Genomic DNA, 72,089 nt, shown 5'->3' on the forward strand with positions numbered 1-72,089 from the left:
TGAATAAAGTCCGCTCCATAAAAAGGGTTGTGACGTGTGAGTAGCTAAGCGTACTCTTGGCCCTAGTTGGTGCTACTGACAAAACAAAAGACTCTCTTTCGGCTTAAATCGCTGGCAAAGATAATTGTCAATAGGCTCGTAAAATGCCATAAGTAACAACAACAACAGACTCGTCCTTGTATATGAAAGGGTTAAGAAAATCCAGTGCATGCAACTGAGGAGATAAAACTCACTTTTCGGGAGGAATATTAGCTAGCAAAAATTCTTAATTAAAAAAGCACTTAACCATAAGAAGGCATGCTTAAAAATGAAAATAGGAGAATTCATATTCAATTGTTTTTTAATAAAATGCATTGGTTTTTTAAGTTTAAATATATATTGAAAAATAAATACATGAGGGAATCTAATGTTTAAGCCGCCCATTTTCATAAGAATATTTTTCATATCTATCATAAAATAATAAGTTTGTACATATATTTACAAAATGCTTTCACCGGCCTTTTTACGAAACAATATCATTGTATCTTCTGCATTCTGTATTGTTCGTATCCGAACTATAGTGGTCGAACACGCACACTTATTCTCCTCGGATTCGAAACACATCGGAATTCCAGCTCGTTTTCGTAATTCTTATTTAACAAATATTTTAGGTAGGGAACTACGTTGAAAAATCAATTTTTTGCGAAAACATCCAATATTTTTTATTTATTATTACAATTTCTAAAAAAGCTTCTTTTATAAAACTTTTTGTACCAACATACATTTTATATGGTATAAAATTAGAAGAGCATGCATTTATTAAAATAGCATGATATGTCATTCTGGCACAATCTGTGCTTCTATCTATGTACTACAATCCAGAATGGAATATAACCATATTTTTTCTAAAATTAGATCTCAGAAAAATTAAATCTAAAGAGTCTCATAAAGAAATAGACCCAGATATTGGCAACTTTTTGATGGTCAAAAACAGAAATTAAGAACATTTTTTTACAAATATTTTTGTAAAGTTTTAACAATGAAAGAAAGCTTCAGCATCTGAATAACAAAGAAGCTAGATAATAGATTTTCTTTAATTAAATATAAAATTAATTATGATGGGTTATTTTCAAGCCAAATAAGATATATTGTGCTTGCCCTCCCTTTCGAATTTGTCTTGCCCCCCCGGCGGCAAATCTCTGACACTGTCATTGTTTAAGATGTAATTTTATTCTTACATAAACACATGAAAGAATATTAACATTTTAAATTATTACTGATATAATCTAACAGAGCTTCTTTTACGATATTTTAAGGATTATAAAATAATGCGTACTAGTCCTCTTTGTCGACCAGCTGATTTGCCAGGATTAAGGGTCGCTAAAATTTTAACATAAATATTTTATATAATTTGGTCGTAATAATTTCTTCAGCAAAATATTTTTTTCAAATTTTTGTTTGTTCTATAATTTATATTTAGACACCTTACGAATTTCTGTTCATTTTACTATGAATTTTCCGCATTTTTTTTTATCATCTCATACAGAAATTCATGAAAAAATGGATACATTTTAGTAATGTAATCTAACTTCTGATTTGAAATAATGTAAAATTTGACATTTTTTTCTGCATATTAATAGTATGTTAAATATGAATTTAAATATTTTACAGATTCTTAAGAGATATAAATAAATATATCTCTTATGACATCTACTTCTTCTATAATAATTTGCGTTTAAAACAGGATAGAAATTCTGACTGTAAAACAAAAATAAAAAAAAAAATGTCAGCAATGATGACTTTTACAACAACGTTGATCATCTTTCAGAATTCTTAGATTTTTGATATTATTGTTTGAGATATGCTTTATATTCGTTCATAATTCTTCTGATTTTTGTAGAAAAATATGATTAAATATTTTTTATAAAAAAATTGGGTAAATATAGAAAAATTATTTAAATGGTAAAAAAAAAAAAAAACTTGGTATCATTAAAATGATAATTCTTTTGAATTTTAAGATAAAGTCAAAATTATGTACTGTAACATTTTCGGAACTTATCATAGGAAAACTCCAAAATATTCTTTAATTCTTAATTAAAATTCTAATTAATATTTCATAAAAATAGCTTTAAGATACATATTCCCAAATTCCAAATTATGCATGTATCAGGTTTTGTGGTTTTAAGTTTAGAAGTATGGTCTGTTGAGTTCCAATTCACACACATTCATATTCATTATAAGTAGAGATGTCTTCCGATGCTCATTAAATATTATTTGCACTCTTTTATTTCATGTGGTTTGCTATGAAAGATGTGGTTTGGTTGGTTTTGCTTTTAGAGCTATTTTTTTTTTCTCATTTCACTACAGTTATGAAATTTCTCAAAAGCTATATTTTCTATAATATTTTACTTACTAAGTTTTGAACTTAATAAGCAAATTATTGATTTATTACTATTAAATTTGGAATATGTGCAAGTAGTTGCATTTGGTTTTGAATTTGAAAAAAAAATCGTTATAAGATTTCAATTTATTTATGATAATGAATTGTGAAATATGTTAAAATCTAAAATGTATAAAGTAATAAAAGTTAAAATATTTCTTAAGCGCGTTTTTTTTAAATAATGGCAAAAAGAAAATAACAGCATTATTTAACCAAGACTGTACCCTATATTTCCATATTTACAATTATATTTCTGTCAAAAGCAGAATTTCTTAATCAACGCATTTAGAAGTTTTCATTTTTGCTTTTATATGCTGTTGAACCGAAATTGTAAATAGCATAAAGTTCAAAAGCCTTCAAAATTAGTTTAAACAGCAATCAATTAAACATGAAAAAATAAACCACGCCTTCATATCTTCAACATCAGAAATGAAAAAAAAAATCCAAAATGAAATATTTGCATACAAATTTCTTATAACAATGCAATATATTAATATAAAATAAACTTTAAAATAGTGATAAAAATTAATTAAAAATAGAAAAAAAAACATTGTACAGAAAATTTTTATTTCAGAAATTGATTTATCGTTGTAAAACATAATTATATGTTTGATTGTAAGGTAGTTTAAAATTTATTCCTGTGCTTACAATATTTTTGCCAGTTATGGTGGAAACAATTCAATATTTTTACTTCGTTGAATTTCTCCTCCCCCCTAAAATATAGAACAGAGATTCGCTCCTTTCAAAGTGTACCTTTGTTGCAAACTTGTGGCTCTAGATTTAACGATCTGTTCTATCGAGTGTCAGTATGCATGCTATTTTAATTCCAATGGTAAATTGGAAAAAAAAAAAAAACTCACAAGGTAATAGTGCATTTTTTAAGACGTCTTTACTTTATTACTTATGTCGTTTTTATTTTTATTTACTTATTTTCTCCTTTCTAAGGCATCATTCTTTCAAAAATAAAAAGATAGGTAGACGGAGCCTAAATAAACAGATTTTATGAGTTTATATGTCTAAGGAAATGGTATATATAAGTTTTATAAATGAATTAAGAAATTCGAATGAAGTTTAAGAAAATAATCATTTCAAAAATTATACATCTTGTTATAATAGGTTTTCAATACTTGTGATATACGATACAGAACGACAGCGCGTGGGCTTATGTACATTATCAATTTAGCTCAATTGCATCAATGTCAGAATTTGAAAATATGCGAGGCTCGTTTGGGAATGGTTCTTGTAATTTTGTTCCATGGTCAAAAGAGAAAGATGGGACTTGAGCTGGTGACTTTAAAGTTTTTCAGCACATCAAAAAAGAACGATTTATTCCTTAACATTAGATTTAATGTCTACATGGCTAGTATGAATGATCAATCATTCGTGAAATCAGTTTCGAAAAAGCAAACATTCAGTTGTGAAGTCGGCACTCTTCCATTAGATTACGGCGACCTGTCAAACTGGAATATTATAAAGAAATTGAGAAAACATTTGTTAAAAATAAGATATAGCCCATGCAATCCTTAAAAGAAGGTAAATTGTGTAAATGTTTCTATGTAAAGATGTGTTTTCTTTGTAGATCATCATGCGTCCAAAGGTAAGAATCTTGGTACTAAACAAACATGGAAGAGCAAACGGGGAACTCATCAATGAATAAGACGTACAAAACATTTTCACTTACCTACATGTCTTTTATCACCTTAATGTGAAAGTTTATGAGCACATAACTCAATACCAATTTATAAGCACGTATCTTAATCCCAATTTATCAGCACATATTCCAATCCCAATTTATGAGCACTTATCAAATAATACTTTTTCATATGCGAAGTGTAAAAAGAAAAGAAAAAAAAAATTCTGCAACTATCAAAATATTCGACCACTAAATTTAAATAAATCACCACACTTTAGATCACTTTGTATCCGAAAAAACACAACTTTGAATTATTGTGTTAGCTCTGTCTGTATGTATTTTCTGATCCCGATATGGTACATAGTTTTAACATTATAATTTTAACTCTGAATCAAATTTTAGAATCAGTTAGTCAAAGGATTGACAGTCTTTTAGTTTGCATGATTTCTATTACGTAAACACAATAGCTCGAAAAAGCAACGACTTAGACATATTAAATTTGTTACGCTTTCTTGTCAGCACCATTGTAGATCTCCTCTACCACATTTTGAACTCCGTCATTGGAATGGGGGGAATCCAAAATCCATACTCCACTGTACTATGAAATACAAAATACACCATGATGTGTATATACGATAAAGTCAGAAGGAAAATACTCCCCTTGGTTTTGATCACTTCCATCAATATTGATAATTTTGCTAAATACTGAACAAAATAGTAAGTTATTATTCAGCGTGGAATTTTTGGAAACAAAATTTGTGAAAGATCTGTGTTCGGCGTGTGAAGTGACGTCACCTACAAATGGCGCTACTAATTTATCGTTTGGTTTCTTATTTTCCCTTAATTAATCTAGAGTCAAAAAGTATCGCGAGAATATCGTTAGGCATTTTAGATGTTTTAACTATCGACCTCTTGTAATACGCAACTTATGTTTATTCTTTAATGACGTTTTAAATATTTCATAACAGCACTCTTACGAATTGTAAGTGTTTCTAAAAGAATAGGTAAATATGTTGGAAATATGAGAAAGCAATTTTACAATCCAGCTGCATTATATTCATTGGATTTCACCACACATACAACAACTTCTAGAATATTCCAGAAATAGCGAACTTTTGTTCGAATCACTCGATACTACTTACTTGTTACTTTGATGTACCAAAACGCAACACAAACCATCGACAATATCTTAGTTTGATTTTTGAAGATCCATTTCTTCTCTTCGAAATAATTCTAAATCCCAATATTCTGCATGTCGTAAGTTGTTTGATTCATCAAAACAGTTTTTTTAAGCGAAAACCACTTAAAAAAATATCACTTCTATTATAGAAAATTTACATATTAAGATCAGTTAAACATGAGAGCATAAATGAAATTCAATCGAATCAAATCGAAAATCACAAACGAATAATCATGAAATCGGAAATTCCAATGTTCAAGTAAATCTATTTTTACAAAACATTTCCAAGGAAAGTTCTAACGCCGCACTTTTTCAGATATTATTCGTCGAACTGTAAGTAGTCTGACGTGTAAAGGATTATAAATGGTTTGAATTCTTCAACACTGTTCAGTTTTGTTTTCGGCAAAATATGCACATTTTTTTAATTATAGTTTTTGGTAGGAATACAAAATCCATTCATTTTTGGTTTTCCAATACTACTCTCATATCATAATATATTCTTATTTACTTCAAAGCTAAGGTATTTAATCCTTCCTTTAATTTTAATAAATATACTTGCGATCAAATTAATTTTTAAATGTAAGCTGTTTCATAACATCCGGTTACAGTTTTTCTCTCTTAGCAACTATAATCACACACACACACACACACACACACACACACACACACACACACACACACACACACACACACACACACACACACACACACACACACACACACACAAATGATTTCAAATTGATTACATAGGATTATTAATTGTTTGTAAACAATAAAGAGCCATTGCCTAAAGACAACCAGTTGGAGTGGTCTCTCTAAAATTTTCTCGTATGCTCACTAATAAACTTACAATGCCAGAAAACGCCTTACGTGGCACTGAAATACAATAGTTAGAAAATATTAACTTTTGGCGCGAATTTAGCATTTTTACTGAATCTATCGTGTGATCCTTGGCGAGTTATTTGGGGATTAATTATTGACATGCGTTAATAGTAACCAAAAATCGAATTTGTGTTTTAGAGACGTTTTTCGCAACTGATTGAAACAAAAATTTGACATAAATATTTAAGTCATTGCATTTTTGAATGTTCGCATTTACATGCTTCTGAAATGACATGCCAACAGACACTCAACCCGTTGTTGGATTTGAATCAAAATTTTACAGGCATCTACACTATAATTATCAAATTTGTATGCCCAGTTTTATCCATCTTTTCTCTTTTCGTTTTGTAATTATCGTGTTAACTTATATTCGAACAACTGGATGGACGGACTTCCGCTGAATAGATTTTACTCAAAATTTGATAGCAATTGCAAATTTGATGTAAAGACCATATACTAAATTTCAACCGTCTAGCTCAAAGCGTTTTAGAATTATCTTTGTTACAGACAGACGGATATTTTCCAAAAAATATGTTTTTCGAACTCATACGAGAAAGTAAAAAGATTGTTAATATAAGCTTATGTTGAATTTTACAATGAATGAGACATTGGATGTTTAAATTCTTTATTTCGGATCATATCTTGATTATTTGTAAATTTATGATTAATCCAACTAATTAAAAATAGCAAATAAAATATTTTTCTAGAAAATGGAATATTTTTTTCATATAAACTTTTATCCAAAAATATGTAAGTATGTATTAATTAAAAAAATGATTCATTAAAATTATTCATGTAATGAAACATGTGAGTTTACTAAATTAATTAACATATAAATTCTTGTCGATAAAGAATGAATCGCAACGTATAAAGGCGTAGGACTTACAATTACGAAATTATTTTCTAAATATTAAATAATCTACAATATGTGTGAATGCTTTCTGAACACTACGTCTTCTGTATTATATAAATATTTTTTACTAAATTCTATAATCTTTATGAGAAATCTTATATGACTCACTATTGATATTTATGATTGTTTTAAATTTGCATACGGCCCCCTCCAATCACTTTCATGGGGACGCTTATAAATTCGAGCGACATTCAATTGATCCCGCTTGCTGATAAGAGCGTATGTTCAGATAATACATAAAACGAGAAATTAATTCGAATCCTATTGGAGATGCGCAGTTCGGATATTTCCATCCGCATTTTCAAATGAAGTGACTGAAATGGGAAAGATGTGTTCTCTCTTGATGGAATTCTGCCGGTTGAGTGCATGAAGACGACGACTTATTTTTGTCTTCGTGAACAGGTTAATTGCTTTCATCTCGCTTCAAAGGATGATGGGAAATTTCATTGTCTAAATTTAGTCTCTCTCATATTATATAGTTAAGCGATGTTATTAAAAGCAGCTTTTATTACAATCATATTTATTTTTTATAAACTGTTTTGGGAACAAAATTATAAAGAAGAAAGAAATTGCATTTATTTTTGACTTTGGATTTGCTGTCAAAGCTTTTAGTGGGAAAAAATTGCAAATGCTGATACAAAACAAGGAAGATTACTCACAATTACTTTCAATAATATATTATACTTCAATGATAAAACTTTTAGCTTGAAAGTAGATTATTTTTGTCATTTCTATACTATTTGAAAAATAAAGAATTTGTTGCTTGTTTACTTTCAGACTTGAATTGATGGTTGAGTCAATAGTAAGTATCATTAATATATAAACATGAAACATCAATGCTATTTCTTATAAATTTATTTTGAAGAATTATAATTTTCTAAATAATACTTTTCAACCGCACAAACTTGAATGATTAGAAGATTAACTTTGCTAGATTATTTAATCCTGTTGAGCATATTTGATCCATTCAGTTCCGTAAATACAACATAAAGTATGTGGGCTTCCGTTGTTTTTCATGTGGATCCGAAAAATGATTTTACTCGTAATTAGAAACGAAATTCGCATGAAAAACAACTGAATTGGACAATTGAGTCAAAATGACTCCATTTTTGTTTTTCTTTTTTGTCTTTTGTAAACATCATTGGAATTTATTTTGGAAACCCTAATATATTCTGAAAATCATGCAATTACCAAAAATATTAAAAATGTTAAATGTTATAATTCTAAACGGAAAGATGCTATAAGAAAAACACCTAAAAAAATCTATCTGTTAATGAATATTCACTTCATTTAGATATTGCAGAATTGCACTAATGTTAATAACTTTTAGAATTCAACGAATAAAATTGAAGAATGCCATAATTTAAAATATTATTTTTAAAGTATTTCTTTATTCATTTTGCATTATTCAAATTAAAAGCAGAGGCATCGAATCAATGACTCCATAAATAACAGCAAAAACATTGAAAAGAAACGCACGTGTTCAACTTAGCCTTGCATCAACATGCTGCTAAAAAAACAACTTGAAGGTACTGAGAAGATGATTGCATTCAAGGACGAAATACCTTGTGATAATCAGAGCTAATGAACGATGCGGAGTCAATTTGACTCCGGTCTCCAGTTACAAGTTGATTCTCAAAAGTTAAAATATTTTTAAGGAAAATTATCTTGTTAACCAATAAATAATTGTATAAATGAGCAAAAAATTATAAATTTTAATTGCAATGACTTTTTTATAAATTCTGAAAAACTATATTTATAAAAGTCAATGCTGCTTTCGTAACATCTTGAAAGTTAAAAGTATTATGTGAATTGTGTAACAACACATGATATTTAATAAATAAGAATTTTAAAAAAATCCAAAAGAAACAACTGTACATATAATTCTATCTTAAATCTTAAGTATTTAAAGTATATTAAATATTATTTTCCCAATATTTGGGATATATTTACTTATATGAATTCCTAATCATAAAATAAATATAATCTAATAAATCCTGTTAAAAGGACCAATTAGGAGCATCTGTTTGAGAGTATGATTATTACAAGGAAGAAAAGAATTCCGTGCGGAAAATTGCATCATTTTGAGCTATTCATATTTCACAAAACCGTTTTCTCACACACAAAAAATCGTCTTCTTTTAATTCTAGAATATTTTATATCTTATAAACATCTGGTTTTGAAGTATTGTTGTCTTATTCTTTAAGATTCTTCTTCTTAACGCTCTTCATGGGGTTTTTTCCACAGTTCTATTTGTTGCACTTTATTTTGGTATGGAAATGTTATCTGCGTATGGTTTACTTAGTATGAATATAAAATATTCATGCCAAAAGATCTTTTTTGCTACTTATTATCAGATAGGTTTTATTTTTTATTACTTTTGTTGTTGAAGAAATGTTTATCTATTCACTGTATCTACATTGATTACAATAATATCTATAAAATTATTTAACTTATTAATTTTTTATTAATTGCTTAGAATTTTATTATTTAAACCGTATTTAATTCCAATGTGTAAGCATTTGAATCAAAACTGGTCTAAGCAGTATATCAGTAGTTCAATTCATGAATACAATTCTGTTTCAAATTGTAAAATTTGCAGTTAATCAAAAGCTATTTTAATCTTTATTTCTATATATTTAATTAAATTTGAAACTATGTTTTGGGCATGTTAATCGTAAATCAGTGGAACTTTATTTTTTAAAAATTGTGAAAATGGGAATTAATAATAATAATTCTTTTATACTTATCCTTTCATCAGAATTTTATGGCAATATTTTGCAATTTAAATCATGTGTAAATAAAGTTTGAATAAATTTGGATGAAAAAAATCTGTAATAAAATTAGAAAATATTTAAAACTAAAAACAAGATTCAACAATTATACTATTTAATCGCTTAAAATGTATCATTATTTATACACATTTTTAACTTGATTTGTATCACAAATGTGAAAATAGAATATGTCACTGATTCATTTTCTAATCATTTTCTTGTACACTGAATTTTCAAATTTTGTAAATATGTGCCTTTTTAATGACAATAAATTATTTTAATATTTTCGTACTTAATTATCAATTAATCATTTAAATTATTTAATTTTCATTTCCATACGAGTGTTCTCCTCACCTCATTTGAGTGAAAATTGATTTGATTTTTACCCAAATCAAGTTTCAATGTTTAATCGGGTAATTGATTCAACTTTTTTGAATCTGAGTAAAAAAATTTATATGAAGATAACTTAATATTTATAACAGTGAATCACATACTAATCGTGCAAGGAAAAAACAATTCTAAGTTTATTTTTTAGTAAACAATAAAAGTATATTTTTAAAGCTGTTTTTATTTTACTTATTTTTCAGGATTATTTTTTGTTACTTTGAGGTAAGATAGAATTTTATTAATATTTGTTGCAAACTACAAAACTCGCTTTCTAACTGTACCATTTTTACTTGCTGGATAAAAAGAAAAGGAGAGAATGAACTATCTGTATTGAAATAATATGTATGGTTAGAATAGATAAGCAACTGGAGCGTAAGAACACATAAATCCACTTGCATATGTAAGATAATAAAATGGGTTAGGTTGTGGTAAAATAAACTTTATGAAAAATTAACTTTACTTTATTTAATAGCTATCCCGGTGAATTGATCCCAATTTTTAAACACACTTCTTCATATGATTATTCGATACCATGTTTCATATTAAAGAGGCAAGTTAATAAAAGTTCATTTTTAATTTTACTGCTTAGTTTTACATACTTTTAAAAGTTTATTCAAGTAACAGCTGTTACCTCTCAATTGGTATTCAATTTTTAATCAGTTACTTTTCTAATTAATCAATGTTTGGATTTCTTAAAGGCTTACTTGAATTAGCATTTAGCTGTAAACAAGTTTATAAAAACTTATCATTTTATTTCTTCATTCTTTATAAAGCTTAAATATCAATATAATCCCTTATCTCTCAACTTAAGAACTAGCTTATAAGAATTCTATACTTTAAACTGTATACTATTATCGAGTATAGAATATAAACTCAATCAGATACTATTATAGAATATAGAGTATAAACTCTGTTTGATATTATTAAAGAACATAGATTCTAAAATAAATATTTGTTAATATTATAGAATACAGAGTATAAATAGTGGATACTATTATAGAATATAGAATATGAAAGCTATATTCTATAATATAGAGTTCTATAATTTGATACTATTATAGAATATATATAAACTTTATTAGATACTATCATAGAAATAGAATAAAAACTCTTTCATACTATTATATAATACAGAGCAGGGATGGCGAACCAATGGCACGCGACACAATATTTTGGGCACGCCACTGATCAAAACGGTTTGCATTTTAGTTCAAAATAAGAAACTTCACTATGAAGTATTACAAACAAACGCGACTGATTGGTCGAGGTGAGCATATTCTCATTCCCTACTCTATTTTATGCATGGAAAAAAATCTGACAATATCATTGATTCACACCGTCGCGCACTCTTCAAAGTTAGTGTGCCGTCATTATATGAGAACTTCGAAGTAGTTTCAGTTCGTAATTTCCAGGATTGTAGTTTGTAATTTCTGAAGGACGGATTTGGAATCATCACTGGGAGCACACTCATTTGTTAAGGTCTTCCCTTAGTTAAGTGGTGGATCACAATTGCTAATGATGCAAAGTTTGTCTACGCATAGCATGGTCAATTTCTTTGACACAACTGTATTTTAAAGTTTATTTGTGTTATATTTACGACTTTTAACATGGCTAGTTCAGCAAAAGAACAAAACGTGCAAGATAGTAAGTGTAACAGAGAATTTCAAACCTGGTAAACAGAGAAATGTGGCATGATAAGTAAAGGCGACAAAGCGGTGTGTGTTTTATGTTCTGGAACAGTGGTATGTTGAACATCGTCTGTAAAACGACATTTTGAAACAAATCCTAAATTCTTTTGCTGAAAAAGCGAACCAGAGCAAAAAGAATTAATTGCAAGTGTAATAAAAGACAGAAATAAACAGTCGAAGTCTATGATTAAATATGTTAGCAAATATTGTCATACAAGCGCTGCAAGTAATTTGGCTGCAAATGTCATTGCTCGGCATAGTAAACTTTTTAAAGATCGAGAGTTTTTGAATGAAGCCTGGTTAGCATGAGAGTCCTCACTTTTCGATGATTTTGATAATAAAGATAATTCAGCGAATCAAAGGTATTCCTCTGTCCAGAAACACAATAAAAGAAAGAATCTTGAAACTGGCAGAAAATGTATGAGATCAACAAGAAAAAAATGACATTAACTCCGCTTCTTTTATATCGTTATGTCTTGATAAAAGTACTGACGTCACTACATCTGCACGTTTAGCTGTTTTAGCTCGATATTGTGTAGGAAATGTCCTTAAAGAAGAATTAATTACGATGACATTAATGCTAACAACTGCAAAGGGCACAGATATTTGTACGGCTGTTAAAAATTCACTTGCTGAGAAAGAAATTGATTTGAAAAGAATTGTTTCAGTAACAACCGATGGTGTTTCATATATGGTGGGCAAAGAAAATGGTTTCATTAGTTTATTTCAAACAGATGTAGGACGTTCGATTCTTGAATTCCTTTGCATTATTCACCAACAAGAGTTTGTGCTAAGTGTGATTTTATCATCTCTTGTTAATGTAATGGCGTTAGTCTCAAAAATAGTCAAACTCATATCGTCACAGGCTTTAAATAAGCGAAATGCCTTATTGGATGAAGTCAACTCTGTGTATAATGGCTTACTAATCTATAATAATGTTCGCTGGTTGAGCCGCGGGAACGTATTTCAAAGATTTGTTGACTGCTTGGAAGAAATCAGACTTTTGCTGCAAAATGAAGGGAAACTAGAACAATATCCATAGTTGTTGGATGTTATGTGGGTTTTAAAATTGATGTTTTTTAAAGACATGAGCCAATATTTCAATGAATTGAACGTAAAGCTTCAAGGCACAAATAAAACAATTATTGTCATGATGTATCTCATTCGCGCTTTTGACGCACGCTAAACTGCATGTTTTCAGAAACGATATTATTACAAGAAACTATATAGATATTATTGAAACAGAAAGATTAACAAGCAATATAAGTAAAAATACCAGGAACGAAATTTTGGAATTCGATTCCAGACACATTTAACAATTTGAAGAAGCTGGCTCATGCTATTTTAACCATATTTTCATCTACCTGTATCTGCTTGTCATTATTTTCAGAGATAAATAACATTAAAGACTCGCTTAGAAACTATTTGGCAGATAACTCCAATTCAACAAGCATTCTGCTAAAAGTAACACGTATAACTAAAACATTTACTACTATATAATGCAAAATGTATTTTTTCGTAGTAAATAAAGAATTTTGAGTCGTTAGTACTTAGTTTTATTGTTTTCCCCAATAATCACAAGTCAAAATTATTTGACAGCGAGTCTATACCTCATTAAACAATTATTTATAAAAAAATGGCACGTTGATCCATAAATGTTAGCCCTCCCTGATATAGAGTATAAATTCTATCAGTTACTATTATAGAATATAAAGTATGAACTCTATTTGATATAGAGAATAAACTCTATTAGATACTATTATAGAATATAAAGTATGAACTCTATTTGATATAGAGAATAAACTCTATTAGATACTATTATAGAATATAAACTCTATTCTTTATCATAGTATCTAAAACCTTTACTGACATCATGTAGAAATTTATAAACTTGTATGAAAAAATATTTCAAGTTAAATAAAATAATTTAAATCAATACACGTATAAATAAATTTTAAGAAAAAATTGCCTCATTAAAAAATGTTTTAAGAAATGATCTGCAATGAAACAAAGCAATGGAAAAGAAATAAAATAACCAATTAAATAATTAATAAATATTGATGTTTCTAGCAAATATATGAACTTTTCTTTGCTCCTTGACATTGATGAATCGATATCGGGCGTAACAATCAAGAGATAAATTAAAAAATAGGGAGTTTGTTTTTCATTTTTCCTACTTGCCTAAAAGACTCGTGTCTCTTTAGAGAAGTTCCTGTATCTAGATCGATAAAGTGTTTTCAATGGGCTTCTTTTCTAATTATAAAGTAATTTATTTTCCTAAGCGGTTGTTCTTGCTTACATTATTTTTTCTCTTACAAGTGAACCCAAAAAAAGTTCGCGATTTCTTACTTTTAAAATCGTGAATCTTTAAAAGTAAATGTGTCGTCTATCAATTACTATTAAATTTGCATGAAATATTTATATTGATATCTTCTCTAAATAAATCCATTTTTTTTGTCATTCTTTATTGAGTATTACATACTTTCATTAATAGAATTGTGTTGTAACTTTATGGAATTTTGATGGAAAACTACTTTAAACCACTAGATAGATTAATATCAGTTTGTGGTATTTGCATCACATTTGCAGATATCGATCAAATTTTAAACGATATTCAGTCACACGAAGTTAGCCTATCTTCTATCGTTCAAGTGAATATGTTAGTTAAAGATAAAAATTTATACAGACCCTTAGATAGAGAAAAATGGAAATGGAGACAGATCCTTATCAAATTTTGAAGCAAATTCATGGCAGGTTACCATTTATTGGACTGTATATTCGTATGCATGTTATCTCAATGACTTAAATCATTGGAATTTGAATATAACACCTTTATTAGGAAATATGCGAGAACATTTCAAGGAGACTTTTATTGCTGGCTTTCATTTGAGATTGTAAGATATGGAGTGAAAACTTTTCATTTAGTAGAACTTTTTATAATAGAAAAAAAAAACACCTGAATAAGCATCAATGTTCTGAAACGGTTTTTTTTATTAATTGTGGTGTTGCTGACTCCTGAAAATGTCCAATAGAGGTGTATGATTATCCGATACCGTTGAGGAATGTATTTAGAATAAAAATAATTTTAATGCTATTATATTCGCTAATTTTAATGCAATTTAGAGGAAGATAACATTAAAATTATTATTGCTGTTGAACATATACGGCATTCGGAATAGCCATACAACTCGAACTAGTACATGAATTCATGTCATCTATATTTGAAATCTGAGATCTTATCGTATTTTAGAGTAATAGTAAAATCGAAAGACAGAGTTACAAAAGTTTTAATGTGATAATTTTTAATACGCATTGTTATTCATTCTGATAAGATTAATTTTTGCTCAAGTAATGCCCATAAAATCAGTAGCCGCAATTTGGTTCTGAAATCGGCTTCGCTGTTTCACAGCAGGGAGAATGACGTGGTTGGCAGCGTTACGTAAATTAACGAGCTGGGAAAAAGCGTCGAGACACTCAACACTCCACTCTCATTTCATGTAAATTGCTTAACTGAGAATTAAGTATATATACATAGTAAAAAAATGCAATTTCATACATTTTTTAACAGTTCCCAAGAAGATTCTTATCAAAAAATTATCAAATAAAAAGAATCTAGGATGGAAAGCTATATTAAATTTCAATTTTATCTTCCATAGAATCTCAATGAAACATGTTGATATCTAGATAGTGACAACTAACCTTAAATATATCTGTGACTCTTTCAATATAAGAATGAAATGTTTGGGGGAAAATTTCATACCTTAAAAATAAGTTCATTATGGTTCATTCTGCCAAACTGTTTTAGAATATTAACTGATACGTTTCCGTCAATTATTAAACATTCTAAATATTTTTCTATGTACATGTATATTATGTTTTTCTATTTATCAAACCACATTTGGCATGAAATGGAAACATGAAATAAGCTATTATGTTGAAGATAAATTTATGTGTTTTTAATGTTTATTGCCTTTTTTTCTTATTTAAATAAAAATAAACGAATAATCTGCTGAGAAATTTTCAAAGTCATTATTTTTGCTGTTCACTTTTTTTTTTTCCTTCTTCTTCTTCTTCTCCTTACAATTTTTCTTTTCCCCTCATTTTAAAACAAATTATTCTATTAACTTTCAATATCTTTATAGCTGTGTCGTTTGATTAAAAACTCATTATACAAATTGTTACTCGATACCTCGAAATAGCACCGTGAAATGAATCAAAGAAGAAATTTTTTAAAAAATGAAATGGTGAAAATAACAGGATAAAAATAAAGGAACTACACATCCTTCTGTTAAAATATGTACTAGATTCATATGAATACTCATAACCGCTTTACGTCATCAATTGTAGTGCATCCCTTTCTCTTCCGTTTGAGAGGTTTTTGGTTCTTTTTGTGTACGATTTTGCCTAAACCCTCAGCCTCAACAACGGGAATGATTTTATTAATTTCAATCACCATCTTGACAAATTCACCCATATTTACAATCTAACTAGCCAATCAGAATGCTTTATCATTATTATGCATTTTTTATACCACTATAACTATTTCTTCATAGTAACTTTGTTTCCAGAATCTGCACTAATCAAGGTTAATTGATATGACTATATTGATGTTATGAACTAAGCGTCTTCAGTGGCTGTATTAAGATACTCATAACGATGTACTATGATGAAATACATCCTTACAAAATAAAAAATATATATATTATTCTGAATTTTGATTCTCCAATAATGACAGAGCACTTTGATTATTTTACTTTTTTCACAAAGAGCTAAATGAAATCGGGACGAAAACTGACGAAACAGTTTTGATTATTGAGTTTGAAGTCATTTTAGTTTGAGTTTTGAAATTTTAATTTTAAGGTTTGAGGTTTTAATTCTAAATGTTAGGTTACAATATTTCCCAAAAATGGATGTGGGCAAATGAGATTTGAAGACATATCGAAGATTCATGAGTTTTCGTACTAAACTCAAATTGCCGAAATCCGTGCATTAAATATTTTATTTAGTGATTCTGTCTAACAAATTCGGAATTTGCTTTTCCAAACAAAAAATGATCTATGAAGTATTGAAGTAGTTGAAAGAAAGGTCTCGTTGGTTCGATATAAAAGTCATGTGACCATTCGGCACAATGATTTAATATAAAATAGAAATTGGTGAAATCGGTACAGTATTTGTGGCAAGTATTTTGCATTGCCAATTATTTAGTACATATATTAAGGACAAACATCTAATAACCAAAGGTGCTTAGATTCATTCTTTTTAATTTAAAATAAATTTTAGCATTAATTAAAAAGATTAAACAAGGAGTTATTTTAAGTTTGTTTGCTAATAATAGATTTGTGAAAATGAATAATTTTTTTTTAAATGTTGAATTTCTCAGACATAACATTTAAAGAAAAACCCAGGCTGAATACTCCTTCTCAAAGACTTGTAAAACTGCTAAAATGAGACAAAGGATACAATTTGTTCTACCTAAGATTCAATCCGTCATCAATTAGACAGTTTCACCACTTACTTTCCTCTAATTAAGTCAGTCAAAATAGGAAGTCAGATGTGAAGTCTTAGCGAGATAGTTTAACTCTCGCTCTCTTTTAATTCTATGATTTGTTATAGTAATTAACTGAAATTAATATAGATTTTTTCACTGAAAATTTACATTTGACCAATGATGTTCTGGACGATATAAAAGTTTTATTATTGTTATTGCCGAGCTCACCAAGATAAAGTTTGATTTTTAATCACAAATTTGAAAAGCATTTTCATTATTAAATGCTTCTGTAAATATTTTTTTTTCTTTAGTAAATTAAATCACTGTCGTGTGAAATCAGTCCTCTAAACCATATAATCCAAATAAAAGCTTCATATGTTTCAGGGCAAATACTAAAAATTCAGCAAAATAATATTAATTGGCATTAAATTGCGCAATACCTCATCATACATAAAGAACAATCTTGTAATAAAATGGGAAAATAGGCGAAAATAAAGCCTTGAAAAATATTCAGAAGCAGAGTTTTTCTTTATTCATAATTTCTGCATACACAAAAAGTCTTATTTGTTTGAAAGTATTTAAATAATCGCTTAAAATTTTGCCTCTATTTCGCTTCGAGATGCTTTTTTTTCTGTAAATATTGCTTTCCTGCGATAGCATTAACTAGTGAAGGAAGCATGCTGGTAGGCGGGTCTTCAATCAATGAGTTCAATGACGCGTGACTAAGATGGGGGGAACTGATAAGGAGTGGTTTCTTTTGTTATGAAGGATTATTGCCCTTTAATTAAATATATATCAACATAATGTGATGTGCCGTTACTCATTAAGGAAATTGGGAACATTTTCACCTTCAAAAAAAATTGATTTTTTTTTTTTTTTAAATTTTAGTGTAATAAAATAAGGTAGATTTCTCTGATTACAGAAGTGCATTATTTGTATAGGTTTGAACGGATGAAAATTTATACATTATTCTTTAGCAATGAATCTAACAGGAGCTCCTATGATAGAAAAAAAGAATTTTTTTTGCCTTTTTCCGAAACACGTTTTCTTCAAATTTCAGTAAGCATAGAATGCATTTTATTCCTTACAATGGCAATCTATTCATTATTTTTTTTTCTGCGCAATAGTATTAATATATTCAGATCCCCTATTATATATATATATATATTTATTTATACACATATAAAGAGAGAGAGAGAGAGAGACAGAAAAATAAATTTTTAAGTTACACGACATTCATTACTTTTTAAATTTACATTATTAATATATTTAAATAAAATAAGTTTACCGCAATTATTAAACCCATGGTCATATAATATTCTAATTTTGTAGTGATTTTACTCAGAATTATTTTTTCTGAGAGTACAGATTTGTGATTTTGAACTTCAAAACTATCTCATCACAACGCATATTAGACTTGCTATTTAAAAGCAAATACTTTAAAAAACAAATATTTACCAACTGTTTTATAATTAAAATTAGTCATTTATTCTGTATATTCCAAATTTCTAACAGAATTGTGATAAAATTCCCCTTATTCAGTACTAAAATGTTGGCAATTTTTACTGTCAAGAATGTCAGAGTTCTTCTAAACCTTTTTTGTATAAATGATAAATTATCCATTTTTAGCAACGACTGTTTTTGTACAAATAATCATTAACAATAATTCATTTTATAATATTCTGATACTAATAATTTTTGTATCAGAATATTAGTAATTATCACAAAGCATGATAATCATTAATATACTGATAATGATGATGATAATCATTAATATTCTGATAATGATGTATATAAATGATTATCATAAAGCAGAGCTGGCTGTTTTTCAACACTTTGTATAAATTCAATTGTAATTAAAGTAGCTAATTGTTTGGCAAGATATAATCTGATAGAAATTTATAACATATAGAAAACGAATAATTTATTCCAATTGTAAAACAATAGGAAAATATTTGTATACGCAGACATTTCTATAATCATTCGAATATTTCTGAAAGGTTTAAAAGATTTGTGTTATTTCCTCAAAGATTAAAGGACTGTAATAAAAAAATTCTTTACTCATTAAATTTTTTTGACAGTAAGTAGACTGAGAATTATAAAAAAAAGGAATAAAAATCCTGGTATTTCGTTCACATTGTAACGTGCCGAGCGATCTCAACTAAGTATTGAATATCATTGCAATTCGATCAGACCAGACTTATAGTTCTGGGAAGTTGTTCCGGGAAGTCATTTGAAAATGAACGACAAAAATTATTATGAAAAAAACTATCAAAGTAGATTACTTCACCAATTAAGAATATTTTTCCTAAAGCTTAAAAGCATTAAACTTTAATCGCTAACACCACCATAAAAATATTTTGTGCATTTGTAAAAAGGCAATTGATAAACAGATTTTTTTTTATTTGTTCTGGTTGCTTATTTTTTTATGAAATCGAAATATTTATAATGCATTTTAACTATTATCTGCTATTTTTTCTTAAGCCATGGTTGCTTATTATTTTTTATTTAATCAAAATATATCTAATGTATTGAAACAATGTTCCGCTTTTTTTAACCATTTCAAACGAAAGCACGTTTAGCACCACTTTCGTTTTAGAAAAATGCTTTAATTATTGAATAAAGAAACATTTCATAGATATTTTTTTAAAAACTCACAACAAATTGTCATCAGTGTTTCAAACTTCATGCGTGCTTTTGTGTCTTAAGCGTTCTGCAGTCACATCATTTATCTAGACACACCAAATTTGGCACAATTTTATTTTGAAGAGAAGGACTATGCTGTTCGGAGAAATTTTTTTAATCTTTAAATTTTATTTATTTCAAAATTAAGCAGAATTTTTTGGTTCGTCCAAATAATACCCTTATATATTACAGAGCAAAACCATTTTAAAAGTTTTAAAAAATATCTGTTCGCCATTTAATCACACTAACAACTCTGTGCCCCGTCTTTTGCCAATTCATTTCATCAAGTAAAATCCACTCTTCTCTCCTTTTCGTTTGGTTTGTTTTCTCCTTTTTTTTATGCTCTTATATTTTAATCAAACTTCCGTACTTATTGTGCATCATTAAATTTTACAAACTTCTTGCTAAGTAATTTCATTATTAAACCGCTTTTCCACCTGTCATGTTCGGAGCTTAAAAACTTGAGTTCAAGCACTCCACCCATCCTCCCACAAATCCTGAATAATTTATTTGTAGCTAAAATTTCGCCGAATTTTGATGATTTAGCTTTTATAGTTGACTCAAACCGTTGATTAAAACTTTGATAAATTTATCAGAGTTTTAATCGTTTAATTTTCTTCCATTATTGAAAGCTAAAAAATGAAATATTCTGTTTATTATCTGCAGTTTTAATTAAGGAATTAGAAAGTGGAATTACGAAAAGGAATTGCAACTCGAAATAAAGTAACAGATCGCCCAGAAAGATGCATTTTTAATGATTCAACGATGTCATAGGACATAATTCCATTAGGAAGATTTATAGACACAATGGATAAAACTATTAACCCTCTGACTGCGTAGATTTTAAAAATCACTATTTAGTGCGATGTTAAGTGCGATGCGATACAGTAAGTTAAAATATTTTTCAAACAAACCGAACTGATGCAATACGTAACACGATAATTATATGATATTATAAAATAATCGTAAAAATAAATTCTCTAAACTGCAAAAAACACGAGATGCAACAGAAAATTTACTGATTTCAATTAGCGAGATAAGCATCTGGAGGGTTATAAACAACATAGATTTAATATCTATTAAAATGTGATGTTAAAAAAGTACTTCGCCAAGGAACTCATTTATACATCAAATTATATATGAGAGTTTCAACTAAAATTAAAAATAACCAATTTTTCTGGCTAAAAAAGCAGGTTATCAAAAATAGAAAATATTGTATTATTTTAGCATTGGACATTATTTTAATCTTATTCCAAAAATGAAGGATTTGCTAAAAAGAATACAAAAAAATATTTCGAAAACTATAAAAATTTAGAAAAAGTTTTCGTGGTTTATCGAATTTTAGAACGATCTAAAAATAATATTTGTGCAAGAATATTTTTAAAAGTTATCGTAAGAGAAACCAACAAAACCCAGCTTAATTTTTAATTAATTAAAATTCTAATTCAAGATTTCATAAAATTATCACTTTCCTCAGTTTATTTATACCAAATTCGATAGCTTTAGGTAAGCAGTCTGACTTATTTGGGCACCAAGAAGGAGATGCAAATTTTCCTTTATCAGAAGTAGAGAAATGGATTTTAGACAAACTCTTGAGTTTTGAAATAATACTGCTCTGCTTCCGAAACCAAAGATAAATTAATGCTGTTAGATTATGTTGTTAAATTGGATTATTTTAATTAACTATCTACTGTACCATTTTAATTCATTAATTAATACTTGAGTACATTTATTTAAAAAATTATCAAGTTTTAAATATTGCTATTATGATTCTGTAGATACATTTTGACTATATATATATATATATTACTAGTAATTGATTTCTTTTCAAACTTTTTTGTGTCCGCGCGCGCGCGTGTGTGTGTGTGTGTGTGTAACTGTTGCTGTTAACACTTGCCATCGATCAAAACTGCTGCCATTTGCTACTGAATTGAATTTTTACTCAGAAATTGCCCAACATTTCTATGGATAGGAGTGTCCTTATGCAAATGTAAAATAGCATTAAATGCTGAAATTTGGCACACTTATTCTTCAAAACCAAAAATTCTTTTAAAGTCCGAAATGTAAATAAAATTTCATTTACTTATACAAAACATTAACATTAACATTAAAAATTGATCAAGTTTTTGAAGCTTCCCCAATATATATATATATATATATATATATATATATATATATATATATATATATATATATATATATATATATTTGAAAATATCAACTCACAAAAATTAGATTTACACTACACTAAAATACTACTAATTATTTTTAATGGCACTTATTTAGCTATCGGAAACTTTATGTTCTAATTTTAGCATATTTGTGAAAATATTCTTTATGGTTTTAAAAAAATAATATTTGTTACATTGATCAAAATTCATATTCATTCATAATTTCATAAACTCCTACTGATTTTCATCATAATTAGAATCGCTCATTGCCGTTATCAATGATTAAAACTATGTCGAAAAAGTTTATTTTCTTTGAAACATTTTCCAGATTAACTCCAAAGCACATTTTCATTTGCCAACAGTCTAATGTTATACATTTCTTAAAATATATTTTTTAACTCAATCTAATTTCATAAAAGGATTTTTATTTCATTTCATAAGTGTTGATCAGTTCAATATTTTCTCGTAACAGCCTTATATTGAGACCGTTTATATAGTAACAAACGCTTTCTTTGTTTTTTAGTTACAGATTTTTAATTTCGTTTTAATTTTGAAAGTATAATAATTGAAAATGATTTTCTTTCAGACATTCTTTGCTAGGAAACAAACAAAATTAAATTTTAATTTTATCTAGAAAATTCTGACAGCTTGTTCTATATAAAATTTATTTTTAATATTTTAGTTCATATTTCTTTTCACAATTTAATTCCGAAGTTATGTTGTTGAATTTTTCAAAGGATCGCAACAATCTTTAACCCAATATATACAATGATTCAAATATTCTTCAAATTTTTCATCTGTTAATTTATGTAATTCAATTTGATAAAGTGTAGACATTTAGATAAAAACATTTTTTAAATACTTTATATCGAAAGCAAACATATAAAAAAGTAATTCCAATTCGCAACAAATATAAATATTTATTAATTTTAACTTTTTCAATATTCACAAAACTGAGTGAAATTTTAAATAGTTATGCATTTTGTATTAGGATTAGAGCCAGAGAACACAATGTCTTGTGCTAACAAATCGTTCACCTGATTATGAGAACAACAAACAGCTTGGAAAAGTTAATAACTTCATTTTTTTCAGCTAAAGCAAATTTTTAATGATAAATTTTATTCTACATTCTTTTATAAACTCTACAAAGAACAAATGGATTTCTAGGAGATTGACCTCACCATTTTGTATGGTATCTTTATAACAATGACCACCTCTAAGCTGGCAACTTATTTTTTGAAATTACAAATAAATCCTTTAAAGAGCTTCTTAAATGTAAGGAACAAAACCGGAATCAGTGAAATCAATGATCCGGCCCACACCCTTCTCACGAAGTTAAAAAGCACGAAACACCGAATTCTCACTCTGAGTTTCCCATCTTTAAATTCAGAAAAGGAAATGTTGAGTGATAAATATTAAAATAATAAACACATGAATTTATAAAATATATAGAAAATTATATATATATATATATATATATATATATATATATATATATATATATATATATATATATTTCTAAAAATGAAAAATATATTCTTAATGCATTAAGATTTTTTTTTGTCTTTCTTTTTCCGTTGTATGTATGCTTTCAATATGTCCTAATATATTTTATTTATTTACTTTTAGAATGTAACTCCATAAATTTAAATATTTTGAACAATAATTTGATTTTTATGTAATCCCCATTTATGTATAAAGGAAAAATTTATAAGCATTGATTTTAAATTTGTTCCAAAACGTTATTAAAATCTTTATCTGATGTCTAATTATAAAATCTTTATATATTTTTTAGACATTGAATAAAAACACTACATTATTCAACAAACATTTCATATTCTTTTTACATGGAATTTTAACGGAACCGAAAAGCACATTTTCCTCCCAAAGATATTAAAAAAGTGGTTGAAAGCCAATTTATTGTAACTGGATCATTAGGTGGTTTATCGCTTTCTGGAAGGACTAAATTCATGAAATGAGCCAAATTTCGTACTTCTCGAGTTCTTAAGAGATATCGCCAAGTTGGCGATCAATACAACTGAACGGCAACCCTGCCTGCACTTCTTTCGCCCGCACGCTGCGCCCGCGTTTCATCATGGCAGGTGGATAGTGGTGCGTTTGATGCGGCGGATATGTCATTCACCAGAGGGATATACAATAATTTCATTCGTCGGGGAGTTTCCGCTGCTGATGTCCTTACTTCTAAAGTGTTTACTGAAGATCTGAACGTCTAAATGGATTAGAAACTGTGCTCTGAAGGCGCAGCATGACCGCCACGGCTCGACGAAGGTTACTTAAGCGGCTTGGTCTATCCTCCACTACCGATGATCATTAAAATCGATCAATACACACGGAGTGTTTGCTTTTCTATAGGAATAGTTCTTCGGCGTGAACATGTATTCCACATGGAATAACGTAATCTGAGTGTCCGGTTTGTTATTACATCATCTGCATTTCTGTTAATGTTGTAGTTGTTGTATAAACTTTAAAATTACGACCCTATTGTTTAAATGTTTCTTGTTAGTCTGTGAATGTTTGAAACTCACGATCTGATTTCATGGTATAGTAAATTAGTTTTGATTTCGCTGTGATTATTTGTATGAAATAGTTTCGAATTCTCAGTGCAGAGTGTTGATATTTTCTGACTAAACAGTAAATCATTTCTCTTCGGATATATTTGAGAAAATAAGACCAATGAAGTGTGGAGTGAAAACATCGCATTTTTTGTCAAATAATTCAATCTAGTAAACGATATGCATTTACATTTTGAAAGAACAACTTCTACGCGGACGGATTGTGCTATCTTGAGTTTGACATGGATGGGAAAAGTACCCGACGACCTGCCGGACGAAGACGGGTGGAAACTCAACCGGGTACATTATTACCAAGATGGGTGGCTGGCCACTGGAAATGCCCGAAGTATTGTTGGTGTGACTTTCACATCATGCCACAATCGAAAAATGGGAGATTTACCTTTAAGATCCAACTACAATTTGAGGGGACACAGGGCAGAGGTAATTGACAGTACAATATTTTATTAGTAAATAAATTTCAGTTTTATATGATTTATATAACAGTAATAAAACATTTGTATTGTCTTTGCTTTCAATTTTGAACTTATTCATTTGTGAGTTGTTACATTTTTTTTTTTTCTTTCCTGCTACTCTTCATAACAGTATACTCATGATCCCATAGTTTCTTATTAAAAAGATTTCCAGTTAGTATTTAAAATTCCATTGATTTTGGAATAGAAGTTTTGAAAATTAAGTTACTCTGATGTCATATTAGCTTTTAAAAAAAATTAAATGTCAGTTTTCAATAGAATTTAAAAAGATACTTTATAACTGATGTATCTGAAGAAATATAAAATAATTACAAATTCTCATTAAATAACCTGCATACAAGATAATTAATTCAAAATCATGTGTGGGTACTCATTATACTTTGACCTTTTTCTAAAAGTTCACTTTTTTTTTTTTTTTTGCTAAATATTTTTTTATTAGATAGCATTTAATTGTAGTTAATGAGATGACTGAATGTTTTATAAGTGTTTGTAAGTATTTTCTGACTTTTTAAAATGATCTTTTTAAATTAAAATTTATAATTGTTTATTTCAGGTTTTTCTTAAAATTAATTTTGTATTCTGGCTTGAATTATTTTAAAATGTTAAGAATTTACTTACCTTTTAAGTTTGAAAATTGTAAAAGTATTAAAAATGAAATTAATTCTTGAAATTAAATGAATTTTTCAGTTTTAAATTCATCACAACAATTGTTTATTTGCAATAAAATACAAATAAGAATAATCCAAGTTAATGGATTAAAAAATGCTATAAACTTCATGAGTTTTAAAATTTACTCCCTGTAAATTCTTTTACTATCATGGATTTAAATAGATGCTTAGCTTATTATTGGCACAAGCATAAAAAAAGAATCTTCAATGGATCATGAATTATAGTTCTTTCATTTAATACTTAATATCCTGACAAATCTTAAAAGTACCATTTTAATAATATATGTATCTTTATACATTAATAGATGTTAAATAAAAGCGAGGATTAATTTTTTTTTTCAATTTTTAAATAAATTATGCTATTTTAATTAATTTGAAAAAAAAATATGCTTCTTTTGTGGAGTTGTACTGCACTAATCTAATGATGTAAAATTGGAAAAATTCTGATAACTTCATTCAGAATATAAAGAGTTAGTCAGTAATATATTCAGTATGTAAAAGCATAATTAATTAAATAACTTCCGTAATTATTCCACAATTTTTTCTATAGAACTTTTTATGTTTAAAAAACAGTAGTATAAGTAATTAATATTCATACTTACCTTTTAAGTATGAATATTAATTACTTAGTACTTCATAATACTTCATAAGTACTTCATACTTATTTGGATTTAATAATTCCAAAATGTATTTTTTATAGAAGCACTTGTTTTTTAATAAGAAAATAAACTCTATCTCTACTTTGCTATTAGTTTGGCAATTTTATTTCAATTTTTGTCACATTAGTTTATATAATGTTAATAAATACAGAATCAAAATCAGATTGAAAATAAAAAACGCATATTCAATTTCTAAAACTAAATATATTAATTTTATATGAAAATAATCTTTTAAATATTATTTCTTTTATGGATATCCTTCCTTTATTTTCTGATGGGTTCATATCTTTAATTTGATGCCTTTTAACAATATTAAAATAATCAAAAATAGTTTTAAGTATGTTCAAATAATTAATTTTACTTATAATTTTAATAATAATTAATATAAATAAAACATTTAATATAAAAATTAATTTTAATAATAATTAATATAAAAAAATTTCCCTGAATACCTTATCAACAAATGAGTTTACCTATTAATTTTCTTTATTTTAAAAAGGATGTAACTTGAATTTTAGTTGAAAGTAAACTATTTTCAAACTTCATTCTTGCTTTATTAGAAAGGATAAAAACTTTTCAGAGAAACTTTAAAGCTGTATAGTACACTTGTTTTCATTTTTTTAAGTAAAAACATAATTATCAAACTAAAATATTGTTAAGGTTTTTTTTTTTTTTTCCCTCTAAACTGAAAATTATGAATTATATAAAATAGAGAAATTTCCACACATCAGACTGTATGAATTTCATTTTTTTTTAAATTTTATTTACTTTTTATTTTTTTCTAAAATCAAAAATTTTACTCTAAAATTGTAAACCAAATTTAATTTTATAAATTTATCTTGATGAGATAAAAACAGATTTGCATATAGTAGTGTCATAGTTTTCCCTCTTATTTTGAAATACAAATCAATAAAATTTAGCATCTTCATTCATTTAATGCACCTTAATATTTAATATTGTCTGGTTAAATCAGCAAGATATATTTTCAAAATTTGATCATATTCATTGCTGAAAAAGTACTCTGTAATATTTTGTATAATATAATTACATTAGTATTTCATTCATTGAAATTATTTTAGTATTCCAAAGACTTTAATAAATGATTCAGTTTTTTTTTTAATTCTTTTAATTTGCATACTTTACATTATTTCTTTGTTTTAATTTTAAGAAAAAGCTATGTTTGTATGGAATGCCTAATTGAGAGTTAAAGTTGATTTATTTTTATTTATAACTGATATTTATAAATATGTTGTTTATTTAGCAAAAATTTAGGATAATATCTATTTATGATATATTGATAGACAATATTAAATTTATGTAAGATAATTTTCAAATACTTGAGTTATGGCAAAATTATTTTATTATATTTAATAAATCATTGGTATTTTTATGTTATAAGTGAAATAACATGGCTCTTTCTTTCTTTTTTGGTATTTTTGCATTTATACTACACAGACTTAATGTGCAAAACACAATCATAATTCAGTATAAAGTCTACCAAACATAATAAAGCATGTTTGGTGATGGTTCTAATTACACTTGATCTATGTAATCAATTCCATGAAATATTGACTCATGGTTTTTTATACAGAGAAGTATTTTACCTTCTGTTAATCAAAATGTCCTTAAAGCACCTGAGACAAAGTCTAAGCTCCTATATAGGGTAATTTGCCTTCCTGTATAGGATTTTTAGAGGGATGCCTATCTTTTTTTTCTTTTCTTTTCATTTTCAGGAATTTCTCTAGCAATTAGGCTGAACTTAGTCACCTATTCATAGCTAAAATGGAATTTGTCGGATTGGAGGATAAAAAATTTACCTGCTACTTCTGATTCACAATTTTCTGCCATAGGCCAATAGCAGTTAACATATTGGTTGCTAGTGAGCAAATTTAATTTTTTAATATACTGTTGTTACTCTGATTAATGCTTTAACTAATATCAACTTTAATGTTGTTGTTTTTTTACAAATGAAGTTGTATTAATAAGAAAGTGCAACTATTTCTTATCATTAACTAGAAAAACTATTAATTGCTGTATCTCCTGTGATTATTCATCAGATAATAAGTGCACCTTTTGGTGTAACTTTTCACCGGTCTTTTTATTTATTGAGTTTTTTCTTTTTCCTGTAAGTAAATGAAAAGCATTTTTTCTGTAATTTTTTTAGGCATTATATACTCTAATAAATTTATTTTTATTTCAGGTTACTCTTGTAAAATGGAATGAACCTTATCAAAAGTTAGCATCATGTGATAATACTGGAACAATATTTGTTTGGATCAAATATGAAGGACGATGGTCAATTGAATTAATTAATGATCGCAGTATCCAAGTAACAGATTTTTCCTGGAGCCATGATGGTCGCATGGCTCTTATCTGCTACAGGGATGGATTTGTTCTTGTTGGTTCAGTATCTGGTCAAAGGTTTTGGTCTTCAATGCTGAATTTGGATCACAATATAAATTGTGGAATTTGGACTCCTGATGATCAAAATGTAAATAGTTATTTTTAATTGTGTATCAGATTTTCAGATAATTACTTTATAATGGTGTAAAACCCTCATGTATTGTATATGAACCCTTCTATTTTATTTTGTTAATAGTTTTTCCAGAGAAGCATTTTTTAAATATTTTTTTCGAGGGGGGGGGAAGAATAAGTTGTGGTGCATTGTAAAAATAGTAATAGGTGATGAAACAGTTTTAAAAAAATTATATATAAGGACTGCATGCCTTATTAATTTCTTCTAATAAGTAGTTAGATATTGTGATGACCTTATATTTAGGTTTCTGATTATTTTACTGTCAAGATTTTAAATTATAAATTGATGATATTTATGAGACTGATTTAATTTTTTACATGAGTTTATGCGAAAAAAGGGAAGCATATATTTTTAAATTTGCTTTCAATCCATTTCTCTTATACTCATTTTAGTTTAATTTGCTTTACACAGTTTTTGCTTTTGTAAAAAGACTATCTAATATATTTTCTATTCATATTCAAAATTTCATATAGAGAACTCTTTGTACAAATAAAACTCTTTCTAGTTAATAAAACTTTTAAATGTATTGTTAAAGTATTATGCTGTTAAATGTATTAAAGTCATTTTTAATGAAAAAAAAATCTGTCCTTATTTGCTTTTATTCATGTTTTCTTGCATGATGTTTCATTGATTGAAATGTAAAATCTGGTTTTCCCTTTAATTCCATTTTTCATGGTCTTTAATTATTCTCAAATTCTTCTTGTAATGCTTTGATACTTGAAATAGTGTATCTAATTTTGGTTAGATAATTTTTAAGACAAGTTTGCTTCTTAGCCTGCTGGTAAATTCATTGAATTATATCTTTTAACTTTTACTATAAAATTTTATAGTTTAAAAGTTTTGATATGTATGTAAGAAAATGTAGCATGTATTTATAATCATTGATTTAAAATGTAAAATATATATATTGAATATTTCCCATTCTTTACTAAATATATACTTTATTTAAATAAAGTAAATTTTTATGTTTCACCATGACTAGTAGTTACAATTTTTTTTCTTGTTATTAATGCATTTTCTGTTCAAGGAAAGGTAGTATGCATTTGCAGTTTTTTAGCTACTTAATTTCTGTCATTATTAGCATTTTTTCTCTGTATTTTAAAACTGTTTGTAATAAATATTTGCAGATTTCATACTCAATTTGTAGATTTCAAAAAATAGCTCTACCTTTTAGTTTTCATTTTATATAAACTTCAAGCTCTTTATCACATTTAATTTCAAAGACGTTTTGAAGCCATTATAGTCAAGTTATTTAACCAATCTTGAATCTGAATTGTTTGAAGTCGAATACTATAGCTATAATATTAATGCACAAAAATGTTTCTTCATAGACTACTATTGCTATAAATTTATTTGAGTATGATAAGACTGGTACAGTTTGATTTAGGATTAATGTTTAATGCAGATCTAATATTCTTGTAGATTTCCTTAAAAGTATTTAACTGTGTTAAAAATGGTACTCTGCAATCGAATATTAATATAAATTACTAACCCCCAAATTGTAAATTATTTATGTGATTTGAAAAATATTTGAATAAAACTAGAAATAAATTTAATCTACTATTTCTTAATTTAAAAAAAATCACTTTTATTTTTTATCAATACACTTGCACAGTTGTATAAGCATGTTATAGTTTGGTTATTTTTGAACTGAAGCCTAGCATTATTTTATGCACTTTATATACTTCTTTGAATGTTTGATAATTTATGTTGTCAATATTTTTATCTTTATTTTTATTTTATCCAAAAACTGAGCACATTTTTTTAAAACTACTTTTACTTGAAATGGGAGTTAAAAAAAAAGAATAAAGCATTATTGACTTAACTTATTTAGAAGTGCAATTTCTAATTTGTTCTATTATAACATTTATATGCATGCTAATTTGCAATTAAAAAAATCTAATTTTGATTGATTTTTTTATGTGGTTTAATCGAAATAAATGCATCAAAAAAATTTTTTATCTTTATAACTTGTTAAAAATTGATATGCATTTCCCTTCATAATGTGAAATTTTCAAATTGCCTGTTGTAATTCTCTGTATTTAAGTTTTCTATAGATAATATTTTAATAATGAAAATTTCCTGATAATTTTAAACTAATGTAAAATCTATGAAATTTTAGGTAATGTTTGGAACATCTGGGGGTCAAATAATAATAATTGATGTCCATGGTGCAATTGTAGCAGAAGTGAACTTACAGTCTGAAGCTCCAATATCATCAATGGCATGGTCCTGTGAAAAATTCAAGATGGATGAAAGCTATGAGGAAGATCGTCATAGTTTTGCATATTCTCATAGAGGAGAAAGAGACAAAAGTTCATCTCCTCCCAGTATGTATGAAATATCTTTAAGCAATTATGAAACTCTGATGGACCAATAACTTTCAATATTGACAGTTTATCATATAACTATGTCTTTTCTATGTTTTTCATTCATGTCTATTCATATATAATAATAAACAGAAGCATGTCTATTCATATATAATAACAAACTTTTTTAACATTCTCGATCAATTTTCAAGATTGTGAAAACTGTAAGATGCCAAAACCTATGTTCTTATAAAATAAATGCAAATTTTATCTCATTATTAATTAAATCTTTAGTTCAAATCAATTTTTTATTTATATGTAGATAATTCTAATGCATCTAATTAATTTCCATTTTGCAAAGTATTTAATGGATAAACTCATTATTAATATGCAATGTAATTGTTGTTGAGTTTTAAGAAAATAAATTTTTAAATAGGATTTTATTGCTTTTAAACTAAGCTTAAAGAACAGAAAAAGCTCACTTGAAAATTTAAAATTTATTACGGTGAGGACATTTTTTTGTAAATTTGTGGAATGATTATGTTACTATCATCAGTTAACTCTAAAATTGTTAAAATAAAAACATTTTATGTGAATAGAAGAATATATAAAATCCAATGCACAATAATTTTGTTAAACAAATTCTAAGTAAATCATCTTGCAATTAATTAAATCACCTGAGAAAATTAACAAAACTTAGGATATAATTATACCTCTTCTCTTGGAAAGAACAATGGCAACCATATATCCTATATAACGTGTTTTTAACTACTAATGATATGTTTGAAAATTATTTTGAAAGAATTAATTAGATTACAAAAGTTATATATATATATATTATTATTATTATTATTAAGATCTAATTATGGTTTCAATTTTAAGAGGATTGTTATTGCTAAAAAGGGATTTCAGACATTGTCATATTAGTTAATAATGAAATGTATTATAATTAAAGACAAAATTAAATAAGCCATTAATAATAATAATAAATTAAAATATTTATTTTATTATAGAATATCATATTTGGTCCAAAAATATTTAAAACAGTACATATGGAAATGAAATTTGCCAAGTATGAAAAGGAATTGTGAAGATTTTATCATATTTGAAATACTGAATAAAATATATTTTTTTGATATTATCTTGAACTATTTTCATAAATGTTTATTAAAACATAAACTGTAATGGCTCCTTTTTTTAAAGGATAAAGATTTTTCAGTTCATTTACCAATTTCGTTTATCATAAAGCTTATTTTTATAACATTAATAGTATTTCATAATTTTGCTAATTTTTAATGCATTGTCTGAATTATTTCTTCTTATATTTAAGCAATAGATCCGTTTTCAATTTGAAATTCATATGACTTCAATTCAATAAATAATGTTGCCGGCATTGCAACTTCAACACTATAAAATTAACTATTAGCATTATGAATAACATCAATGGTTCTTGTGTTATACTCTTTTTGTCTTAATCTTGAAAAATGATGAAATTTGGGTTACATTTGTTGTAATATATGTTGTAGTTTCTTAATTTACGTGCTTAATATTATTTTGAGAGTGTTTGGTTGATTAAATATTCAGTCAAGTTGATTGTGAAATATTTATAAACTTTATTTTTATTTGCATAGTAGTTGTTTCCTTTGTTCTATCAAGTAATAAATATGATTCATTGTTTTAACATTTCCCCAATCCTTCTGTTATAACAATATAGCCTTTTCAAAATGTATCATTAAAATAAATATGTGACAATAGAAATGAGAGATTGATAAGAAATTTCAATAAAACTACTTTAATATAAGACTTTTTAAAGATTTTTTGTTTCTTACCTTTTTTGTTGGGGAAAAAAAAAATCCTCATCTCACGAATAAATACAAATTAGGAAATTAACAGCCATTAAAACATCAATAGATGAGAGACAGAAAGAAATTTAGTTGGCATATTTTTATGAATGAAATTTTATTTAAATAGTTCAGGTAACTGTGTCAGTTTAAATTATTTTTTGAATTATGAAGAATCATGCTGAAAGAACTGCCCTCAAATTCATGTATATTATCTGTAATATCCAGAGTAAGTTTCATTTAATCTGCCAAATGAAAGTAAGTGATAGAAAAACTCATATGAATCATAAAACACTAGCAACCTTAGCCTATCTCTTATTGTTTATCTATTATTGTTTGCAAGTTATGATTTATAAGATGAATATGCTACCAATTAGGGGAAAAAAATCCTTATTAAAAAAGTTCCTAACAAACCTACACATAAAATAAGCATATTTTGAAAGCACAATGAAAACTAAAAGATAGCACCATTTTCATCAAAATACCTGTATTTAAAATTGAGGTGCAATTATCAAATTGAAAATGCAAAATTGAATTAATTGTCTGACAAATGTTAAATATTGAATATCCAAAAAATTGTCTTAGCTACAATCTATCAAATATACCAAACAAATTGTCCATTCAATCCATTTTCAAATGAGTCTGCATCAAGCCATATCAATGTTCTTGTTCCGGAGAAAATTAGTGTTGTTTGTGTTACATCTCTGAAATTGGTTCTCTCAAACTTGAAAATTCTGATGTGGCTGTATTCGCTCTGCACTGTTTTCTTAAGTTTTAAACATAATCAATATAAACTGGTAGATGTTTTCATATCCAAAAGAGTTGGCAGGTTTGTGCACCTTTCATTTATCCACCATCCTTCCATTTGCCACTTTTTTGACAAATGTCTTCTTCAAACAGTGCCAATTTCAGTGGCATATTTTAAATGAAAGAGTAATTATAATCTATAGCTGCAATTTGTAAAATTACCAACAATTTGACTAATTCATCAGCTTTTGAATGACCCTACAATAATCAGTCACCTATACAATCATATCAATATTCTAGTTTAGGTGGAAATCTATTACTGTTGTTAATGCTTTAATTCCTAATTTATTATTCTTTTCTTTTCCTTTATTTTCTTTTTATAATATTTTTATATATTATTTTTTATTTTTGAAATGCAATCCTTTTTTCTTTTTTTTAATATGAATTTGGTAGTGATGCAAGAGAACTAAAGCAATTTGATAAAGATTATACTTTCTAGTTATGCTGTCTCTATATGTAACTTTATTTCCTTTCTGTAATGAGTGTGGGCTAATATTTCTTTTTAGGTGAAAAACCAGCTGTTTTGGCTGTTTGTTTTGCAACTGGTACCATAAATTTAATGAAAAGTTATGACGATTTATTTCCAACCATTATTGAAACCAATCTGAAAGGTAAAAAAACGAAGTCAATATTTCTTAATATTTCTCCTTTTTTCCCTGAATATAAGATTTATGTTAAGATTTTGGTATCTTCTTTTTATAGGTATAAAAATGGAATGGGCAAATAGTGGAGAACTTCTTGCAGTAGCTGGGATATCTAATGATTCAACTGGTGGAAATTATATTAATATGCTTCACTTCTACAATGTGAATGGAGTTTTACGGTTCCTCATTCCCATTCCTTGCACTCAAGTAAATAAAGAGATATGCTGGTTGTTGTGACACAAGCAAATTTAAGAATGTTATATTTTAAATATCTCAAGCATTTATTAATGCCAAATGTCATTTATACTCTCTAAATTGAATTATCCTTTTTTGAAAATGTAACATCCATACAGGTAAAACATCGAAATTCATTATTTTTTTATTCCTTTGATATGAAGATTTTTTTTTTTTTTTTTTTGTAGAAGTTATGCAGGTTTTTACATAAACACTAATGATTTTACTGCTTTCTTTTGATGTTAATATTAATGAATTTTATAAAATTAGCAAACAATTCTGAGAATTTTAACAAAAATTTTCTTTGGGCATTCTATGAAACTTTTTCTTTGCCATTATTGATTTCAAATTATTGTTTCTTTTTCTTAACCAGAATACTTACAAGGATCAATAAGAAGGGGTAAAGTTTTTTTGATTTGTTTGATTTTTTTTTCAAACTATATTTAGATTTTTCCAGATTTTAAATTTCCTCATAATGTCTTGAAATAGAATTTTCACAGCTTGAATGTTGATGCAAGAAGCAGATTGGAAATTTGAGCAAACACTAGGAAATTATGGTATTTTGTTGTAAGCAGTAGCCATTCTGTGAACAGAGTTGCTTGTAATCAGTGATAAGTAAAACATTTTTATGTGTGTGCATGTCTTGAATATTGTATCCAAATTCGGATTTCTTTAATATATTATTTTTAATATGATTACAATCTTAAATGTTCAGATGGCTGGAAGCGGTTAATAAATTTAATACTTTTAAAATTTAGAAAAAATTTCTTATTTAATTTTTTTGTTTTGCTTATTTATTTTATTTTTGGTGTCATTATTCAAATATTATTTATAATGCATTTCAGAGCCCTGTTACTGCACTGACTTGGGGTCACAACGACAAGCGTCTTTTTGTAGCAACTGGTTGCATCATACACGTTGGCTGGGTAACTCAAAAAATTGCTTCTCTTCAACTGTTGGCACGCCTTGCAGTTTATGGAGCATTACAGAGTGATGCCTTAATTCCAAAACTTCCTTTACCGCAGCGTCTGCGAGCTTTAATTTCTCATTTGACTATGCAAACCATCAAAGTAAGTGTGATAAATCATAATAGATACTTATATTTTAGATTTACAAAAAATTATCCTATTACTTTTTAATGGTTTAAATTTTGTAATTTATTTCAATTATTTAATTAAAATAACTTATTCAATTACAATTATTTAATTGAAGTAAAAGAATGGGTGCATCAAAAATTAAAAAGTAGGTGTTTTATAAAAATGTATTAAAATGATTGTACATTGAGGGACAGATTATCCCAGTATTAAATACCTATATGTAAGTTAAACTTGACACAGTTAATAATAACTGTGCCCAGTTCTCTGTTTGATAAACTGAGCCAAAAGTCACTGAAATATTTGAGAGAATGAAATTTGCTGACTCTTTAGAGTCTCATTTTGTTTGCCATTCTAAATTACAATTGATTTTTAGGTTTTTAATGTCATTAAAAGGGACAGAGTAATTTAAAAAATGGTGGCAGAAAATTTTTTTAATAATTAGCCTTTTTAAAAGTTATTGTTTAAAATATCTTAACAATTAATTTTTAAACTTTGATGATTATTCTTAAATTCCGTCAACTGTTTTTGACTGAAGTAATATAGAATGTTTAAATGTTTTTGTTTTGTTTTTTCAGGGACTTGACTGCAATCCTGATTTTGATAAATACTATTTTTGTTTTTAATAATACTCACCCAAAATATTTACAATTTTATAAAATATGAATTTGCATTTCAAATTTTTTAGACAGAAAATTTGTTAAGTATCTTTTATCTCAATTTCATTCTCATTTGTTTAATGATTGTTGTAGTGCCATCTTCCTGATCCCCATCATCTGAGAGAGTTTGTGTCCAAGCCTCCCTCAAGTGATATTCGCTTTCACTGTACAATGATCCGGCATGAGGATGATGATTTGACCGGAAGTGCTACTTACACCATGTTTCTTGAGTACCTGGGTGGTCTTGTACCCTTACTCAAGGGCAAGAGAGTGAGCAAGCTGAGGCCAGAGTTTGTGATATTTGATCCACAATCTCTTGGTGAGTTTAATGTTTTATTGTTGTTCCTTATTATACGGCCATGTTAGAATTGAGATGTCTGTATTCATAATGCTGGAGGAAAAGCATTTCCATCAAATATAGAAAACACATTGACAATTATTTTTATTAATAACATTAATTTAAAATTCAATGATGTTGACTGATTTCTGTTATCAATGCTTGAAATTAAACCGAATCTTAAATTGGAATTGTACAGTATAAACGTAAATATTTACATTTAAAAAAATCTGAAATATAAATTTATTTCTGGAATTATAAATATTAAGCATTTTTTAAGATAATCAGGATTGCTGTAGGATTTAATTATCCATAAATTTGGTTACATTTATTTTATTTAGATGTTAATTTCAAAATTTCACTTACATAAAAATATGTTGTGACATCAAATCAATAACCTTTCTTTTAAACAAATTTAATTGGTATAGTTATGATTCTTAACATAATATTTGAATGAAGTGGATTATATGTTAATGTTCTTTAACTCTTCTCTCTCTTAAATGAATTATCACAAGTTTCCTCAAGTAATATACTTATGAGATATTTAAAAGATTCGTTGAATGAGAATTCTGGTTATGAGAATTGCAACTATATTAATACTTTGGGCACTATTTAAAGCATTATAAACTTCAAAATAAATATTTTGAATGAAAAACTTTCTAAGTATTGTAAAATTGTTTGTTCAATTACATGTAAAATAATGTGGATTACAGAAAGTGGTATTAATAACTACTTGTAGAACAAATCAGCCTATGAACACTTTAAAAAGAATTTTAGCATAATATACTGTTTATAAGTTTGCATGTTATTTGTGATATGCATGATGAAAAAAAAAAAAACAATTTAAAAGCACTCTACAATTATACTGTTGGACATTATCTACTAATTTGGTTAATAATTACTTCTAGGTTAGTAATTGCTCTTTGAGGAAGATTTCAAATTTTAATTGAATTGTTTAGTAAGAATTGATTAATGCAACATTTTTCATCTGCATATTACTGCAAAAAACTTATTTTGATAATTCAAAATATGTTTTTTATTGATGCCAATGTATATGTTTATTTGGCTTTTTTTAGCAGCCAGATTTATATTTACATACATTCTGAAAAACTTCTTGATATTATATTAGGAGTAAATTTTAAAAATAAAATAAAGATAAAAAAATCAAGCCTAAAATATTATGTTAAAACTTTCAAATTACAGGTTTAAATCTTTTAAATTTTTTTATTATTTTATTTTATTTTTGAATGATGAATACAGAAAAAAGCATACCTGTCCTCATCAACAATGTCCTCATTAAAATGTTTTAAGATTAAAATAATAATAATAATACTCTTGAAATTGTCAGGTTGATTTAAAAGTTATTCAACTGTGTATAAATTAAGCTATTCTCATTCTACATTTAGGGTGACAAGTATGAAATTGTTTTAAAAACATGAAAAACTTTGATACTGAAATCTGGGGGGGGGGGACCTTTCAGTGAAATACCCCCCCCCCCCCCCCGAAGAAAAAATGAAGCAGAGTTTACTTTTACAAATCTTTTGAAAAATTGGAAGCTTTTAGAGAGGCAAAAAAAGAAAAAGCAAAAAAACTTTTACAGATTTTTTTAATGTTTCACAGAAAAAAAAAAATCATTTCAGAATCGGGATTGGTGAAAATGTTAGGCTGCATATGTATTATTGTTATGGGAACCAAATAATTATAAATAGAAATAAGTCTGTTAATTTCTTGAAATTCTAGAATGTTAAGCAAAATTCCTATAAAACATGTATGATACATCAGCAGTTGGTGTAACTAACTGCTCAATTATGTAAATACTATGTCTGAACAATTTCTTGTTCAGAAGAAGTATTTATATAATTGAGACTAATTATGTTATTAGTCCTATGATTTCTTTTATGTGACATAATATTGCAATAAATATATTTTTCAGGTATTAACTTGTTTTTATTGTCTATTTATAAATGGTTGTTGCCATTTTATGTACCTAATTTCTCTTCTCTTTCTTTGTAGAGCCAGGTCTACCTCATCCTTTATACAGGGTCAAAGACTGTCAGCCATACACATTTCCCCCAGCAAATCTCAATACAATCTTAGCAGTCGTTCCTGTGTATGTCCCCTCATCATCATCAGATAGTGAAGTAGATGAAGGCTGTGCTTCACCTAGAATGCAGAGACGCAAGCGTGGAAGACGACGTCATATTCATGGCAGATCAGAAGGTGGATGGAGAGAAATAATGTACATAGATGAACTACCAGAGGTACAAAATTTGGTACATATTTTAGATTATTTTCCTATTTTGAAATATAAAGTCTAAGCATATAACTCAAAGTTCTTTTTATAGAAAGATTTTTTTCTCAATCAATTGTTTTATTGAAACATTATTGAAGTCAAACTGTGAAATGACTGTGTAAATTTTAATGCCAATTCAGATATTCACTGTAGCTGCAGAATTTTCTAATCATTTATATGTTTGAAACAGTAAGAAAAATTAATGAACCAGTCACCTAATTACAACTAATGATCTAATTTATCATTTCTTGGGTCATATGAAAACTCATGTTCTCTAGATATATCATCTAGCATCAGCTTCTTCCACTTTCCATTTTTGGGAGATATCTAAAAAATGAAACTTCACTGTACACTTTTGTATAGGTTAATATACTGTGTATCAGCTTCTTCCACTTTCCATTTTTGGGAGATATCTAAAAAATGAAACTTCACTGTACACTTTTGTATAGGTTAATATACTGTGTCAGAGTTTGCCAGCCCCAATCATTGAGTTGAATTCAGAAGGTTTTATTTCTTATTAACCTTGTCCCTACACCTTCTCCTTCATTCTTTGTCATTGAGAAAAGTAAAAAATTCAATACATTCTTTATGGAGGAAAACCTTGAGATAATTCTAAACTAAGCCTATTATACCAATTTGAAAAAAATATATATATGAATGCTTTTGACACCTCTCAATATTATCAATGGTATTCTGTTCCTGTTCTTTCTCCATTTAGAGAGATAAAACAAATCTTTCAACCGTAACTACTGTAAAGATTTCGTCAATTTGACAGCATTGCCTTTTGAAAACTAGTTAAACAATTTGAAAACTTTGTCATTATTGTGCATATGGTATATTATTCGAATTTTACTCCTATTATTATAGTTTTGCCATAATATGTAGAACAACAAAATTGATTGACATAACTAAGTTATTCTTATTGGTATTAGCCGTCTTTGTTGTGCATTATTATGACAGTAACATAATCATGTCAACAATTTTTAAAGACATACATCTTATCAATCCAAAAGAAAATTATTTCCGATTTTAAATTATGTTTGCTGATAATAATGAAGTACTTTGATTTGTTAACAATGGAGTTAATTGAGAAAAGAATTAGCAAAATGGTAATGTTGTTGTGTTGATGGCTGTCTTGAAGTTTTATTTTGCAATACTAATATTCCATATATGATTCTAATCTATAATTATATATATATATATATATATATATATATTTCAATTTTATAATATCTATAATTTTTTAAGTACAGGAGGCAAATGGCTCTTGATGATATAATTAGAAGTTGCGCAATTTAATATGAAATAAAATTTGGCAATTTGATACATTAGATATTTTATTTAGTATTTGTGACCAATAAACTCTACCAAATTTTTGCCACAAAAGCAATGCTTTTGAAATATTTCTCGGGAATGGACAAGCGAATAGAGAAGAGCCCCATTCATTTGATCATTGGGGACATTAATTTCATATGAAATCACTCTGTTTATAAATGGCTGCTATATTTAAAAAAAAAATAATAATAAGTTGTTTAAGAGTGAGTGTTATATTTAGGCAGTAATAACTGAAAACGATTTTAAATAGTCTAGTTATTAAAAGGCTCAGAATATTATATTGTAATTGAAAAATAAAATTGTAATTTATTACATGTTAAAAGAAGAGAAACAAGACTGTTAAATGTTTAAAGCCTTTAGAAAGGTAAAGAAAAGAAGGCTGCTGATGGGAAAAGTTTAAGAGAGTTTTGATATCAAATAGATTGCTAAATATGGAGAGATTCAAATCCATTATTGTTTAGCTGTGAAAAGAAACCTAGGTGATGATATTAAATTCATATAAATTTTTTCTATACTTTATCTGTAAATAAGAATTGAAAACTAAAATTGGTAAATGTGAATAATGTAAAAAAGATTCTGTCATCATTTTTCACATTAAAGTATCAAATGAAAAATGTTTTATAATGTGGTGAAAGAGAAGAATATATCTTTTAAACCTCTAAGTAATTAAAAATCATGTATAAAGAGGGGGAAAAAAACATGTATATAATATGCCATTTTTATTTTCAGTTTACTGCTTTTGTTACATCCTATAAATTGAAATACTTATGGTTTCACAAAATGATAAAATATAATATTTCTCACGCAGCTATTGTACTTGAATTTGTTTTTTGTTGCAAATCCAAATAAACATAAAATTGTGAGGAAAGTATTGATATATTCTTTTTGATATATTCATATTATTGATATATTCATAAAAAGAAATTTCAAAATTAATTTTGGTGGTTTTTGTCAAATTTCTGCTTTGTTTTGTAACTGTGGAAACTCCAGAATTTTATATATTAGAAAGATTCTGGTGTTCTTACTGGAAATTTATATTTTGGAATGTGCTCTATCAAAAGGATTGCAAATCTGTCTGCAGCACTTTTGATATATGCAGAAAGCAAATTTTTCCACAAATTGGGAATTACTCAGACATTTCATGAAACTATGCTTTTGAACATGCTATATATATGTTATGATATTCGAGTGATATGTGATTTTTAAATCGTTATTTGATGTGAATAGATGTTTATAAACAAAGCATTAAAGTGTTTAATATCTGAACTTTTGACTATCCTAGTTATTTGAAAAAGCATTACTAATTTTGTATTTTGTTATGAAACGACAGAGCCTTTGCCTTTGATATCTTAATATAAAACTAAGCATGAGATCAAGAAAATCTACAATTTTCATCTCGCCTACTTAAATGATTTTACAGAATAGTAACATATTTTCATAATTTCTTTTATTTAATCGATTAAAAAATCACATTAATGTTGAATTTTGTTTTCTGATGTTATATTTTGTGTTTTCCCTTTTCCCTTCCCTTTATAAAAACTCTCAAATTTCTTTTTTAGAGTGAGAAAATTGTGTCTGTTACCTCTAATATCTGGGGTACCAAATTTAAAATCCTTGGTCTTGTTCCATGGTTACCAGCTATTCTCGGTACTGTTACTTACCGAACTAGTTTACTGCATTTGCAGCCACGACAGATGACTCTTCTGATGAAAGAACTCAGAGGACCTCAACCTCGTGACTGTATCCCTCCAGGATCTGATTCACCAAAGACAGGTGGTGCTGTTGTCTTTTCAGAAGATGAAGATGAACCAGGTTTGTTTATTATATTTATATTATGTTAAATTGTCTTTGATAGAAATTTTTTGCTACCTTTTACCCAGCCATTCAGATATGGCCACAGTAATCTGATGGCAGAATCTCTCCTTCGAGATTGGTGGATTGCCGAATTGAGACATGATTTTTTTAGCATAATTATATTTTAAGGTTAAAATTTTGATTCTAACATTGTTATATTTAGTTAATATGAAAATATCCGGAATGGGATATTGGTTCTGATATCTCCCTAATTCATCTTAGTGTACTTCAAAATAATCAAACCCGTCTGAAAATGATCCTGGTTTAGCTTCATAGCAAGTAGATTGCCAAATCAAACTATCAGTATGAAACATATTCTCAAAAATCTCTTGTCCCAATATTTAATTAGTATGTAAATCTAATTCAGCTTTCACAGATGAATTTATCTGCAATAGCTGGGATTTTCTTGTTTCACTTTTCTACATTTTGCAGTTTTTATAATAGTCGGAAATTTAACAATCTGTTGGTGTAAATGTTTTTCTAAAATAAATATTTGCATTTGATATGTTTAATGAATGTAAAGGTTATAGAAAACATGACTTTAAAAAAATGTAGCAATAACAGAGTAACAATTGGTACTCTAAATATACTTCAAAATTTCTTGTGTCTAAATGGCTTAAATTATTCTGCTAAACAGTTTGTATATGTATTGATATGAATACTGAAATGAAGATTTATTTTAGTTTAATAAAACTGCATTTCAAATAACTTGTGATAAGGGTATATAAGGGTAACTTGAAAGATAAGGCAAAGTTTCTATTTCTTCTTCACATGTTTTATACATCTCATCCTTCCCATTCTTCTCAGAGAAATTAAAAAACTTGTAGTTTATAATTGCTAAATTGTTTTGTAAACATGCTTATAGAAAAATGTCGGAATTTAGCATCCAATGTATGTATTCTTTTACAATTAGATCTGCACTACAATTATGTATAGTAGAAATCTTCAGTGTATCCAAACATTTCTTATTATTGAAACGTGTCACTCTTTTAGAAAGCATACAAGTCTTTCAAAGAATTTTCTTTTCTTTCTGGGATTCCTGTATATTTCTGAGATATCCAAATAATCAGCTTTTCCTTTCCTTTTTTTATAAATTCTGAAGTTGCAACTGTCCAATCAAAGTGAATAACATTATGCATGATTATTCAATTTCTTTAAAAGCCAGGTATATATTTACTATTAACCTCCATAGAAGCCAAAGTGTTTCCATACACCTATTTTCTTTATTTAATAAAACTTTATACTTAGAAATATTTTCTAAGTGTAATATTTAGGGAAGTAAAATCTTGTTCTACTTTTTGTGAAATCCTTTATAATTTAGTATTGTCATGTACGATTATATATTATATCACTACTCTTGATTTACAAATAATTAATCCCAATAAGTCATGAGACTCTTTTCATTATATTATTCCTTATCTAATAATTATACATATCATTTCTTTTGCAAATGTCTAATTTACAGTATAATTTATGAGCATAGTAAAACAACATAAAAATTGTACTTTACCCTAATTTATAAATAAGTAAAAAATTCAATCTTTTGAATGAAATCAAAGTTATTAATCTTTAGTCTTTCAAAATAAAATGATTTGTCTGTGAATAGATTTAAAAGATAGATTCTATAAACAATTAAATTAGCAGTACTGTAATCCCTCATCAGTAGTTTTACATTTTATCCTTTGTGGTTTGCTCATCTGTGGTGGTTTCTTTTATTGCTTGTATTGTATATTCGTATAAAAACATATTTAATTGTTTTTCACTGGATTTAATGCATATATACAGCTGATGGAAAAACAGGGAGAAGGGTATTAAATTAATTCTTCATATTAATTTCATTCGCTTTTTTATTAGTAGAAATTGCATTATCTGTTTCTGATTATTAAAGATAGTACTGAATTAAATGTCTTAGTGAAATTATTTTTATGCTACCTTACATTAATGTGAAAATATTGGTTTAACTACTTTTATCTGCATGTTAAAACTTATTTGATCTTGTAATTGAGTGACTAATTGTTTCATTATTTTTCCTAAAGGGGTCATGCTCTTTCTCTACTTTATATATTTCAACATTTACAATAATTGTATATTTCAGTTTCATATATTATGCAAAAAGCAATTAAATCTAAAAAAAATCAGATAAGTAACAAAAAAAACAAAAAAAAACTAATGAAATTCAAGTGAAACTAAATACAGGGTGTCCCAAAAAAATGTATACACATTTTAGCAGCTGATAACTAAGTTATTTCTTCTTTCTTTGCTGACTGAACCCATTGAACCGAGTGATGGCAGACAGACTTGAATTTGAAGAAAGGAAATTTATTCTAAAATGCTACTGGAAGTATGAAAATGCAGTAGAAGTGCAAAGACAATTTAAGAGGGAGTTTAACAAAGGACCACCTACACGAGTTACCATCACTCGAATTAGAGATAAGTTTGAAGCTGATGGAACTGTTCAGGACGTCCATAAAACTGCAATAGTTGTTCAATTGAGGGCAACCATTGAACATGAATGTACGAATATCCCAAGGGAATTGTTCCATCATGTGTGCTATTCCATCGCTTCGCGTTGTCTGCAGTGTCTGGAGCAGAACGGACATCAGTTTGAGAACATGCAATAACAAGACAATAGAATGATATTTGTAGAATCTTTTACATGTTGAAAATTATTCGAATTATAATAAACCCCAAATATACAATTATTTAAAGTGTGTATACATTTTTTTGGGACACTCTGTATAATTAAATGAATTTTGCATGTTAAAGAATTTTTGCCAAAGATGTAGTTTTTAGTTTTAAAATAATATTAAAGTGAACTAAATCCATATTTTGATTGTTTTATCAATTGTAATCTTATAATAATGAATACAACTTATCTTTTTTCACTAAAAATTAAAAAAAAAAAGAAAGAAAGAAATATATTACAGTTCTGTACAGTAATTTATTAAATATGTTGTCATTTGGTCATAGTTAAATCTAGTTTAGTAACATTTTTTTCTTTCAAAATATTTTATTAGGTACTAGAGTATTAATAAAAGTGAATGTTATTTTTTATAAATTAACTAAGTTAATGATTTGCATTGAATTTGACTAACATTGTTGTAAAATGTTTTACTTTTAGATCCCTCTTATGAAGACACAATACCAATTGCTCCAATGACACCCAAAAAACAACAAAGAAACCCTACTTTCCGTTGCCATATGAACCAAGACCATGGAGCACATGGTAATGGCGACTATGTGAACTTCATTCCTAATGAAGAATTCCTCACATTTGAAATCTCTGGAGACAAAGGCATGCATGTCATCAGTCTTCAGCGTGCAACAGAAAACAATAGTGTAGTTTCTGTAGCCACTCAGACTAGTCTTTCTTGTGTCCCAGACTTGCCGCCAAATGTTATGAAGTACAACATTCCATCCAGCTCAAATGGCTCAGGTCTTGCATTTCTTAATAAAAACTTAGAGAAAAGTCATGAATCAAAGTGTTCTACCAATATTGCTCATACCAAAGATAGTGCATCAGTGGGAGGAAGCTATCTTGATTTGGATTTAACTGAAGATTTCACTGCTGCCAGTAGTGATTCTTCAAAAGATGCATCAGCCCAAAACAGCCTCTCAGAAAATGAAAATTCGAATTTGTCTTCACAATCGAATTCTAGCAATTCTGTTGATGGAAAAGTAATTTCACCTTTTGTGAATGTTGCCCCTAGTACATCTGTTGGGGGCTTAATTCTAGATAAATCCTACCGAAGTAGTCTTCAGTCACCTTTGACTACTCGAAGAATTGTGGAAATTAATTCTAATCCATGTAACACCCAGAAACCATTTTGTATTTTGCCATCATCATTGCCACTACAGAGTTCTGACAGTAATGAGACTTCTTCAACAATTGGAGCATGTTCTGCAGACCAGGATGGTCTTTTAAGTTCTGTTTCTAGAAAAACTGCTGATATGAAATTCATTGATGACCCAGAGACACCATGTTGTGAGAAGATCTCATTTCCAAGCAGTCAAAGTTCCTCATTCTATGTAAATAGAAGTCATAGCGCCAATCAGTTGCAACATGCAGCTGAATTCACTAACGTCCGTGAACAAAGTGGTTCTTCATTCAAAGATTCTTGCAGACGATTGACTTTAAAGCCTAATCCACCCTGTGGAAAAATGCACTGTCATGATTGCATAGAGGGAGCAAAGTCTTGTGATATTAAGTCGTGTGAAGCTAATGGAGTTTCTGCTGGGGAAGAAGGATTCTATGATTTAGGTTGTTCTTGCCCCATAGTTAAGAAACCTGTCACCTCTAAGTCATCTGAAGTCTCAACCACTCCTGTTTTAAAAAGTGCTTTGAAGAAAGAATTTCACAGTTGTGAGGATGTGAATAAAATTTCCCAAGCTGTCAGAAGACTTAAACAGCTTAAGAACATTGAACAAGTCATTGCAAAATCTGAAAATTCCAGCCCCGTCCGACGTAGAAGCAATGTGCCAAGTGATATCCCTGACTTGTCAGCATCGTCCTTTTTGCAGGAACACCGTGCCAGTTATCCTCAAGCTGGTGATGATACAAGTGAGATGTCAGACTCCTCAGCTACAGTGAGTCTGAGCATACCCTCTTCCCCTGTTGTGACTCGCAAGAAAAATCAGAGACGAGGTATTCTCTACAGTCCACTTCTGTTGAGAAAGATGCGCCGTCAAAAGTTAGTTGACAGCTCAGATGAAGATGGAGCCTTCAGTGGTGATGATGTCCCAGGGGAGAATTTTAAGGATCTAGAAAGCTTTCAGAAAGCATATATTCGAAGGAAGGTTTGTCAATTTATATATATATATATATATATATTCGTACTTTTCAGTCTAAAAAAAATTTTTTTTTAGAAATTTTTATTAGTTTTATTCTATGTTATATAACAAACAATGATGGAATTCAGTCTTAAATATATGCAAACTAAAAACATGATCTGAAGAAGTGAAGTGTATAATGGCATTATATTTCTCTACATGTGAAGAGAACTACATATTTAATTTGTAGATTATTCTTTGATCTATATTAGGCTTGAAACTTTATATATATATATTTTAAATGTTTCTTTTTTTACCTTATTTTTTTGCATTTTTAAAACCTTTTTTTAAAAAAATATATATATAACAAAGTATTTAATTTTAACAAAAAGAAAGGAGTTCTGTGGATATATATATATATTTAAAATTTCAGTTATATTCTTTTTTATAATTAGACATACAATCGGGATAATTTTATTAAGAGTTTGAACTCAGTTGTTGCTAGTTTTTTAAATATGCATTTTTATTACTTATTTTAATATTCACATTCACTCAATTGGAGAATCAAACAAAGTTTTAAATAATATATATATGAATGATATATGTGTGTGTGTGAATGATTAATTCATATTGCCCCATTTGTGGCATGGCACAAATGGGGCACCTATTGAAAATGGTATTCATGTCCTGGCCATCCTGTCTGGAGTAATGTTCGCCACACAAGTGATTATCCTTTACCTTAGATGAATTGCTGAATTTTTTCAGTATAAACAAGATTCCTGACATGTCCCCCGAATAAAAAGTCCAATGCAGCCACATGCAGACTTGTTGGAGGCCAAGAAATAAGCCCTGCCCTTCCAATCAACGCTCCCCGCACACGATTTTTAACGACTTCGTTGATATAAGTACGGATTTTATTGACATCCTCTTCAGACACTCTTGGATTACTAAATTATTTTAGTTTTAAGACACTTCTAATTTCTTTAAACGCTCGCAGCCATTGATGAATGATTTTGTTCGTCGGCACATTACCGCCATATTCGCGCCGAAAGTTTCGCTGTACAATGGTAAAGGATCCGGTTTTTATAAGCCAGATAACACATTGAACCTTTTGTTGTAGCGTTGCCATCATGCTTCACTGTGGAATGAGTATCTGCTATGTTACTTATAGGTCAATGACGCACGACACTACCTCGTGTTGAAAAAACAAACTAAACCAGTGAGAATAAAATTTGATAAACTACTGATTTCTTCAAAATTAACTGATCTGACCAAACTCATGCCATTCATTCAATGTGATTTTTTTAAAAACCCAAGAGTTCTTTTATGGACACCCTGTATATTAAAATCAAAATGTAGAAACGCTGTATAGTTTATCTCACATGCTACTTACTACTTTTAATTGTTATTAATTACTACATCTGAGATAGTGTCTTATGTTTTGTAATATATGTATACATATTCAATTTCAGCTGAAAAAACGTGGAAGGACGGTTTCTGACTGTGTTCCGGCCAACAGTAATCTGCCTCCTTATCGAGAGTTCGTCCTTCACAATAAAGCACCTCTCTGGAATGACATCAGTCAAGTGTATCAGCTGGATTTTGGTGGCAGGGTAACACAGGAATCGGCAAAAAACTTTCAGATTGAATTTCATGGCAGACAAGTAAGCAGTTATAATTCTGGAAAAAAAAAAGAGGGGGGGGGGCTTTTTTTTTTTTTTTTTTTTCCTTTCAAAAAAATCGAACTTAATGTCTAAAAGTTTTCTGTTCTTAGTTAAACTTTTTCGTTATTTGATTTATTCAAGTACAAGCAAGAAGTGCATAATTTGCTCATTGTTTTATTATTTAATTTTGTGATTGTTTTTCACTAAAATGACAAAAAACTACCAATATGAATTTAAAAAAACTTAGAATGTACATGAAAACAAAATGTGCAAATTTCACACTAGGCTTGAAATATGATCTAGAGTGGCTTTTTCAGTCATTTGTAAAGAGCCTGATGCTTACAAAACTATTTACCAATAAAGTTTTGTAAAAAAAAAAAAAAAAAAAATCTGCTTAATTTGTGCTGTTTATCCATTTGATCTTTTTTCTATTATTATTCATGTAAAGATATATATTCCACCTATGCATGAAGACAGTGAATAAAATATATTATTATAAAAATTCTTCAGCTGATTTATTTGAATACATATTACATGAGTTATTTGAATACATACAGTTTGGAGGAGAAAAAAAAACTTATACAAATTGGAAACTTTTTTTTTCTTGGTTGTAGAACTTAATTTCCTTGATATAATAAATCATTCAAAACTAATTTTGAAATTTAAAATAAAAAGAAATCAAAACCATCCATGAAAGCTACAATGTCATTAAAAGCAATAGTGGATCCACAAGATGATATATATTATTTCTAATTTCATGTCTTCAAAGCTTTTATTCTAAACTAGTATTTTTATGTAAAATTATTTGATTTTTATTTTAAATAACCACAAATTTTGTCTCCTTTTTTTATAAATATTTCAATTTTATCATAAGCTGCACCTTTTCTATGTTTTTATTTCAAATTTTTCTCTTTTTATTCATTTACTGTGTTATTTTTTTTAAGTTTTCATGAGAAAAATGTATAAAATGTTATAAACTGCATCCCAAAATTGAAAGCATGAAATGGGTTTCGTTTCCTTGTCTTGAAGTACCTTTAATAAGGTCAGTTACTGAAATTAAAGAATCCTAAAGGATTTGTAGATACTTTTAAAGAGGTGATGAATTTATTTTCATGAAATGCTTTCATGAGAGTAACAATGGTAATAACTTAATAATATTATAAATTATCCACAAAATCGTATATCAATTTCAAGATCATATTAAAAAATCAAATGAGTTGATAAAATATTATAAATTGAGGAGTAGAAATTGAAATGTCTTCATTTAGTATGTTTCTTTGTGAATAATATGCCTGCTCTTTGTAGAATAAGATCATCAATGATTGTAATAACATCAGTCCACCTCTTTCTTTATTGTGTACTGTCCCTGTCTCCATAAATCCTTTTATCTTGCATAAATGGTAATATGTGTCTTCCATGTTTAACCTTATTCTTTTGTAAAATATGCATATCTATTGTTTACTGTATGTAAACAAAGTTTTAAGAAACTATCGTAATCATCAAAAAATTTGAACTTGTAATTTTGACAAATCTCCACATTATTTACCTCTCTTGTGTTCAAATACAAATTTTTGAAAAATGTTTGTCGACTTTTGTGACAAAGATGACTTAAAAATCCTTTGAGATAGATTAATGAAATTTGAATATATGGATTTAACAACAATTTCAGTACACAGGTTTATCATCTATATGTGTCAATTAGCAGACATTGAGCCAATTCAATGTCTTTTGGTTTGTACTTTCAGAACATGTAGGTATAATTCAAAAACGTAATAACTTTAATCAGTTGATAACACATTTAAAGCACAAATTGTCTTATATTAGAGAGTATGCAAGAAAGTTTTGGGGATATCATTCCCTCTTTTTTAAATGAACCATAATATAATATGCAGTGCATTCCTCAGTATTGGCTAATTTGATGAAACTTATTCAACAATCAGTATCTTTTAACAGAATACCTTATATATACAAATACAATATCATAACACTATAACTTGTCACATACTAATCCATGTAACAACGTCATTGACTCTGATTACATGGATCAAAATACATTTAATAAAAATGTCTTTTTTAGCATTATTTGTGAAAGAGATTAGTAAATATTCTATGTATTATTTAAATTCCTATTTTAAAAGAAATGTACTTTCTTTAATCTACAAACAATTCAACTTTTGGTTTTCATTAGTACCTTTATTGTTTCTGCTAACTTTAAATATTAATTATTATCTCATATTGAAAAGATAGTTTTATTTATATAGTGACATTGCAGGATTTTTTCCCCCCTAGGTTATGCAGTTTGGAAGGATTGATGGCAATGCTTATACTCTCGACTTTCAATATCCATTTTGCGCCCTCCAAGCATTTGCAGTTGCTCTTGCCAATGTGACTCAGCGCCTAAAGTAATCTTCTCTTTGACATCATCATGAAGCCAGTCTCCTAGTCAATAGCCATCTGCTTCGCATAGAGTATTTTCAACAGGCCCACTCTTCATTCGGATTTTGATGGTGTTTTACCCTTTTGTGTTAAATATTATATGATGAAGCCTTTCACTCTAATATTGTTGTTATTATTGGTTTGAATATGAAAAATATAGATATTTGCAATGCTGTTAGGTTTTGGCCTTAAGTTTAAATTGATAGTTTAAGATTAAGGAGACCTATAAAAGTAATGACTTAGTAACTGACTATTCATTTTATGAGGTTTAAATGTATAAAATCAGTTTATGCCATCTGTTTTCATATTTGACAATATATTTATATTGATTTTTTATAGTATATTTACTTACATTCTCTATTGGGAAAATTTATCACTTTAACTAATGATTTTTTAAATTTTTCTCTTGTTTCCTTTTTTTTTATAAGTTAAAAATTTATGTAAACTTATATCAAATACCACAAAGTACTAATTTTCAATATCATTTTTTAATATTGTTTCAGAAAATCTTTTCTATTTCATTATAGTTAAATGTGCATAGTTTCTTTTGCTAATTATTATTTAGCGGTATCTTTCTAATTATGTTGTTGTTTTTTTAATTCTTATAAATCTATTTAAATTATTTGTTATACAGGGTGTCTGAGAATTAGGGTATTCTGAAAATAATTTTGAATAATAAAAATAAAACATTTATGCCAAATTTTAATTTATCATCGAAATTTCTATGTGATTATAACCAAATGATAAAAAATCTCATATCATATATTTGCAAATCATCTGAGCAGTTATGGTATTAACAGCAACTGTCAAATTCTGCTTCAGTTCCTTCAAATTCTTTCAAGGATAGATACAATCCAGAAAAATATTTATGAGAATATGGAACTTAATTTTGAATCTTCCATAATATAATTTTATTATAATTTTCACTTTATTTCTCAACAATATTTTTAGTTAAAAACCTCTGTATTTAAGTACTAAATTTAGACAAATTTAAACTTCGCACTGAATTTCACAAAGGATCCGTCTGGTTTCATATTTATAAGATTCCTCATATATTATAAGAAAACATTTGGATAGTATGTTTTTATGTTTGTCTTATTATTGTGTGTAATTTGCTGTTTGAATAATTTTATTATGGATCAATAATTCTAATGCACCCTGTATTTCTTGAAATGCTATTGCATTTATGTTTTTTTAAATTGTTATAATGCATTTTATTATTAAAAATCTTAACATATGTTTTTTATTGATATCTTTTTAATTCAGGAAGTTAACAAATATTTCCTGGAAATAATTTTGTTATGTATATGGAACTTCATCTCAAGCATGTACATCATACAATATGAACTTTACTTCAAACAACCTTTGTATTTCATGTGGATATGATATTGCATGTATTTTTACTTACTTTCCCATCCTGTGATAACAGTCCAAACTTTCACAAAATGCCATAACATTACATATATTTCGATTTCTGAAAATAGCATGGCTAGTTCTGCTCAAGTCGTTATGTCAGCAAATCTGTCATCTGACTAATGAGCAAAGAGCGTGCTGCAATATTCCGTCTTATTATAAAGAATGCTCAGTCCATTTTAGAAATAATGACCTCAATGTTCATGTTGGGATCCCCAGAATTCTGTGTTTAGTTTCAAATAGACAAAACTCATCTCTGTGACTACTGTAGCAAAGTAAATGACATTAGCATGTTGGTGTCAGTCCACTGCTCGATACTGATTTATAGGTACATGTTATTTGCATAGACATTCTTCACAGGTTTTGTATCAGAATTTGGGAACTTCAACTCAGGGGTGATTGCGATCTGATTGATTATTAGATTTTTTACTTTACCAAATCCAGATTAAGGAAATATATTCATTATCTTTCTCATATTCCTTTTTTCAACAGATATACAATTCAGGGGTAATAATATGAAGGATATTTCAATAGAATTTAGAATTCCCTAGAATACTGATAGCTCAATTATTATACAGATTATGAAATGCTACTTATTCTTATTAAAATTATTTTCTTATTTAACATTAGAAATCAAGAAATGCCTATTCAAGACTCTTGGGTATAATTCTAGAGATAATTTAATAAATGATTGAAATGCTTACCAAAAAATCTATACATTCACGAATTATTTACTTTGATAGTAGTTCTTCTGTATATTATAAATATGTATGTCTCTTGTTTAATTGCAAACTTCATGGTTTAAAAGTGAAAAGCAGTTTATTACAACAAGGGTTTCTAAACTTTTAAATGTTATGACAATTTTTTTCGAAATCAAAAACATCATCTCTATGATGTCATCTTCAACATTTCAAAAACTCTTAATAACCCTTTTCATGGAATTTTTTGTAGAGATGACCAGTACACATTCTTTCCAAAAGTTTTTTTTTTATGGGCTGAAAGGGAATTATTAAATAACATATATATATATATATATATATATATATATATATATATATATATATATATATATATATATATATAAATGGAGATTTTAAGACCACATTTTCTGAAATTGTAGAAATATGCCAACACACACACACACACACACACACATTCAAAATCCCTTTCTATCTTGTAAAACATTAACCTTGTTGCACCAGTTTTAGGATCTCTGTGTTACATCAAGAGTGACAAACTGATATGTTAACACAGGCGAAATAAACAAGACCAAAGTTTATATGAGCCATAAAAATTTATTACAAAAATGTAGGTTTAATTTGCAAAAACTATATAAAAAAGAAAGAAGTTTAGTGTAAAAATTTTTCTTTTATGAGGCTTGATGTTTCTTCTCTTTTTTATTTCTTTCTGTGTTGAAGGATATTTTATCCATAGTAATTAATTTTAAAATTGTTCCAAAGTGAATGTCAATAATTCAAGTCATAAGGAATTTAAAAATTAAAATGAATTAAACTGAAAATTGAGACAGTTAAGAACTAAGATATGAAATTGTTATTAAAAATTTTGTCATATACTGATGTTTACTGAATCACAATGATTAGTTTCACACTGCAAATTTGACACCTTTGGGCTACATCAAAATGCTTTGCTTATCATTTCGAAGTTTTACCATAGAAAAGATTTTATGCCCTGGCTCTCCATAAACATTTTCCTTTTTAAAGGAAGGAAAATTTTATTTAGCTATTTCTTTTTAAATTATGAATACCAAAAAAGGTTAATTATATCAAGATGTAATGGAATGGAATTTAACTTAATTTTAAAAATATAATCTGTTTCTACTGTAGCAATTTTGCTAAAAAATATTTTTGCATGTAAAAATCATGCTAGTATTCTAAATTATTTGAATTTATTTTGGAATATCATTCAGCAGTTGTTGTCCAAATAGATTCGCAATTACCCCTGTTCAATTTGTGTGCTTTGGGATTGTAATTAGTGCAATTAAGCATTATAGTTTGCTTTAAGAATTAAAGTGTATGATACTTAGATTTTATCTGTGGTTTCCACAAAGTAAAGAAATAGCCATTGTAATTTTATCTTTCGCATATTGGAGTCAAAATGTAGATTTTCTTTGTAGCACTCAGAAAATTATATTTTTCTTTAAAACTGTTAACTAAATGTGCAAAGGCATTGATTTGTTTAGTATAAATAACTTGTTAGATAAAAAGATCACTGTAATGCAGGTGATTTGTATAATTAATAGATTTTAATAGTCATTAATATAAGTAAGAATGTACAGATATTTTTTTCTCATTGTGAAATCAGTTTATTTTATACTTTCAGAAGTAAACACATTTACTTTTTGAATTCCGCATATACTTCTCGTTTGTCCCCCTTCACACTTTTTTAATTTTCTTATCTTATGTGTTGGTTTAATATCTCTTGTTTACACCAAGATTCTTCATGTTAAATATCCTATATTTTAATTGCAAGTATTTCAAAAGAGATTTAAAACATGAGATTTGAGGGGTTTCCTCTAGCTAATACATAATTAAAATAAAATATTTCATCTATTTAATAATTGTCATTTTTGCCAATTGATGTTATTTTTTTTTTTTTTTTTTAAATCTTTGTGCAAATTTTATTATTATTTCTTTTAGGCATTATAGCGGTGTTCAGGAAATTCGAAAACTCTTAAAAAATGACATCAATCCTCCTGTCACTTACTCAATTTATTATTCTATTTATTAATTTTTTTCATTGCTTTTTTCCCAAATTTTATTGATAAATACCTTTGTAATTTGCATACTGCTTCATGTTTAAAAATATCTTTAAGTAATCATTTTAAAATTATTTTATGCACCCCTTCCTATTTTTATGCTATTTTATAAATTTAAGAAACATTTTAGATTATTAAAGGTAGCTTCAAAGAAGTATTAAAGCTGTTTACTGGGGATCCCTGTTTTTGTGTTTTATTTTAATTTTTAGAAGTTGTTGTGTTTGATTCCCCATTTGTATATTTTTTCATAAATTCAATATATTTTTAAAACTAGAATTCAGGTTTGTAAGTTTCTTTTATACTGAAGATACTACTATTAACTTATATGAGCATGGTTTTAACAACCAAGTATGAAACGTTATTTTTAAGCAACTGTATTATAATAAAGCACTGGAATTTCGTTTTTCTACACTGTTTTCCTTAAAATAAGTAAATATTTATATTATCTTATTTAAAAAAGTGTGGAATGATTGTATTTGAGAGAACATACTGTATTCCAGGTACTTAACTCTGTATTAAAGTACTTACTTTGTTAGATGAATTTTCCTCATTAAACATGCTGTGATTTCATATTTGGTTACTTATATTTTTGATTTTTAAAAATCAAAATTCTTTAAATTATTGAACATTCTCTAAAGGATTTGAAATTGAATAGTTAGAGAATATATTTGTTAATCATAAGAATATTTGTGGTTTGCAATATTTTGATAAGTTTTCTTTACAAATTGTACTTATTGTAGTCATTATTGTACATGTATGATTAAGTTCAATCTGTTATTGTACATTCTTTAATGATACTTTTTAAAATAAGATTTACCATATGAAATTGTGTGACAAAAGTTGTTCTAATGTTTTTATTGTTAGAGAATGTTTTAAATTTATTTTATTAATTGTGTTTCAATATGTAATTTATATTAAATGTTTAATAGTCCTATGAATTTGTTTAAAATTTTATATAGATGTGAAAACATATTTATAAATCAAGCACTCTGTACATAGATTTTCTTTTTAAGTATTTCTGTCGTGCATGCATGCTTCGTTATCAAATTGTATCTGATATTGTACTGTGTAAATGAAGATGTTTTGTATACTTCATGTAATGTGCTCCTGAAAATGTGTTGCTGTCTTTGTCTAAACTTTTGAAAAAGTAATTAATGAAAATGAATGGTTCGCAAACGAATTGTCATTATGCATAAGAAAATGTATTCTTGATATTGGATACATCCTTGTATTAAATTGAGGATTGTAGCAGGTAAGATTTTGTTGTTAGATGTTTTGTTGTTATTGTGCTGCAATGTTTTTGTTAAAAAGAAACTCCAGATAACTGTATAATTGTTTTGTTTAAACAATATACTCTTCGAATATTTATGATGTATTGGTGCATTTGAAAAAAAATGTAATGTTGATTATTGATTCGTTTGTTGATTTTTTTTGTATACAAGTGAAAAATGTTTCGTTTCTGATTTGACTTTTCATATTAATGACTGTTATTTATTGTTCTTAAAGATATTAGCATTCCATGCTATTAACATTATGTGATATTTATAAATTTATCCTTTAAATTTCTTACATCTATTAATATTACTCATGATGATTATTTTCTGATTTTGTTATTTGAGCTTATTGTTTCTGATCTTTGCCTTTTTTATATATTTAAAGTTTTGTGCAAGCATTTTTATTTTTATAAATATTTATTTTTGTGTTTTCTTTGATCTGTTTTTACTAAGAGGTGCAACAAAAATGGCTAGTGAATAATTCGGGTTGGCCGAAATTTTTTGGTCTGTTCCTATCAGAGTTTTAGCATTAAGTTATTCGTCTGTGAATCTGTTATTTATAATTGGAGGAACTTAATGTTGTGTATATAAAAGAATGCTGTGCTGTAAATTGCTAGTTGTATATAATGTGCTCCGTTTTATCTGTTGATTTAATTACTTTGTTTCAAAGGCTTTTCTGTGTATTAATGCCACAAAAATAAAACTGGTCAATCATAATATTTTGCATTTCTTTTTCAACCAAGACGAATGTTCACAATTACATATAAATGATTCTTCCCCTTTTTGAATTTTCATTTGGCGCATTTAATTAATCATTTGTTTTAACCATTACATTCGTCAATATTTGGAATTTCCGAATAATAAAGACTATGCTTAATGAATCCTAGTTAATTATCTTTAACTAAAGAATAGAAATAATGACACATGTGAAGATATAGTGACACACTTTGTGCGCTGCATGCTTTCTTCATAAAATATTTTTTGGGAAGTTGAGTCTGACTATCAAATGAAAATAATAGTTTGAAAATATATATATATATATATATAGTATTTTTACTTTAGAGTTCAGACAAAGATCCGTAGAATAATTCTTAGAATTCGAAAGTTTTACAGATTGGCAATGGAACTTAATTTTATTTTCATAAAATTAAATTTGCTGCTTCCAAACTGGCTAAAATAGGATGAACTAACAAAGGATTCCTCATTGTGATAGACAATCAATTTGTGATTTTAAAAAAAAGCCACTGTTGATTAGGTTCATTTTTTAAAGTCTTGAAATATTGCTAAAATCCACAAACTAGAAACCATGGATGACCTGATTGTCAGAATCGATAAATATGTAAAGAAATTAATGGACAGTGTTTTTCTTGTCAAAAATTCGCTCAGCACAACTCCGGCTGCAACCTGTAAATATGATTTGCTCTGATTCTCATGATTTCAGAGATTGTCCAATTAAATGATTAGAAAATAATGATTATGGAAAAAGTTGATTGGAAATTTTTAATGACTATTTTAAGAATCTTTAAAAGACGAAGAATTAAAAATCTTTTTGAGAAGAATAATCTAATACTCTGTAAATATCAATGTTAGAGAAATATAATGTCGCTTTACTATTGTTTTTAATGAGCTTATCTTAATATAATTCATTTAGTTTAAGATTAGATTTTGCAGCGTATCCCACACAGGTGAAGCATAAATAAGTACTGGATGCAAATAAATGGTTAAATAATCTGGCTCCTTTTTTTATTTTAAAATTCCATAAAACAACAAGTTAAAATTTTTTTAATTAATTCGCCGGAATTGTTTTTAGTGGAGTGAAATAATCCTAAAATAGTTTTTTTTTTTTTTTTTTTTTCAATTTTTGGCTAGTTACTATTCTTAGATTATGGTAAACATTTATACATTTTTAAAAATATTTTACATTAGAGTATCTGAAAATTGCTGCAATTTTTTCCTTCTTTTTTGAGCAATGAAATTGAGTAATCATTACATTTTTTAGTCTTGTTATTATGATCATTTTAAAGCTTTCTGTAATGTGGTTGGTTCTGGCCACCCTTGCGGGCACACGAAAAGGTAGGGGTCTGGCTCCTCATATCGATGACAGGACCTACTTCCGTAGAGAAGAGGCCGGTGATGACCCTTAGGACTCAACCACAGTTCCCGCCAGTGTTGCTGTTGCGGCGGTCATTCAAGTTTTTCCGTGTGCGTTCGGGCGCGTCGGATTAGCCAGTTTTTAGTTACAGCGTGAGGTAAAAAAGCTGTGGAATAGAATGATCTTGATGGGGGGGGGGGAAGGTAAGGAAATGTCTTGAAAAATTCCTATTATATAATAAAGATCAAGTGGAAAATAAACAATACATTCATTGTTAAAAATATTCACACAGAATTTTTTGCATTTCAATTAAATTATCAAAAATTTTAAGTATAATGACAAAATGTCGAACATCGGTTCATGTCGTGTGTGTGTTTGATCTGTTCACTCAATTTCATCTACATTTTCCTTTTCTGGAAAAGTGCTTTTCACCAAACGATTTAACACGATATTTATCTATAAAAAAGTTAAAATATAATGATACAACTTTCCTGGGCATATTCCTTAGAATAAGTTCTGCTCGAAATGCCAAGTGTTTTTAACGGTTTTTCATCTTTTAATTGAATGTCCTAATTTTAATCATCATCGTTTGAGATTTTTTAATGCTTCATCTGTGGATATGCAAATGCTTGTGGGGGAACATCCCCACAAAAACCTTTTTAAATTTTTAAAAGCAACTGGATTTTACCATACTATTTAACATTTAACTTTGTTCTTATCTTGTTTACAATTTTAAGACGTACTGCTTTGAAATTTTATCAGTGTTCAGTGTTATCAGTGTTCCAGTTTTTACAATTATTTAAATAAAGTCAAAGACTACCTTTTTACCATGTGTCTGGCGCAGTATAGTCAGATATGGCTCTTGCGCCAATAAACGCCAAATTCCACTCCACTCCTTAGAATAAGAGTAGACAATGCTTCACCAAACTATTAAAAGCTTTAAATGACAAAAAATGATAGATAAAATAAACGTGGGCGTTGTGTGTGAGTATGCTGGAGCTCTACAGGCCAGAACGTTTGACCTAAAGCTACCAAACGTGGCACTTATATATTTTGAAGGATGAAAATATGCGTCTCTGAGCGATTATTTCGAAATTTTAATTAGAATTTCAGTTAATTAAAAATTAGACGAAATTTTCACGTGTTTCTGTCGTAATTGCCGGAAACATTACGGCAACGAAAAAGATTTTCTTCCTCATTTTTAAGTTCAAAAAATTATCCTTTAACTAATATTAATTTAATCTTAGCGCAAATTTTTTTCTAAATTTTGGCTTTTTTTTTTCTGTCTGATTGCCAATAATAGATTTTATAATTGACACAAATTTAAACCTGTTTTATTGTTTCATCATATATTGAATCGCATGATTTTCTGCCATTGTTGGAAAATTAAAGAAGGAGTCTGCTTAAACTTTAGGTTAAGGGAACCAAATTCTGAAAAATTTCCCTAAATGCCGGCCCTCAATAAGAAAAATCAAAAATGCCTTCTCCTTCTTTTAATTGCGTTTGTTGAAAATGAACCCTTCGATTTCGACCACCGTATGTTAACTGATTATCTTTCCTTACTGCAGCAAAACGGTTGCTCTTTTGTGGTTTTGTCTTTGTCAGGACCTAGATATGGCTTTGCATCACAGTTTTATTTCATTTTCTCCCTAAAACGGTCATTCATTTATTTTTGAAGAAACATTATTAAATTAAATATTACGATGCCGAATAAATAAAATGAAATTTTCTGTTGCATAATTATTTGGCTAATGAAACAAATCTACCAATTTCATAATCCTTTATTTATAAGAATAGGAAGTTTCATTGCACTCATTTTGGATTGTGAAAAATTATTGAAATTTATTAAATTTCAAAGATATAGCTGGAACTATGATTTTAGCTCCTTTAAAGCTTGAACACTGCAATGTGAACTTCATTTTATTTTTATATTTCCATCGAATCGATTTTTTTATAAACAAAATACGATTTATGTAAAATATTTTAAGATTAATTGTTTGTATTTTCTAATTAAAAATATTCACTTCTTTCCTTGTGCATCACATAGATTGCATTATTACTCAATACAATTATTTAATCTTTTAATATTTATATACTGCATCCAAAATCGACTATATATTTTTTATTTAACGTAGTTCCAAATTTGTTATATAAAATAATAGTAACATTTCTCACTATGTTTGTAGAGCTTAGTGTGGTCGCTGAAAATGTAATATTTTTATGCGAATTTCAATTATTCATAACATGTAACGTTTTTTTTTTTTTTTTTTTTTTTTTTGAAAAATATACTTAGAGTTTTAACATAATCGAGAATTGAATTTTAAAAATATATATATTTTTCTGTCCAAACATTTTCTAAAATGCAAATAACTATCAAATTTTTAAAATATAATTCATTTTAGTAAAACCGGATATGGTTTTCTTAGAATTTGAAATGCAGGTGTTGATTATCACCTTTACATTAATTCATGCGTATGAGTCGGTATAATCGCTCATTTGTCGATAAATAAATACTTTTCACCGTAATATTGTAGTTGTGATTATATTGCTTTCAGAAATAAAGCAATTTATTTCTGCAATTTTTTTTTCTTTTCTTTTTTTGAATACATCAACATAAAGCTTTAACCTTTATGAATTCTCGATACATTCAGGATTCGCTTTCAGTAAGATTAGTATTAGGAAGGAAAAAGAGATATCACAAAATGATGGAATAGATTTAAAAAAAAAATACGATTCCATCTAGTTTCATTCATGAACGAAATTAAAATGACTGATTTCATACTTCTAAAACTGTTTGTTTTAGAGAAAAAAAATGCTAAAACATGTTCTGAAAATTTAACAGCGTCAACACTAAATTTAGACTTCTGCTGATGGAATTCTCCTGATCCTATGGGATACCACACAAGGATAGAGGAATTTGCACTCAGTCGCATTTACACTCACTCCTTAATGAGCGCTACTCGCGTTCATTTTGTAGGTTTATTGGAGCTTAATTACATTTGGCAAGGAAACTTGAAGAGCATTTAGAGGAATTATATAAAATACCTATTTCTCGTTTTGGTAAGAGATGATTGATGACTGAGGGATATTTTTCACAGAATAATCGTTTCTTCTTCTTTTTTTTCCCTCACGGTAAAACTGAGTAAGCTTCTTAAAGAACGCGACAAACATCTTAAAACTTTTTACCTCTTGATAGGATTGTAAATATGGATAATGCTATTGAAGAAATTCTCAAAGTTACGTTCAAAACCTTAATTGTTTTCCAGAACATCTAATAAAAATACCAATTTTCCCCCTTTCTAGCCCCGATCTTTGTGAAATGTTTCTGAATGATTTCAATTTCCAAAACAGAGAATTTCCAGCTTCTGTCATCGCAACAAACTTCACTGAATCCATCCAGAACACATTTCTAAATCATTTCATCATAGTTATGGTTTAAAATCACAGCACCTCACCTCAATGACTGGATTTTCTTGTATTCAGAAATTTATTTATCACATTCATGCCATGAACTCCATTTTTACAGCTGAAGTTTTAGCTATCTGCCAAGCTCTGGATGAACTGACAGTCCCAAAAAAAGATATCCTGATTCTTTCGGATAGTTATTCTGCTTTGATTTTACTAAAAAACATCAATTTCCATTCGCCTAAAATTACTCAACGTTTAATCTCAAAAATTTACACAAGGAAAAAGCTGAACCAAAAAATATCTCTTTTATGGGTACCTCACCACTCTGGTATCGTATGGAATGAAAACGCAGACACTTTCAAAAGTAGTAGAGTGGTTCTCCCCGGAGGATATGATTTCCAATCTGAAAAAGAGCTCGACCCAAATCGCCTCAAATAATTATCACAGAAGCAAATACCTAGCTTTGATCCGGAATTTCCCAGACATCAGCACAATCATTAATTGGACTAGAAGTAGGGTTCAAGATAAACTTATTGCACGGGTGATTTGTAAAAGGATCATTGCTCCAAGTCTTCTTCACAGGTTCAGTCTCTCAGACAACCACTTGTGCATGAAATGCAACGAAGACAACGACATTTCCCACATCTTGTTAAAATGTTCAAAATATACAGTCTGCAGAAATGCGCTCTGGAAGAAACTTAACATCGAACAGCCGAACATTTCTTTTGCCTTTCTTTTGTCTCAAGCTCTCGCAAGCAAACTTCATCCAAGCATCTTTTTTCAAGCTCTCAAGTATTTTGACATCCATTAACTGTAACTGTTTTGCTTCTATGGGATAACAGCCTGTGTCGCTATATCCTTCAATGTTTATATTAAACTAGCTATTACCGTGGCTTCGTTGGCGTGGTAATTTTGACGTATATGTGTATGTATATGTATGTACGTATATGTATGAGAACTGACCTACGCATCTAGCGCCTCAATCAATACCAAAGCTCCGTTAATGATAAGATCATTGTAATTGCCATTCAACCTATGCATGATATCTTCTGATAAAGCGTCCTTGTACTTATCCCTCAGTTGGAGGGGGTTTGATAGTTCGCAAGTGCTCACTAAAATTGCAAACAGGTCATTGTGAGTAAAACGACAATGCCGCCCATCACCGCCTGGTTGCCGTGGATGTCCTGCAGACTGCGATTTAATGCTTCTAATGCATGATTGTGTGGCATTGTGCACTCGTTCCATAATATTAACTTGCACTGCTGCAAAAGGACTCCCCGGTCGTTGTTTTTGGTGATGTTGCATGTTGGGGTATCTTTGCTTGCAAGATTAAGCGACAATTTGAAAATGGAATGTGCCGTTCCGGCCACCGTTAAGCAAAGTTGCAGTAATGCCAGAGGAAGCTACAGCCAGAGCTATATTGCGGTCCTTTCGGAGTTGGGCTAGCAGAAGATTCACATCAAGTCCGTATTTTTTTAAAATCACGTCTATTTTATTTATCGATTGAGATACACTACAACAATATAACACACATAATTTTTAAACTTTTAACTAAAATGAAAATACAGTTGTCAACAATTAGAACAAACTGCGCATGCCCTCATGCTTGCATTTTCAACACCCATTGGAATAACGCAAATGCCTGAAATTTCTACGTCAGTTAGGGTAACGCAATGCAGATTAGAAATTTTCAATTTCTTTTATTCTGTTTTATTTTAATTTAACCCTCTGAGCGTTTTCATTCTACGTCTGAAACCTCTAAAAAGGGAACTAAACTTGACTAGTATTCTCTCTCACAATCGTTTCGGTTTTCCTAAAGAAATGTACAGCAAGCGCGAGCACTTTTTTCTTTCCCCTCTTCTTCTTCATGGGTGGTCTACACACCCTGGGGTATGCGCAAATTACCGCTCATTCATGTCAGATCTTATAGCTTTCGTTTATGGCTAGAAAAGTCAGATGGTTTCTAGGAATAGTGTATGGGGATCCAGTTTTGTTGCTTTTTAACCCCGATAGTAGATAATATCGCTCTGTAAAAAGTTGTACAGAGCAAATATAAACAGAAGGGTTTTCTCTTAATTTTTGCTAGGTATTTTAAGCAGAGAAACTCTCATCGGTCTCACTATATATATATATATATATATATATATATATATATAATAAGTAATTAATGAGGATTCAAATTCCATTCATATTCCTTTATTATTCTTTCAAATAAATCATTGTAATATTTTTTACTGAGTAATCAATATTTGAATAGCATTTGTCTAAAATTAGGACTAATCACAGATAGTTATGTCAATCAGATGTGTATAAATAACAATATATAACCGATTTATCATTAAAATAGCATTATCTTCTATTATAATAAAATATGCAAATCAGCAAATTGATTGAGTAGCTTAAAAAATATACAAATCTAGAGCCATATGATTTGCTACTTATGTATTAATGACCCAGGCTCTAAAATATATCACATCAATTTTTTTAAAGTTCAATACTTTTTTTAATCATTTTTTATTGAAAAATAATGGCATATTCGCTTTTAAATGTTTCAAAATAATGAAAATTTCAATTAAAACCTCATCAAATATATCAGGGTAAATGCAGATTAAATAACCTTATTTAAAATTTACTTTTGAAATTATAGACTGTTCTATTGATTTTAAAATGTTTTAGAAATTTATTAAAATTATCGACTTTTTTTTGCTATTTTTTTCCCACCTTTTTTCACTATTTTGTGTGCATATTCAAAGAAATTGCTATCTTCAAAAATATTCAAAGGAACAAACAAATGATTCTTTTAAAATATTATACAGGAGTATTTCATTCCTCGTAAATTTCGATACATTTATGATGTTCTTTAAAAAAATACAATGGACGTAATAATTTTCTAATTTTCGTACATTCTAAAAAAGAAAACACTATTTATTCAATGCTATTTCTGCTAGTTTTATCAAAAAAAAAAATTTAAATGACAAAAGTTTCAATTGTGCTTACATATTTTTATAAAATTTATTGTGGAAAAGTAATTGATGATTTAAATATGTAAAATTAAACTTGTAAAGCATATGTTGCATTAACGTATCTTTGCAACATTCCATTTTCTTTCTCTTTCTAATGATCGCTAGGAGTGAAGATAACAATCACCGAAAACATTTTTTTTAACAATAATTCATGACGATGGATTCAATAAAAGAATAAGCGTCTTGCTTTGGTAGGAACCGCAACAATTCCACAATTGAATTAAGAAATTTTATGTCTTAGAACTGTATTTGAAACAAAGTTTGGAAGTTTTAATTGCTTACTAGAAAAGTTTTTACTTTTGTTGATTACCTCCATAGACATTGTAAAAATATCAAACTATATAAGTAAATGGATTTAGTGAAGAAATAGTGATATTCGTATTTCAGTGAAATTGGGATGTATAAATTTTACAAATATTTGACAGCGTAGTTTGAAAACTCTCAAAAACCAGCGTAAGAGGTAACTGGTTCCTTATTTAGAAGTAATTACCGGTGTAAGCAATTACTTTCATTTATGAAAGTAGCCTTGTTGTATCCAGAATCATTGACATTAGCCTTGAATCGGTTTTGAAATACACAAAAATAAAGTTTTTTTCTTTTCTTTCTTTTTTTTTTAATTAGTAAAAAAAGGTTTAGTAGTTGCGCGTAGGACGTAAACACTTCTTATTTTGATTATAACTTAATAAACCGTATTCTAAATTATATTACAACAATTAACATACCTGAAAATCATAAATAACATTTACATCTCCTGTTCTTTCCTCTAAATAAATCAATATTATGATGTTTGTTTTGAAATCTGTTTTATGATGATTTATGTCATGAGTGCTATGGTGATTTATGATATGATTATTCAGAGCAATTCAAAATAAATCTGAAGATCGCATTTAGTAAATAAACACATTCAATATCAGAAGGAATATATTAATCGCATACCTTAGTTCATTAAGTATGAAGCTATCTTTTACCATAACTAAATAATCACTCTTTGTATTTCGTTATTGAAAAGAATAATTCACAGATTCTCGAAATTTGATACTTACAAAACATGCCCAGTCTTAGAACATCACGTCATATTATTATCAAAAGTTGATTTTAGTTTTTAATCATATTTTTTGTCAAAAATTAATAATAGTGTTTAAACGATTACATCTACTGACTTAATTTCACAAACTTATCAAATTAAATCTTGATAAAAAAAAAGCCTTTATAAAGCAGTTACTTTCTAATTTGTAAGCTATTCCATTGATTTATGGATCCCCCCCCCTTTAAATCAGAAAGACCATCTCGCGATTAACCATCCGCGTGGCCCTAAGGCTCGTCTCACACTATACGGATTCAAATGCCACCCGTGTCGCTATGAGTTTGGGCCGCCGTTTTTCTACAGACCGAACATTTTACTCAACTCAACATTTTACTCAACAGAACATTTTACTTACTGTACTTCTTGATAACTTCCAAAAGAACTAACCAAAAATTGAAATCTTTTCCACAGTTGTGTAGGATGTTGGATTTAATACAGGAAAACGCATTTTACTTTATAAAAACTTTATATAATTAAATAACAGCCATTTCAATAAAAAAAAGTTGATATACTTTTTAAATATTTTCAATGTGTTGCTTATTCTTGCGTTGTTTCTATATCCTCACAATAAGGACAATTATGAACAGAATTCAACAGCAAAATCCATTAAAAAAAGTAATAGAATGAAAATATTTTAAAAGGAAATACTTCACGTGACAACAAGAATAATAAACGCATTACTAAAATACACAAATTCAGTAATTTTAATTTTTTTAAGAGGAAATACATATATAGAAACCAATACTAAAAAGGAGCCAAGCAAAAGGAACAAAAGTATAAATTCATGGCCGCAGTATAAGCTCATAGAGGAATCATGAAGAGAAATCCATTTCAACCTCAAAACTCAACCTCAAATTCCAGTCGCTTTCTTTTGCAACTTTATAATATATATTATATAAAGAACAGAAAATTTTTAATACATAAATTATTAGAATAATTAAAATATTATGCAGTATAGTTATACCGAATTATAATATTCATTTAACTAGTTTTAAGCATTACAATACATATCTGCTTCAGTAAAATATTTATAAACTTCAAGTATCACAGAACTGGTTTTCGTAAAATTTATTATACAAAGTTATTCGCATGTTTTGCAGAAATTTATTCACGTTCCCCAGCGCGCAGAGAAACATGGTTACAAAAAAAAAAAAAATGTTTGAAACAAATTGTACCCATCCACAACGCTTGATACTTTATTTTTATAATTTATTAAATATATCTCCAAGCGGTTGAAAAAATTAATAAACTTGATTGAATTGTTGATGATTCATGCAGCCAAATAGTGGAAAGAAAGAATTTATTTATTTCAAAATGAAAATACATTAAAAAAAGGCGTTTTTTTCTTCTTTCGAAATTGAAAAATTATATAGAGCAGACGATCATTGATGATATATCTAATGGCCAATGGTTTTATTATGAAATATAAATTGACAGATTTGGTCGAATGACTGGGGCAAGTAGAATACCAAAAGGTTTTGGAAGTAATTCCGCCATAGACGTATCAACTGAATATACTGAGAAGATTATATATACATATATATATATATATATATATATATATATATATATATATATATATATATATATATATATATATATAAATAGGTGATCATTGATGATATATCAATAGTCATTAGCCCTCATATAAAAAGAAAATTAATATATGATTGACAATATTATTTATATAATTGGTTTAAAAAATAAACAATTATTTCTCAAATTTCAGTTTAATATAGCATACTGGATATGGCTTAATCCCTTTTTTCAACCCTTTAAAACCCTTTATTAACTTTTTTTTAACCTCCCCATTCAATAGCTTGGGTTAAAAAGGCTGAGCATTCACTAGGAATCATTCCAGTAAAAGAATTTGAGAAACGATTTCTTTCTTTATCGTAAATCAACATATAGCAATCTTTCTATAATTAATTGTAATTAATTTATATGTAATCTTATCTTCAAATATTAGATAAACTGACTGATGAGAAATCTGTATGTAAAAGTCATGTATGCATGTACATGATATCCCAAAACGGAAGCATCGAGATAAATTAAATGTATCCTGCAATTTTATCAAAATGAAGCATTGTATTAATTTTTTAAATGTATTCTGACAAAGGATTTATTACACATGAGTGTTTAAATAATTATTTGAAATCACACGCACTCATACAAAATAGATAAATGAAGTTTGGTAAGTTGGTTTGATATCGTTAGTGCGAATGTGTCGGAATTTTTGCTCCAGTCTGAAAGGATAGGAAGACGCACCAAATTCATACTTGATTCTATTCAAAATGTGCTAAGAAATATGGATAGCGCTACACTGCATAAGCATATGAATAGGAAAAAGTAAGAATGCTGATGCTACCATTGATCTTTACCTTGATTGTAAACCTTGGATTGCTTTTAATAATAATAATAATAATAATTGTTTTCCTGTTTGGGCCCAACAACCTTTAAGGTCGATCCTGCATTAGTGTGCAGTTTATGAAGTTTTCTTCTATAAGTAACACCAGCATCAGTAACAAAATCTGAATAAAGTAATGCAAAGTCATTTATTTGATAGGAGAAAATAGCAGGTTGTGATTTCAAGGCATAACTATGAATGCTAAGCTTTTGAATATTCAAAAATAATTTATTATCCATGCACCATTCAGGAATTTATCTGCACCATTTTGTATTAGAACATCCTTAAAAACGTATAGTTAAAACTCATTCTGTACTTAGCACAAGATTCACCAAAAGTTATCTCATTTATCCACTCAGATTTTATTCTATATTGAAGAATGCTCATTAACTTATCTACAAAAAAAAAAAAATACTGCTTCAAAGACCTGTAAAATAAGAACAGAATTTTTGAACTACCTACTTATTTTTTTAGAAGTGTTTTAGAGATCTATAATTTTATTCAAGAAATATATCTTCTTTGATAAACTGTTGAAAAAATATCTTCAGATAGTTTACAATGTTAAGACTTTTACAATGCGATTCGTTTCTTAATATTCCTAACAAAATAAATCAAACCCTGAATTAAATTTATTTTACTATTTGCTTTCATCTACATCAAGGTATGTTAAGACTAAATATTAATAATTTTCTGAATAGACATAATTCTTAAAAAAATGTTTTTGTTTCTTTTATGAATTTGAATGAAATTATTCTATTCAATTCTTTAAAAAAAAAAACTTTGAAAAGGAGTCGCATTATAAAAAACGACACATTATTCCAAATTTTTACAAGATAAGAGAAACAATATAATAATATATTTTATTATATTCTGTGAAATTTAGACTGCTTAAAAACGCAAAATTCATTTGCATCTGTTTACTTCGTGAAAAATAATTGGAGGTATAGATTAGCATAAAAATATAAATTTGAATCATAATAACAGTTGAACTAAGAATGAAAAATATATTTAATATTTTAACTATATATTGATGGCAATTTTTCAAATATATCCCTTTCGAGTTGCTAGTACTTCAATGTGATGTTTAATCACAAGTAAGCATAAAACTGCATTAAGAAAAAAATAACTCAATGGAACTTTGAGGCAACGCTTAGATCAAAGAAATCCTATCCCTATCTATATCAAACAAAAACTATTGAAACAAAATGCAATTTAAATTTAAGTCCACATAGAGCCATTATGGGAGACACAATTGGGGAAAAATTCCTGTTCCTCTTTTCTTGGGCGAGCCCTTTCCTTTTTCACCCCTCATTCCTCCATAACGCCGGCACCATCACAATGCCCTATGCCTAAAGGAATCATCGGGCTCTCAGATCCTGTGACTTCCTTAAATGGCCGTAAAACTTCATTGTGTTGTCTCCCCTCCAATTCATCAAGATGTTGAAACTGGTAGGGGGAAGAAATACGTTAAAATACGTCGACACCATCTGCGGTGCAGTAACACCCCTACGTGATTTTCAGTGCAAAACGAAATCGCATCGTTTGTTACCCTACGTTAAAATCCGTGCAGTGCGCTTTAAAGACATCTATGGGGCTACGTCGAAATACGTGTGGAACCCTTAGAGGGTTAAAAATACTTTAGAATGAATGCGAAAAATCGATTCATTAAAAATGTTTAATTTTAAATGCATCAAACAGTAAGAAAATAAACAGAATCGTTTTAAATAATCGGTCGAAAAAATGTTAAGCCTAGTCTCATTAGCGTGGGAAAAAAAGGCTGAAGCCTTACTCATTTGGCAGTGGGGAAATGAAAAGATTTTTGGAGGGAAAATTAGTTTTTAATTAATAAAAAATTAACCGGAATAAATAGTAACATATGTCCTATTCCAGACTGTAATCTATATCTGTGCAAAATTTCATCCAATTCCGTTCAGCCGTTCTGACGCGAATAACTAATAAACGAAGGTAAACAAAGAAATGTATTGCCTATGCATAACACAGCTCTTACTATTTGCACATGCGTAGTTTGATGCTTTTCGCGCATGCGCGGAATAATTAAAATCGCAATTATAAAATTCCTTTTTTTATTTTGATGTGACTTTAATGTACTAAAATTGTCTTCAATATCCGTTAACTATTTCTCAAGATTTTGTGGTTGGATTTCCTTCTTTTGGGCATAAAATGAGATTTGAATCGCTGTTTAAAATCAGACGTAAACAAAGAAATGTTTCGCATATGCATACCACAGCTCTTTCTATTTGGACATGCGCAGTTTGAGATTTTCGCACATAAGCGGAATAATTAAAATTGCACTTATGAAACTCATTTTTATATGGCTTTAATGTATTAAAACTTTCCCCAATAAATGCTCTACAAAATGGTATAAATATCTCCAATATCCGTAAACTATCTATTTCACGAGTTTTTGTAATTCAAACATACAAACGCTTTCAGGAGATTTCATTTTATACTGTATAGATTTCAATACGATGAAATTACGATGAATTTCATTAATGAAATTTATAAAATATCAAAAGTAAAGCTATCATCTGTATAAAACAGATATTAATGCCGAAATTATCTAGAAGCCTTAAGAAAGTAATTAGATGCCGGTGCTTTAACAAAAAATCTAAAAAGTGTAAAGAAAGTTTTTTTTTTTTAAAAAAAAGATGCAACAGAATTCCCCCCTCCCCCCAAAATCATCCATTTTTGTAAGTCGGATGAAGCTAAGATCGACATAGACTTCAAAAAACATGTAGCAAAATTTACGAGCAGAGTTTATGAGATTGATGAATCCGTCTCAAAAATATATCAAGAGGAAACGTCTTCTCTTTTTCAAAGTGAATAGGATCGTTCTACAGATATGAATCTTTACATATTATAAATTAAAGCACCATTTATGTTTTTAAAAATATCTATTTTAAGAACTACAATAAATATTTTGATTGGAAAAAAATAGGTTTCCAAAATAGAAATATCAATGTAAATTGAGTAATTGTATGCCAAGTTTTATAATTTGGAAAATACTGTCTTCAATGGAAAGTGGGACAATTTTTTTATATTTCTAAATGTAAGACGAGCAATGCTAAAATATCATCAATATTCGGAATTTTTAACAATCAAAATAAAATAATTATTGATAGTTCATACTAAAAGCATCATATGTATTATTACAGTGGAAAAAAGAA

The 72,089-nt window shown here is 28.0% G+C and overlaps 1 protein-coding gene across 2 annotated transcripts; it reads left to right on the plus strand.

Annotated features, from left to right (window-relative positions):
* Positions 1-24,323: 24,323 nt before the first annotated feature.
* LOC129975557 (tubby-related protein 4-like) lies at positions 24,324-53,869 on the plus strand. 2 transcript variants are annotated; one of them, XM_056088619.1, is made up of 12 exons: positions 24,324-25,234; positions 28,812-29,102; positions 31,270-31,477; positions 34,611-34,715; positions 34,807-34,955; positions 35,828-36,052; positions 36,829-37,054; positions 39,086-39,345; positions 42,260-42,512; positions 45,676-47,351; positions 48,797-48,988; positions 51,278-53,869. In XM_056088619.1, the coding sequence occupies exons 1-12, from the start codon at positions 24,974-24,976 to the stop codon at positions 51,392-51,394; spliced, it is 3,963 nt and encodes a 1,320-aa protein (XP_055944594.1). In that variant the 5' UTR covers positions 24,324-24,973; the 3' UTR covers positions 51,395-53,869. The 2 variants fall into 2 exon arrangements, with proteins under 2 accessions (XP_055944594.1, XP_055944595.1); XM_056088620.1 differs by having other exon boundaries at positions 39,086-39,333.
* Positions 53,870-72,089: the final 18,220 nt, after the last annotated feature.

The sequence above is a fragment of the Argiope bruennichi genome, chromosome 7 (genome assembly GCF_947563725.1).
Source record: "Argiope bruennichi chromosome 7, qqArgBrue1.1, whole genome shotgun sequence".
Taxonomy (NCBI): domain Eukaryota; kingdom Metazoa; phylum Arthropoda; class Arachnida; order Araneae; family Araneidae; genus Argiope; species Argiope bruennichi.

Coding starts and splice junctions, on each gene's coding strand:
- LOC129975557 (XM_056088619.1), top strand. CDS start 24,974: ATGCATTTACATTTTGAAAGAACAACTTCTACGCGGACGGATTGTGCT. Junction 31,478..34,610: donor CAAAAGTTCATCTCCTCCCA/GTATGTATGAAA, acceptor ATTTCTTTTTAG/GTGAAAAACCAGCTGTTTTG. Junction 34,716..34,806: donor TATTGAAACCAATCTGAAAG/GTAAAAAAACGA, acceptor TTCTTTTTATAG/GTATAAAAATGGAATGGGCA.